At 38.5% G+C, this 72,089-nt stretch overlaps 1 protein-coding gene and 3 long non-coding RNA genes across 5 annotated transcripts; 1 reads left to right on the forward strand and 3 right to left on the reverse strand.

The window, feature by feature from the left end:
• Positions 1-11,948: 11,948 nt before the first annotated feature.
• On the reverse strand, positions 11,949-14,472 carry LOC143749467 (uncharacterized). The gene is made up of 4 exons (XR_013206987.1): positions 14,321-14,472; positions 12,510-13,222; positions 12,232-12,399; positions 11,949-12,048 (listed from the first exon to the last, which is right to left on the reverse strand). It is a non-coding gene; the product is annotated as an uncharacterized LOC143749467 (long non-coding RNA).
• A 5,043-nt stretch (positions 14,473-19,515) lies between these two features.
• ftr93 (finTRIM family, member 93) lies at positions 19,516-30,931 on the forward strand. The gene is made up of 6 exons (XM_077242041.1): positions 19,516-20,697; positions 20,889-20,987; positions 27,273-27,506; positions 27,740-27,908; positions 28,036-28,095; positions 30,371-30,931. The coding sequence occupies exons 1-6, from the start codon at positions 20,125-20,127 to the stop codon at positions 30,913-30,915; spliced, it is 1,680 nt and encodes a 559-aa protein (XP_077098156.1). The 5' UTR covers positions 19,516-20,124; the 3' UTR covers positions 30,916-30,931.
• LOC143749625 (uncharacterized) lies at positions 24,929-26,068 on the reverse strand. The gene is made up of 3 exons (XR_013207058.1): positions 25,720-26,068; positions 25,124-25,229; positions 24,929-25,013 (listed from the first exon to the last, which is right to left on the reverse strand). It is a non-coding gene; the product is annotated as an uncharacterized LOC143749625 (long non-coding RNA).
• A 16,107-nt stretch (positions 30,932-47,038) lies between the features above and the next one.
• Positions 47,039-57,573, reverse strand: LOC143749624 (uncharacterized). Of its 2 annotated transcripts, XR_013207057.1 has the most exons (7): positions 57,284-57,573; positions 56,127-56,207; positions 55,873-55,947; positions 54,579-54,615; positions 47,972-49,043; positions 47,425-47,579; positions 47,039-47,138 (listed from the first exon to the last, which is right to left on the reverse strand). It is a non-coding gene; the product is annotated as an uncharacterized LOC143749624 (long non-coding RNA). The 2 variants fall into 2 exon arrangements; XR_013207056.1 differs by having other exon boundaries at positions 56,127-57,573.
• Between the last annotated feature and the right edge of the window lie 14,516 nt (positions 57,574-72,089).

A 72,089-nucleotide genomic window follows, 5' to 3' on the forward strand; every position in this document is an offset into this window, starting at 1 on the left:
GTAGCCACTTTTTCAAATAAAACCTAGGATTATGTTTTATTTTCTTCTAATAGGGTTGAAAAATAAGCAGATCTAGCAGCTTTTAAAGCCTCTCTGTAAGCAATCGAGCTCTCCTTCCATGAAATCAGAAATACCTCTTTTTCTGGCTGCTCTCTTAAGGGCCCGGGTGTGCTCGTTGTACCACGGCATTGGACTATTTTCTTTAATCTTCTTTAAGCGCAACGGAGCAACTGTGTCTAAAGTGCTGGAAAGGAGAGAGTTAAAAGTTTCTGTTGCAATATCAAGTTCTTCTAAGCTCTCTGGGAAGATGAGACGATGAAACTGATTAAGAAGATTATTGATAACGCAATCTTTAGTGGCAGAAGTGATAGGTCTAACATACTTGTAACACGGAGTTGGCTTTGCAGCCTTGGCTAAATGTAATTTACATGAGACTAGATAATGATCTGAGATGTCGTCGCTCTGCTGCAGAATTTCAACAGCATCAACATTGATTCCATGTGATAATATTAGATCTAGAGTATGATTACGACAATGAGTAGGTCCTGACACGTGTTGTCTAACTCCAATAGAGTTAAGAATGTCTTTAAATGCCAATCCCATTGCATCTTCTCCATTATCTACATGTATATTAAAATCACCAACAATTAGGACTTTATCTGCAGTCAATACTAATTCTGATAGAAAGTCAGCAAATTCTTTGATAAAATCTTTATGGTACCCTGGTGGCCTGTATACATTTGCCAGCAGAATTCTTAAACTTTATTTATCGTTTACATTATATATTTTTACATTAAGCACCAACAGTTCAAAAGAAGTATATTTAAAACTAGATTTTTTAGTGGTTTTGAAAATATTACTATAAATTACAGCAACACCTCCCCCTTTGCCTTTCAGGCGAGGTTCATGTTTATAACAGTAATCATGGGGGGTGGACTCATTTAAAGTAATGTAATCTTTGGTTTTAGCCAGGTTTCTGTCATACAAAGCACATCTAGGTTATAATCTGAAATCATATCATTAACTATGAGCGCTTTTGAAGTAAGGGATCGAATATTCAGCAACCCAAGCTTTATCGTTTGCTCATCTGTGTTATATCTATTTTTTATTTATTGAATATCAATTACATTTTTAACCTTATATCGGTTTGGACGTTTTTTGGATTTCCAAATTCGGGGAACAGACACAGTCTCTTTATGATGATATGTAGGTGAAAGAGGCTCTATGTGATGGGATTTATCTGACCTTGGTGACGCGAGGCCGCTAGCAGACGGTCGGTTTAGCCAGTTTGTCTGCTTCCTGACCTGATCCCCAGATTGTCATGTTTTGTCTCGAAGACTATGAGCCAAATTACTAGAGAGAAGAGCAGCACCATCCCAGGAGGGATGAATACCATCTCTTTTCAACAGGTCAGGTTTGCCCCAAAAACTTTTCCAATTGTCTATGAACTCTATATTATTTTGCGGACACCACTTAGACAGCCAGCCAGCCATTGAGTGATGACAATCTGCTAACTATCTCATCACTCCTTCGAACAGGAAGGGGGCCAGAGCAAATTACAGTGCCTGACATCGTACTTGCGAGTTCAAACACCTCTTTAATTTTGGTGATCTCCGACTGGCGGAGTCGAACATCATTAGTGCCGACGTGAATAACAATCTTAGAGAATTTACGATTAGCATTAGCCAGCGCTTTTAAATTTGCTTTGATGTCAGGCGCTCTGGCTTCCGGCAAACATGTGACTATGTTGGCTGGTGTCCCTATTTTCACGTTCCGTGTGATCGAATCACCAATTACCAGGGCACAATCAACAGAATTCTCAGTCTGTGTTTCACTGAGTGGGGCAAATCGATTTGTTATGGTAATCGGAACGGAAGAGTGGTTTTTTGATCCGCGACTAGAGCGATCCCTCACCGTCACCCATTTGCCTTGCTGCACAGGCAATAATTCAGCCGGAACCGAATCATACAAAGAGTTCACTATGCTAGGCGCGTCCAAAGTAGTATCTAAAGCTCTAGCACACTTACTATCCTCAATTAAAGTTTGGATGCGTGTTTCTAATTCTGATATCTTCTCTGTCAGCCTGACTGTCTCCTTGCATTTATCACATATAAACCCTATATTGCCGACGGGGAAGGCTATGCTAAACATGTAACATGAAGTGCAGGTGACAATAACAGGACAAGACATTACTCACCGTGTTTGTTGACTGATTCTTAGTCACCTGGGCTTTTTATGAACTCAGAGGCGCGGGCGTGCGAGAGAAAAATAAATAAATAACTGAGCGCACGGGTGGCGCGTTAACAGGCTAGCGAGTTACTAGCGTGTTGTGCTAACAATAACGGAAGCTAGCGATGTCAGGTTAATCTGAGATGTTGTCTAAGCTGTATTTAGTAGTATAAAAAACTAGAAATGGTAGTAAATGATGGTTCAAAACAGAAAGAAATACAAAGCTAATACGAGGCTTAGACGGAGCTTACAGCCTTGAAGCAAACAAAACACAGCAGGCACCTAGGCAGACAGGAGCAATCGATGGAGCAACTCATCAGGCAAACAGGAGCAACTCATCAGAGTTATCAGTAAGTCAAACAAACACGGTGAGTCATGTCATCTTCTCCTCTTATTGTGACTTGCACTTCATGTAACATGTATGGCATAGCCTTCTCTGTCCGCACAGGATTTACATGTGATAAATGCAGGGAGATAGTCAGACTGACGGAGAAGATTTCACGCATCCTAACTTTAATTGAGGTTAATTGTAAGAGTGCAAGGGCATTAGATACTACTTTGGATTTGATTAGCTTAGAGAACACTGTACATTGTTCGGTTCCGGCTGAAGTAGAGCCCGTGCAGCAGAGCGATTGGATGACGGTGAGATGCTGTTGTTGCGTGAAAAAACACAGCTTTTCCGTTCCGATAACAACATCAAATAGATTCTCCCCACTCAGTGGAACACCTGATCAATTTTTATTGATCAGAAATGAAAAATACAAAATGTTTGTTATATATTTAAAAAATAAATAAATACAATACTTAATTTTCAATTTTCAAGAAATATTACCTCAAAATGAACATTAGCCAAATTTTATTCATTAAACATTAGAAAGGTAGTCAATTTCAAACTCCATATGTGAAAGTACATTTTATTTTGCAAAAGGAATAACAATTCAAACAGGATGCATTAACGTGTAACTGCCATTTCCTTTTGAGAACATAACGAAAGTGTCACAATATCTAGACATTTTTGGAAATTTATAATAATGCATTTAAAAATTTCAGAAGTTTTTTCACTGATGCCAGCATTATAACAGACCTCTGTATACATTAGAATGTAACTGTATTAGTCACAACAAATGAAAAGGACAGATAAGAAGGTGTAGAAAACTAGTGCATCCAGAGATGCAGGAAAAACTCTTTAACAACTTAACAAGTAAATCATTTTTTTAAACGGCAATCTGGGTGCTAGTGGCTTTCAGTAACGCAATCCCAGTAAATACTAAGTGAACACAAAATCTGTTTTCTCGAAAATTTCTAAATTGGAGATAAGTATTACAATAGACTGTAACAATATTAAATAAAAGACAAGTGAAATAAAAGACAATAAACAGTATCTTGTGCATCCAGAAATCTGGCTACTAGTGGCTTTCAGTAATGCAATCTCAATGAATACTAAAATGAAAATGAAATTCTCCACTTAACTGGGAAATTTCAAATCTTGACCTCAGTGTTGAATAGGGTAACTACAGTAGTCACAACCACTGAAAAGAACATAACATAAATTGTATAGAGCTCATACATCCATTCCTCTTACTTCTTAATCAGTAGCTAATTTTTTAGACTCAGCAAGCTGGGTGTTAGTGGATTTGAGTCATCCAAGGCCAGTAAGACTTTTTGGATGAAGTTAAAGGTGTGGGTCAGCTCTTTGGGGTAGTTGAGATGTAATGCAGATATCAACCCAAACATCAAAAGAAAAGCATCAGCCAACCTGGAAATGTCCCTTAGAACAATGTCACCTTCCAGCACTATAGCAAACCCAGCAGGGTCAAACTGGGGTGCGTTTCCCGTACAACAACGTAACTCGCTGGTTTAACTACCATAGTACGATGAATCGTTGAAGAAATCAACTAGCTTGTCACGACTGTTTCCCGAAACCATGGTACCTGTGTCGCAGATCCATGGTTTGAACCACATTAGTTGGAGCTGTCGTTATGACGTTCTTCTTCTTCTTTAAATTAGATATCTGTCTAATCACATGTTGACAAGATTAATTTGTCAACATGTAACACCTTTTTTTCAATGACTGAAGAATTGTGTGACAAACTAATTAACAAACTAAAACATCTTGTTTATATTTATCAAGATATCAAGATCAAGATGTTTAAATATATTTTTTGTGTTTTGATATTCCCAAAGGTGACCAACACAATCCATTTAAAGTTCCGCCAACTTTCCACTTTTGGGCGCCGTGGATAGGCAGAAATACACACCGGTCAAACAGTGTCCTCAATGGGGAATTTGAAAAAGTCCGTCCGGCAAAACCAGCTGAGGTCTGTGAAATTACAGTCTCTGAAGACCGCCTGACAGAGGAGCTGTACAAGCAGAAGGTAAAAATACAGTTAATTATATTTGTCCTTTTAGGAGCGATTTACAGGCTATTATTTTACCTGAAAACATGCAGATCCTCACATATTTTGTTTTATTTGACAGGTTCATGTGGTTAGGAAATTATGCAGAGAGCGTGGGTTGGATTCCTCTGGATCGCAAAATGACCTCCTTCTGAGACTGTCCAATGAATTGAAGTCAAGGCACACATATGACAATGTCTTTCAAAAGATTTGGGCTGCATCAGGTAAGCAAAATGTCACAGTGTACTGTATGTGTAAGATACTATTATTGTTAAGGTTTTTCACTGGGTGGAATAACTTCAAATTGTGTTATTCTTTGAATATCTGAAAAGTGATTTCACATACACATAGCAGTGAGGAAGAAAAACTTTTTAGTTGGATAAACAAAGGTTGTCTTTTTACAGTCTGTTCATTTCTGCCTCTTTTCATTTCAGGCGGTTGGGCTGTGATTATGTGCCCATGTGGCATTGTATACAGTATAAAGTGTAACATTAGAGCTGAAAGCCCACGTGACTTCAGAGACATGCTCCTTTCTTGGAAATACATGCCAAATATTGTAATATATGACTTTGCACGTGGACTAGCAACACACATGTATCTGAGAGAACCACAAAGGTTGCCCTTCAAACCATTTGAAGGACGGTTAAAGGCCCCAACTGCCGAAAACATAGCACTAGCCAAAGATGGGAAACTAAAGGTGTCACTTCCTTGGTTGAATTGCAAGAAAGTGGTCCCAGACTGTGATGGCCATCCCATAACTGGTTCAGCAGAGCATTATGCTCTGTATGATCGTTTCCATGAAGATATAACACAAATGATGCCCGTGATGCTTTACGGAAGCTTGGCCTGGTCCCGCAACTTGCTGGAATAGTCAACAGCCAAGTAGCAGAACAGCTGTTTGCAAAAATGAAAAAAATTGTTTTTTACTTCTTAAATATGGCTTTACCGTCAACTCATCTGTTTCTCATGAGGAATATCATTCACCACTACAATTGTCACAAAAACAAACAACGATTGGGCGACATAAAAAAGGCTTTTGATACCAATATAGCTATGAATATCCACAGCCAGGCAGTGTTGGGTAACTTTTCAAATTTAAATGCAAATCTATCACAATACAGCATATCTGACCATTCACTGTTTTGTATAGTTGAAATATTTATTTATATTTTTAGATATTACAGTATTTATTAAGACTCCTTCAACTGCTTACATAGTGCAAGTCTAAGAATGTACAATCACATTTGACTATTAATGAATTAATATATTGTGATTTTCTACTTTTGATTCAGCAGAAGCCGTGCCCTCGACAGCGGCCCTTGACACGACACCGACAGCGGCCCTCGCCACGCCCCCGACAGCGGCCCTCGGCACGCCCCTGACAGCGGCCCTCGGCACGCCCCTCGGCACGACACCGACCCTCGACACGACACCGACCCTCGGCACGACACCGACAGCGGCCCTCGGCACGCGCCTCTGCACGACACCGACCCTCGACACGACACCGACCCTCGGCACGACACCGACAACGGCCCTCGGCACGCGCCTCTGCACGACACCGACCCTCGACACGACACCGACCCTCGGCACGACACCGACAGCGGCCCTCGGCACGCGCCTCTGCACGACACCGACCCTCGACACGACACCGACCCTCGACACGACACCGACAGCGGCCCTCGGCACGCGCCTCTGCACGACACCGACCCTCGACACGACACCGACCCTCGGCACGACACCGACAGTGGCCCTCGGCACACCCCTCGCCACGCCCCCAACAGCGGCCCTCGGCACGCCCCTGACAACAGCCCCTCAGCACGACCCCGGCAGCGGCTATTGACTACTCTTTGACATTTATGCCCTTTGTAAAATAATGGAATCCTATACAGGACAAACTGGTAAGTTAATTAGTTAAAATAGTTATTGTTTTTCATGTCACACACTTATAATAATAATATCTGTTATTTGCAGCTCAATTATGTGCTGGACACAGGACGGCCAGCAGCGGAAATTATTGTAGGGCCCTTATGTATTACACGTGAAGAATTCTGGAGCCTGGGGTTGCTAAGAGACATGGATTCTCATGTGAGTACCGGGAAGTTAATAAACACAAGGAAGGAACAGCATTTTTATTCGCTTGTTCACTGATGATTTTTGATTGTTTCTTGCAGATTGGGAATGCCTGCTTTAAATTAATTCATGAAGCAGCTCAGCAACATGTATGTAACTTTTATTTGAGACTAAAGCTTAAATCTGTGCTGTTAATTTATTCTGTTATATTGTCTACTTTCAAAGTTGCTGTTTTTTTCCTCATAGGGCAAAGACATTTAAATAGAGGAGGACCTGTCCGTTGTTCCTACATGGAAGGATACACAAAGCAACATCACCGCCAACTTTCCAGTGAGAGAATATAAAATATGTATGGTGTCACAAAAATGTAGTACTGCATAATGACAAAATTTTTCATTAATGTTAGGAGGATGTCGAAATGAATGACTTCTTAGTCTTTCCAGGTTGGACTGTTGCAAACGGGCCAGGACACTTCGTTCTCTGTGTAAGGGAATGTTACTGTTACTAGATACTAAATAGTACATGTAGTGGTAATTAATTTGGTTTGTTCATATGTATTCCAACAAAGTGAACTGCAGCTGTACTCTTTGTCCTAATGACTTGTAAACACCTGTGCATGTCTTTACGAATTATCACATTATAGATCATGAAGCCACTCCTGAGAGAGATCCTCTTTTTAGACTCGCAGTACACACTCCATGAGTCTGGGTTTGGTGATGCTGAGTACAGAGCCATTTTTAGGTCCACATTTGAGGCATACTCTTTGCCATGTTCATATAGCAATTTACATTTTGGCTACGTCCCTATAGCCTGTACTGATATTTTTCGGCTACGTTCCTATAGCCTGTACTGATATGTTTCGACTATGTTCCTATAGCCTGTACTGATATGTTTCATTTATGTTCCTATAGCCTAATGTCTCAGTGGTTGTCACATCTATCTGTTTCAAATTATTTGTATTTTTTTATTGTATAGAGATCTGGCTCAGAAAATTGATCCTGGGAGCTGGACCGAGAAGACTGGGCATGATATTGTGGTGAATAATATATTGCAGAATTAGATATTCCAATGAAATATGATTGCCAGTAATCTGTATTTAATATACGAGACATGTGACAGAGAAGATAGCAGCTTTGATTTATCAGTCATGTTTCATATATCGCTATACCTCATTTTTTTATTGATTATGGGGCTTTCCACGCCAGATCTGTGGAATTGACTATGGGATTTTTATTCTTATGTTAAAGTGCATGTTTCTGTCAACATAGTAAATAAAATGTTTTCCTCCTTCTCTGTTTCAGTATACACTTTCCATTGTGACAAGCACAGGGTTTCAATTCCAAGAGGTGAGTTGATTCAAAAAATGATTATAAGGATGAAATTGATGCTTTAAATGTTTCTTATTTACTTACTTGTTTATCTTGAAGTAAAGAGACACATTAAAAACTAAAGACTCTCCTTATCATTGTCATATTTCTTTCAGATGGACATGCCTTTGATTCGGAAGGGGTGGTGTCTTCTAATGGAGCGTTTTAAAATTGATGGGTATGACGGTCCTAAACAATATGTGTATATTCACCTGTTGACTACATTAACTTAATGTTAAAAGTAGACCCAAATAATTTGTATGCAATACTTTAGATTAATCTTGTTGTTAATGTTTGAAAGGTATGGCCAGACATTTGCCTTCTGGACTGATGAGGCCAGAAGCTTGTTACAGGGAACCCTTCAACCAATATTCAGAGTGCCAAGGAAGCGTGCCATCACTGAGGAAATTCCAGCACACATGCAGGCTGTCTTTGACCGCACTGCAGAGGAAATGAGACTGGTGGACTTCATCGTACAGTCATCGGGAGCAGAACAGCATTTGGTGGTACTTAGACATATTCATCTTTACAGACTCACATTAAATAAATCAACCAGGGCTTTGTTAAAAATATTATCAACTATGCGGCCAATTTTTTGTCAGTCACAGGCCAATAAAAATCCTGTCTGTGACTGGTCGCCTACCTGCCTCTCTAAATACATACCTGTCTACATGCACACAATCTGCCCATGCACTCACTGATCTTCAGCGGAGTACTCCAGCAGTAATTAGGCAGTGCATGTCCATTTGTTTTGGAAGTTTGGCTTTAAAACAAGCCCTAAATGTAGGGGTTGGAATATTTTCGGTTGTTTTAAAAATCTACCTTTGTCTTCTTCGTTTATCCAATTCTGCATATTCTAGCTTTAAAGTCAGTTGTTCACTATCACACAATACACTTAAAAATCCTATTACCACAAAATAATTGTCCTGTAGGACGTACTCAACGGGAAGACTTCAAAGTGGTACCCTCCGAAGTCCTTTCGCCAGGTGCCTGTCTACCTTGAGAGTGAAGAGCAACAGGACAACCTTTTTGCTTCTCTGAAGTCAGTACTATATAAAACACCAACGCAACTGAGCTTCACGGATGAAGTGCAGTTAATATGTGGTGTTCTTTTTCCAGAGGTATGCATAATAATATAATATATTGTAAATGTTTCTGCCCTTTCATACCCTACTGTGTATAAAACCTTATGCTACTTATGTACAGACCTGTGTATATTTCAATTAACAATTTTATTTTGATAGGGCATCATATATGGCCTGGCTGGGCTTCAGAATGTGTCTCTGCAGGATGCTGAGCAGGCCTTCCTCTCTGGCCCTGGTTATTATCACAGGTAAGAGTAGAAAATGGAATTGTTTTTTATACAATGTTTAATGTATCCTTTTTTAAGCGTTAACAGTATTTCTGTTAACCTAGCAGTGATTATGTTCTCAATTTACTACCTTCAGTGAAGTGGAAGAATTTAATAGGCTGATAGAAAAACAATTGCGAAAAGAGCGGCGAGCATCCAGGTGGTAGGTAGTGCTGCTGCATACATCACAATGTGTGCATTAAATCTTATATATGTATATGGTCAGGAAATGTCGTGTCAATAATGTTATTTCTATTCAGATTTCTTGCATCTCTCTCTATTATCACTTCGCACGGACCGTCACTCGCAGGAACACGTTTATGCAGGTTACAAATGCACACTTCACAAGATATCACAGCTGGATTCGATTAAATCTGCAAGGTTTGTGAAATTAAATGTTTATTAGATATTCAGAGATTTGTTTCAATAATTTGTAGATGCGCATTTGCTGAATGTTGACGGTAAATGAGAAAGTATTTTAGCCTGATTATTTGCCTTTTCGTTTACAAATAATATAAAAGCAAACGCATTACTTTTTTGCATACCATTTCCTTTCTTTGATTACCAGTTCTGTAGCAACCGGTTCTGTCTAACAAAGTATTAGATATGACTGACAGAGAGACGGAAAATGTGAGTGAGCGCTGTGTGATCTGATTCAGGCGCTGCCGTTCTCTTCTCAGGTGCTGGTGTTCTCAGCGCCGCCCGTCAAAATAAAAGTCTGCAGCGCCGTCAAAATAAAAGTTCCGCTTCCAAAGCATCGGCCAATCAGAAAAACTTATCGGCCAATGCCGATATTTTAAAAAAGCCAAATATCGGTCGACCACTACTCCACAACATTGCAGTCAGGGAAAAAGTCCTGCTTCTAGAGGAGGCAGTTGGTGCCGATGGTGAGGAATATAATGCTTCTGATGATGATGATGATCCTTTGGACCCAAATCAAGGCAGAATGCATCCTGCAGGAGCAGAAGTCAGAGAACTTTTAATTCAGAATTTAATCTGACATGACTTGTGTTAATAAATATTTTGTTTATTTGCATACAGTATACAGTACGTTTCCCCCCTGCAGACTTCACTGAAATACTTTTGCAAACAATACATATGTATTTGTTTCTTATAAAGCCTATCAGAATATTATATTCTACTACACAAAACCACTTATTTATAAAAAATGTCTTCATTCATTTACTATATAAATATAAAAAATACTGTGGTTTGAGTGTGTAATATTTTAAATAGCCTATGTTAATGTATGGAAATTACATTTCCTTAGCGATTAGCACTGCATATGTTGCATATGTGTAGCCTAGTACAGATACAATTTAATATTTAAGGGGAAACCCCTAAAATATATATTTTTAAAGCAGCACCAAATAACTTTTCCTCTGCGGTCACCCTACAGGTTGGAAGCGGAATTGTCCATTACCGCTGTCATAAATAATTTAGCCTACCGCAGCCTAGTGTCGGGCACGGTAGGATGTTTAGATATACTCTCTTAGGTATACTCTCTGTTTATCCAGCCCCGGCTTTGGAATCAACAATGGCCACAGACAAGGTAGATTATGATGGATGATTTTATGAAAGTATGATGTATTGCGACATCACAAACGAGCAATTGTAGCTATTTTAACGCTTGCCGTAAAGCAAGTCAAATTAGTAGTTTTCTTATGTCTCATTAGAACTACAGAAACGCGACCCGATCTGGCAATCTTACATAGTGTGGATATATCAGATAAAGGACCACAAAGCTGTGGCATAAGTGCATTTCACCATGTCACGACTTGATGAACCACTGAACGATTTTGGAAACATTATTTTAAGGTAAAAAATCTTTCTTAGTGCTGCTTTAAATATTGTTATATGACAAATTTGACTTTGGGAATGTTTTAACAAAGATAGCTACTCACTTGCACACAAGGCTGCGTCCCAACCGGCATAAATAATTATTTCGGAGGGTACTTAGAAGGGAGAATAATTGCGATCATCACGCTATATTGTTTCAAATTGAATTTGTAATAAAGATAAAATTGCAAGCAAATTGTGTAAAACCTGAGCACCTCGACAAGTCATCCAAATCACTTAAAGTGGATGGTGAATTCTTCGAAAGGAATAGGCTATAGGGTCGATAGCTGTGAATAGAACACACCCCAGCTGCTGCGAAATCAATGACGTCGACACAACAAACTAACAAGGAACTATGCTTCTAACCACAGGTCGAGACCTGTCGTTCCAACCACAGAAGTGTGCGATGCAGTTTGCGAATGTTCGTTTGAACTATGGTTTCGGGAAACACCAAATCGTTGGACTATGTTAGTAACGACGGTGCTTGCGAACATAGTTGGCTAACGATGCTTTTGGGAAACGCACCCCTGAACCAGTCGACTTGGAGTCGAGTCTCCAAGCTGACAAGAGCTACAGCTGAATCTGCAATGTCTGGCTCATCTGGCTCATCCACACCTTCAGTCTGAAAAGCATGAGAGAACTTCATGAGCATAATCAGATAAATAACATTAAAATTCAAATTATATGTATACAAACCTACATTCCACATCTTGAAAAACACAGAGTCATCTTCGCGCATGTAGACAGGGAGAGCTCAAAGTGCAGCTGTACGTCTGTTGTTAATATCGTAGTGATCCTGAAAAAACACAGAACTATCTTAGTGGTGCAAGAGAAAAAAAAAATAGCGATAAAATTACAGATAAAAGAGGGGAAGAAATTTAAAGTGAAAAAAGTTCAAAGCTAGGTTTAAACAATTAACAGCAGCAGTACTTGTGCACATTAACTTGTACTATAAATGTATGTAATTAACAAAATTTACCGTAAGATCATAGGCACTAAAGATGCTTCTCAGTACTTCTGCTGCCTTGCCCGTACAGGCAGCCTTCTGCCTGTAAACAGCAATCAGTCGAGGCGTATGGTTGTCCAGCTCTGCATAGAACTTGTTTTTCAAGCTGATATTAGTAATCCTGTGGAATTCTGCAGCAATCTGAAAGCAAGCATTCAAACAAATAACATAAAAAATGTTAAAGAAGAACACAAAATTAACTGACACACATAAAAAAATGGAATCTAACAGAGAGCAACTGAGAAAATTACCTGAGATTCCAAACGAAGTGCAGGCCACTTTTCCAAAAAGTCCTTCACTGGTTGTGATGGGTAATCTACAACGATCTGTTTGTTCACGCAGCACAAATGTACTTTGCATGAGTCTCTCTATCAGCCCAAGACTTCTTTCTGTCTTAGACACTTCCTCAAATATTTGCAATCTTTGTTGATCCAAGCTTTCAGCGCTCTCTCCTTTTGGAAAATTTGGTAGGTAGTTTACCTCAGCTCGACGAGCTCTTTTGGTGTTGGAGATTGGAGACTCACTCTCTGGATTATTTTGGCTTCTCTTCCCCGAGTTAACAGCCACCTCTTCACAGCCAGATCTGCTGAGTTTTGTGCAATAGTTGCCCATCTTAAACTTTAAACTTGTCTTCCAGCCATACCATCTACATTGACTTCCTGATTCTGTGAGGTAGGGGTGCTTAGAAATAAGAGCCTCAGCTGCTTTCGCTACTTCTTTGTCGCTGGGGTAAGCCTTAAAGCTGTGTATTGCCTTGGCCATATTTTCTAGAATGTCGTGTTTTTGCCTTTTGTTAATTTTAAGAACTTTCCACTGTTTTGATAGGCCGTATTTCCACCATTTAGGCTGTGCTCGACATCATATGAAAATTGAGGAACTGGGAACTCATCAGGCCAAGGGTCATCTTGTGGGCGATGTCAGGAGCGACGTAAACTGTCAGTAAAGGTTTCTGGGATTCCGCCATCTAGGAGACCAAAACAACAAGGTAAAATGCAAGTTAAAAATATAGATTTGAACAAGATGGACTGGACATGGATTTCCAAATAATGTAGAAATCTTTATATTATTGTAAACTTAGAAATCGCTTTGGCGTCAACAGCAACTGGCCCTCTATGCTGTAGGCAGCAAGGGGGATGTGTCACTCAAATCTGTTATTGTTTTAACAGATATATCACCTAAACACAGATTAAAGGCTCTTAGGTGTTCAATATAATGGGACTTGTGCTCCCTGCATAGGAAGGCCATATGATCGTTCACAAGGAGCATTGATTCAGTTTTACAAAACTGAGGTAACCCTGCTTCAAAACCAGCAGGAAAATATTCCCCAGTAAAAATATTTGTCCCATCAATGGTGATTCGAGGTGCACAGTAAATCGTGTTACTATCAGTCTTCTGTTTAATATACTGTATTGCCACTTCAGGTAGTGTTAAAACTAAAACAGATGTCACAGTTGATGCCTGCAAATGTGGTTTGAAGAACGCTGGCGCATTTAGATGGTAAGCCATCATAAGCTGGTGTCTGCTTGCCAGTGTCTTAAGCACATTTTTAAAGTTCTGTGTATCGTGCACAACCCGTTTGAAGAAGCGGTGTTTGCCTTCAAAACGCATGGTCCATAAATGTACAAGAGGTCCAAAACATCTGATCAGCTCTGGGTAATGTTCGACGAAGTGATGCTTCGGCCGAAGCTTAAAATCTGGAAATACTTAAAGAAGAATTTGCCTGTGGTCCCTAATTATACTCTGTAGATACTGAATCATTTCTTCAGTAAATGTTGGAGACAGCACTAACTCCACAATGTCTTTCAATTCCATTAACACTGCCCATGTGCTATCTCCCTCTGGTACAACATTGCCAACCATAAATGGAAGTAGCTGAAGTAATGCAGCATTTTAGTGTCCATTACCACTATTGTCATTTTTGTGAAAATTGGCTTAGGTTTATCAACCTTATCTGTATGCTGATATGGGAATAATTCAATTTTCCTGTTCAAATAATCAAGCGGGAAGTGTTTCAGACAAATCCTTTTCTGAATGCATAATGCCAACTCTATTGGCACAATACCTTCAAGGGGGTCATGGAGAATACCAGGGGGGAAACCAGTGATTGGATGAAAATACTGCAGCTTTTGTTTTAAGACACAGTCCCCTTTCACACCACAATTACTTTCCCCATTTCTAATGGAGACATTCTGGACATGCAGATCATGAGTTGACTGAATTCACCCTCAGCAACATAATGCGATTGCAACTGGTCTTGAATTGCCAGACAGAATCTCAGAACGAAATGACTGTACAAAGCCTGCCAATCCGTGAGCTGGAAGATTATCTGCTGCAACAAAAAGAACAGTGCCTTCAACAGATTGACCAAGAGACTCAATGAACACATTCAAGACATTCACTTCAGTTGCTTACTTATTGGTTTCTGTTGGGCTAGCTCCCTTTTCTCCATGTCTCCCTCAGAAACCAACACTAGACAACAAAAATAACAAGAAACAAGACAACATCAATACTACATACTCCGTGCGAAATGCGCTTGTAAATGGAATCTAAAATTCTCCCGTATACAACTATTGTTTCCTGCTTCTTATGTGCATTGTTGACCAGGTGTCTCTCTGATGACAGATGCGATGTCTTCTCTGCTTTGTCTAGTCTTTGCAGGAGCTGCATCTCTGCAAAGACAGTTTAATTTACTTATGCTGACCAATTTGTGAGTGATCAGCTTCACTCCAGAAAATATAAAACCTATAAACAGTGAACCACCAGGACATCATTTTTACAGGTTATGCAGTGGACAAACCTAGGTCAGTTGATTTCCTCCGTCCATAATGCAAAAGGGCATCAGTCAACAGGTCAAGGTGAGATGGAGTCATCTCCTTTGTGACTCTTCAAATCTTATGAGAAAAGATCACAGTCTTTCCATTCCTTTACCGTCTGTGAGCCCAAACTCATCGAGCCGCCTAGGGCTGTACTTGATCTGTGATTAAAGCAGAGTGGTAGATATCACAGACACTGACACTGAGCATGATCCTACTACAGTGTAAACTGCTTATAGTGATCACGGTTACAGTGATCAACCACTTATATGGATCAAAAAGCTTGGGACAGAATCATTCCTATAGAAATGCTGTGTAAATAATTTGTTTATAGTAATCAAGTAGTCCACTTACTGTGTTCTTATTGTGTGTGTTTGGTTTGTGTACATACGCTTGCTATGCGCCTTGTGATGATTTCCTCTACTCACACTGCTGTGGTCTACGGAGTTATTTTGCCCTCCTGTTCCTGCTCTTCTGGCTTTTTTGGGACTTTTATGGTGCATAATTATTGTCCCGGCTCTCTCACAGCAGCAGGTAGAGATATAGATACATTTAGCTGACGCTTTTATCCAAAGCGACTTACAATTGCTATATTTCAGAGGTCGCACGCCTCTGGAGCAATTAGGGGTTAAGTGTCTTGCTCAGGGACACATTAGTGTCTCACAGTGGATTCGAACCCAGGTATCTCACACGAAAGGTATGTGTCTTATCCACTGTGCCATTACCACCCCTTACCCCTTCGGTACTGTAGGCCTACTGTATGTTACGTGTTCGAAGTGTAATGCTTTTGACCATTCAGACAGGGCTTGGAGCAGGAGAGGGCCTAGGTGTAGCTTTACCTTTTAATCAGAAAAAATAGCAAAGCTGTTCATTTTATTACTTTATATTCATGTAATAATTATACACATTAGATAGTAATCTGCATAAAACATAAAGAAAACATATTTGGTTATAACAATCATACGCTTATAGTGATTTGACCCAGACAGATGTGAGATAAAACAGTGCATCTCTGAAACACCAGGTGGGAAAAATGCTAGATTAAAGATTACTTTTAGGCACTTAAGAAGGCACTCTTCTTATTTCAGGTATGCAGTTGATAGACAGGAAAATGGAGGCCAAACAGGGAGCGTTTTTCTAATAGTATTTACCCGCAGGCTGTGAGGGCTCTCAACTCACAACAACAATCTCTATCTACTTTACTTATACAGACACAGCTATGCCCTCCTTCTTCTTAGGGTCACTAAACCCACTAGCACTTTGTCTGATTAATTGTATTACTATTTATTAGCAGTAATCTAAGTATTTGTTCTCTGTTTAGATTTCATGTTTTTATTGTATATGTTATGTTGCATTGTCTTGTGTGAGCCAATTCACCAAAATTAATTCCAGGCGATGTGGGTCGTTCTGGCAAAATAAAGACTGAACTTGAACTTGAGTGAATGATGTGCGACTATCCTGATGTCTCTATAAAGTAAATGAATTACCTGGCGGGGCAATGTGTGTCGATCAACGTGAAATGCTGGTACGGCCAAGATGTTGTGTAGTATGCCCTCCCCTGATTACTGATTGAACACAGTATGGCATCATTTTGAGTAAATGTGTCAAGGTCTTTTCTCAAAACAATAATTCAGTTTTACACCGAGAAAAAATAAAAGAAAAAAGTACTTGCATGCAAATGTGAGGCAACAACACAGGCAATGTCATAGACTACTCGCAGGTGTATTTTTGTGTCCTCACATCTTCGAAGTAGCTCATAGATAACATAGAGGGGATAGGCTAATCTATTTCAACACAAATGTGAATGATGACGCTGTATACTGAGAAAAAAAAATTATACAAACAATCTCCAGCATCAAATTCAATACCTAAATACTCAATAAGGGCACTCAAAATGATCCAAACATTTATCATGCTTTCTTATATTAGTGAAGATTATAGAATGGAGGTATAGGTAAAATTTTGTAATATTTTGGAATCTCTCATATACTTTCCATGAGGTTCATATTTGGTGCCTGAAAAATAAAAATATGACTTATGTTAGGGCCATGCTATTCAAAGCAATTTATGAATAAGTGGAATCAAACGGGAATTATCATTCTGGAACACTGGGTCAATAGTCAGAGATGCCTTGCCGTTCTCCTTGGCTCATGTTGACAAACATTAGGAGCATTTCATGACAACAAGAGGCTCCAAACACTCCTGTAACATCAAGTTTCTTTGCTTGTTTTTGTGACCTCAGTACGTTGCCAGCCTTGAAGTTACTGCAATCCTAAAGATTGAAGGAAAACATAGATTTATGGGAGGAATAATGATAAGTCTTGAATGCTTTTCCCATATCTGAAATCAAAATATTTGGCAATTATTACAAATATCACAAAACACTGCAGTGGTGCTGCACTCAATGCACATGTAATCAGCATGATCTAGGCAGACAACACACTGCGTAGTGATTGGTGCTGAACATTCAAACGACATAATAATGCTCACATAAAGCATGTAACGTAACAATAGGCTAATAACATAATAGCCTATATTACAAACACAATTGCAATACGATAATCTCATGTCAACACTCATGTCACGCAACATTAAAACACATTTTATGTATTGTTTTCCCTTATAGACTAATTAATTACACTTTAAATGCTCAGTTTTATCATTTAAGTGGTCTTACCTGAAAATATCAAGCGGGAAATATCGCAACGTTGCCGTGTCATCCAGTAGAATTCCGATTACCCGAGAGCTGGATTCCTCTGGGATTGGATCTGGAGTCTTCTCTTGTATTTATTGGTGATTAACCATGTGGATGGATGATAACAGCCTTCTGAGTCTACCAGTAGGTGGAGCAGGCCCCTTCTGGCCCATATCTATGAGCTGATAACGCCAATTCAATCGAGTGATAACATTCGAAGCAGATGGCTCCTGATGGAGTTGCACTGAAAAGACAAAGCAGATGACCTTGTAAGCAAAGGCCATGACATACCAGATGAAAGGTCTCTGTTTTCAGCACTGTCCAAAACACAAACCTCCATCAAGCTGTTTTATGTGAAGGAGCAGGATATAGAGAAGGCATTGCAGGCCATGCCTCAGAACATCCAAACAGTTCCCTCAACATTGCGCCTACATCAGTTTTTCCATTATAACCCTATATACATTGTTTTTTGGACAAATACCTTCTTTTAATATCTCTCTTGTAAAAATATATATTTTTCTTAATTAAAACGTGATCACCCTCCAAAATTAGTATGTTCTTGGTCATCTGAATGACAAATATAAGATAAAAAAAATCCTAAATTTGAAACAATCCCAGTGAAAAGAGGGACTAAAATACTGCTAATTTATGTTAAAACTATAACATAGTTCTAATTAAAACTATAGTATATAGTAACGCTTGTGTCCGTAACAGGGGTGACAAAAACATCAAAAGATGAGGTAGATAAATAGTCATAAAACAAAAAATAGCCTAAGATGGCATAATACAATTTCTTGTCATTTAAAGCCGTCTTCATTTCATGGATATATTTTTAAAAATGTATTCGACTTATTTTATATTTTAATTTTTCAAAGTTGAAAAGGCACTGATTTCGTGGAATGACCCAGTAACAGCACTCGATGAAGCACAGCACGACCCGAAGACTCCAGAAATTTTTTCTCTTTTCTTTTTTTTACATGAACTAAACAGTTCTGTATCCGGTACTACATACATAGCTCAGTTTACGAGGATCCCACGGGATGAACGAACGGTTTAGATCGGGAAGTGAGGTAAACTAACCTGCATAGCCTAAAAGTTTATGCAATTAATTAATTGAACCGTTTCTCATAATTTGTCCTTGCATTGTCATTTTTGTCTTATTCTAAATTTGATCAACATTTGATGTTTTTGGGGGAATTTGGCTATTAACATGTAACATTTTAATTATATTCTGCTGAAATGAACGAAATGACTTGAAAAAAGATTCGTTCATTTTAGATTCAAAGATCCGAGTCAGTAAAGTGATCCGAACTTCCCGTGACTATCACCTTTTTAGTGTCTCTCAGTGTCTGTATCAGAATCAGAATTAGAAAGAGCTTTATTGCCAATTTTCCTTGGTACTGAAGCTTCCAGTGCACATATACAAATACAGATACAACAAGTAATAGTAATACAAATTCTACAAATAAAATTATAAAAAATATGAAAATACTATAAACATATATGGTCACAGTTGGGTTTTGTCAGAATAAACATTTACAGATTATGAACATATTTACAGTATTTTGTGTAGTGTGAATAAATATAAATATAAATGTCACCTGAATTTTTAAGATATTGCACTAAGCAGTTAGCCTCTCTATATGATATCTATGGTTAGCCTGGGAAACCCCAGACAACTTCCGGCAAATTTAGATTTGCTCTGAAAGTTAGTCTGGCAAAGAGCTCATTCAAACATAAACCCATTTCCAATCCGTCGAAATCGAGGCACCAATCAGAAACGTTGCGGCGGGCTTTACACGATGACGACAGCGCTGGGATTTTGAAGCAGATTTTGTAGCCTACATTACAAAGATGGATGCCGCCGTCGAACATCACTCGTTCGAATCAGCTATCGCGTCTATTTTAAGCGATTTGAACGTTTCCTTTTTGTTAAAAACCGAGCAAAGTACAACACTCGGGAGATGTTTCTCCGCCACTCTGCATACGTCATCTCCTTCATCGCTCTGATTGGTTTTAGGTCTATCCGCGACGTCCGTTGGTGAAGCCCCTCTAGAAATGATTTGTCTATGAAGCTTTGCCAGAGCCTAACTCACAGTTACAACTGAGAATGGTCTGGTTTTAACCAGGCTACTAAGCAGTGGGAATATTGCATTTACAGGCATATATATGTCTTGGGAGATATGTTAACTGAGGCTGACATCTAGTGGACATTTTTATTATATGGATATTTACAGACACGCCTGTTTTCAACTCTCACACAACCAGCTGGTCAGTGGAGGGAAAACGAAACTTAAGTAGGCTACTGTTGGCATAGGCATAACGTTGCATTTTTATAACGTGTGCACACGCAGTAAAATGGCGGAAGCCAGTATATCAGTGGACCAGTTCAGCTGTCCAGTGTGTCTGGATCTCCTGAAGGATCCAGTGACTATCCCATGTGGACACAGTTACTGTATGAGCTGTATTACAAACTGCTGGGATCAGGAGGATCAGAAGAGGGTCTACAGCTGTCCTCAGTGCAGAAACTCCTTTAGTCCAAGACCTGCTTTATTCAAGAACGTGCTGTTTGCTGAAATGTTGGAGAAACTGAAGACGACTAAACTTCAAACTGCTGTTCCTGCTGGACCTGGAGATGTGCAGTGTGACATCTGCACTGGGAGGAAATACAAAGCTGTCAAGTCTTGCCTGGTGTGCCTGTATTCTTACTGTCAAACTCATTTTGAGCGTCATGAGGAGTTTCACCCTGGTAAACGACACAATGTGACCGATGCCACTGGGAGACTGCAGGAGATGATCTGCCACAAACACGATAAGATTCTCGAGGTTTTTTGTCGCACTGACCAGAAATTGATTTGCATGCTGTGTATGGTGGATGAACATCGAAACCACAACACTGTGTCAACTGCGTTACAGAGGGCAGAGAAAGAGGTGAGGTTTGAAGAACTGCTCTGAAACGTATGCCTTTTGTTAATGTAGTAAATTAAACCAATGTTTAAATATAAACTAATAGATTATTAACCACTGAGTTATTTTACCAACAATGGATTCACATAACTTTTTACATAATGCTTTTGTGGTATATTATGTAATGTTTTTCAGTTTTTTTTTATTCTCTACAGAGATACTTAAAGGACATGCAGCAGATAAGCTGGCAACAGAGAATCCAGCAGAGAGAGAAGGATCTTCAGCAGCTGAGAGAGACTGTGGACTCTCATACGGTGAGTTTGGAGAAGAGAAGTTTGAGACACGGAAATGTAATATATGTACACATATGAAATACACATATATGAAATATATCCACATAGAAAGTGAAAACATATATGTACATATATATCTGCCCATTTATAAAACATATTAGAAAATGGAACAATTTCATATATTGACATATAAAACTAGCCCATATATTTTATGTATGTATAATAGTAGGGCCTATATATATATATATATATATATATATATATATATATATATATATATATATATGTCACATATATAATTATCAATATACATGACATATATTTATGTGTATAAATGTTCAATATACAAACTACACATATATGCATAGCATATTGCTTACATGTAACATTATGTCCATAATATGTTTTTATATTGTCTTAATATATATTATATATTTAAAATTAAATATTTTTTTTTATAAATGTATATGGAATATATAAATGGCATATATAAAAACATTGTGTTCACATATTTGAATATGTTATGTTCTTATATTATGTATATTAATTGCAAAATGTTTTATATTAATGTATGGTGTAAACTAAACAAATGTGAAAAACATGCTTTCATTAATTTGTTACATAGTTTTAAATATAGGTTATGGACGTGTACTTACACACTTGCAATGCAATGCACATGACATGCCTAAACCTTAAATGATAAACGGTGCAGTCAGCAAAAAAGAAGTAATACAGTGAAACAGTTAAAACATTAAAACTTTATCAAAACAGTTTTGATTTGAAAAGAAAAATTGTTAAGCTTAGAAAACTACTGAACACACAACTTTATTATATACTATTGATGTCCGGTTCTGGAACGAATCGTTCTTTTGAACCGGTTCTTTTTAGTGAACCGGTACACCAAATCGGACTGAATCGTGCGAAACAGTTTGCGTCTTGCGTCAGCGCATCCACAACTACACACTTTCAGAAACCTCTGACTCGAAATAAACCAATATCCTGGAGTATATGTTACTCCAGTAACTCCAACAGTTCACTGAACTGAGACATGTGCTGAGAGCAGTAATGAGCACGAGCAGCTGATACTGCGCATGCGCATACTACCGAACGTACAGGTACAGCCGTTCTCAATCACCAGTACAGAACCGAGAACAGTTTCTTTCGGACACATTCGACATACTGAGAACCAATGAGCTGAGCATGCGTGCAATTTTTTCAGAGAGAGGAAATGCATGTTTCTTAAGTATTTTGTTGAACACCAATAAGTGTAACAAAATAAAACATGTTGGAAACATATTTATCACATAATTACTGTCTTTTCACTGTATTTTTTTAAAGATTGGAAATGAATGGATTGTAAAACTAAACAATTATTATTATACTAAAACATTATTTTCAAGAACAGCTCATTTAATTTCTATCAAAAAATATTAAAAAGTTGATATTTGACGTAAACTCTTGCCAAGATTTTAAGAGTGCAAAGTAAATGTTTATAATGTGTTAATCAAACCATAACGTATTAAACATACTGGAGACATGTATCAACTTTTTAGTTTTGTCGACTGTAGTTTATATTCAGGTTTCAGCAGTTCTCAGATCAGCGCACGCCGCATGTACTCCTACAGCAGTGCTGTGATCACCAGTACAGAACCGAGAACCGTTTCTTTTGAACACGTTTGATACAGAGAACTGATGAGCTGGAGATAATGAGCATGCGTGATAGCATCGTCTCTGAACCGAACGCGGAGGAGGAACCATTGCAACTCTGCCATCATTATGTTAAGCCCGCCCACCGACTCTTTATACTATGTGATTGGCCTGACTAGATTTTGATTTCTAGGCTAATTAATGTCTTTGTCTGAACTTATTTTTATCCGCCGGGATGATAGAATTGACGTCAATACTTGAGGACGTAAAAGAACTGGTGAACCGTTTTTTTTAACCGGTTCATTGAAACAAACTGTCCGAACAGATTCGCAGAAAATAACTGGACTTCCCATCCCTATTATATACAAATACAATATTACAACAAAACATAAAAAAAAAACCAGAAAAGTAAAATCCACCAACAGGTATATGATACCGCCTGTTCATTTTTTAAGTTTGTTGAGATTTTCGGATTAGTAGTAGGGGTGTCCATGGTTAACCGATTAACCGTTAAAAATTGCGTAACCGAGTGAAACATTTTGCTCGGTTAAGTGGCGTCAATGGCGTGCATTGTATTTAGTTGTAATACATTTTTGCACCGCCAGAGCGCTCCCAGACATTTGAATTGTCCACAAGAAGTTCACTTTTCATAATTTTAAGGCCGTAAATAGGCTTTCATTTCTCAAATAGTGTAATGTCTTAATTTTAGTTTGAATAGGTCTTAAATTAAGGAAAGACGAGGTGTATTCACCTTGCTGAGGGGGATGTGATCAAAGCCTGGAGTGGAGCGAAAGCACGTTCCTCTCTCCACTCTAAGCATTCTGTAATCACTTCGCTAACAGTCCACTCCTGGTTTTCAATTCCCGCTCACAGAAAAAAACTAACATGTAAAAAGACCGCTTACAAGTAAACATTTTTTTAATAGTTGGTTGGGATGAGTAGCCTAACTGAGTAGCCTATTTAATTGGAATATCAAATAGGTTGTGCGATTATTTAAAAAAAATCTCCATCTCCATGTTTTTGGTGCTGACAGCGAGTCTGACGTGAATCCCCTTTGCCTGGTTAGGGCCCTTAGAATTTACGTGGAACGTTCGGCTGCTTTCAGATGGTCAGGACAGCTATTTGTTTCGCTTGGTGGCCGATCTAAAGGTCTAGCTGCCCATTTTTATATCCCCATATCATATGAACTCAGGGCGCTCGCCCTTGGGTCAGTATTGTGGTAGATTTAGCACGCACAGCGTTTTAAATTGGATTCCCATAGCGTAAGCTAGCTTACGCAACATGAGAGTACTCTCGTAAGAGAACGTCACGGTTACTAACGTAACCTCGGTTCTCTCTAGAAGAGAGAATGAGTGTTGCGTAACCCTGCCGTGCTTGTGCTACCATCTGGTTTCGCTTCAGTCAATGAAAACCAAGGAGCATCTTATCGAGCTCTGGCTTATATAGGCATAAGCCACGCCCATTCGCCCACACGCCCACTCATTGGTGCTTACGTCACGTGCAGTGCCTCGATAGGTTGCAGCAGTTGCCGCATAGCATCCAATAGGCGCGCGAGCTGCCTCGCCTAGGTCTGCTAGCTGCAGCAAGTGTGTTTTAAATTAATAAAAATATAAGGATAATTTTTGGCTTCAATATTCTTGAGTTTCCTTCTAAGGTTTTTTTTCCATACTCAACTAGCTAGCTATTTATTAGTTATCTAACATTAAAAACATTTTTCTATTTAATGAGAAAGTCATACGAACCTCAAAGTGTTAACCTGTCACCTCTGACCTTCAACAGCTGTCACAGCTCCTGGTGCAGATGGGATGTGTTGTTGCAGGAACTGATATGCTATAGGCTACTCCTGACTGTTCAAAATCTCATGCTACTTAGGACAAATGTAATGTACACGAGTAGCTGCACTGCTTAAATACAAAATTAAAGTTTTTGAACGAAATATAAGTAAAGTCACTCTGATGACAATTTTTATGTGAAATGTGCATATTTACCCCCAATTGTCATGGTATGGGGAAAATTATTATGTTTTTAAATTTGAAACCAATTTTATTAGATTCCTTGACCCCAAAAATGTACACTTTGACACCAAATTTGTCATTATAGCGATAACAGAAGCAAAGATATGGACTCTAGAGTATTTTCGGCGCATTGGCGGCCATTTTTGAAAAAACATGTTTATTTCTGATACAAAGTGTGATCTCACTTGTGTCTTAGGATAAATTGATTTGTATGACCCTAAGGTACTTCCATACCAAAGGAGACCTTTGCATCATGACTTGAAGTCAAAGGCCTATTTTTTGGGCTTAACCTCCCTACTAGATGTCCGCAGCTCAGTGACCTTTTGAATAATAGCTACACCTAGTTGGCCCCTGGTGGTTCCAGGAAATTTCTGGATCACTGCATCTGTAAAAAAGACAAATTGTTTTATTGGCATTTGAATTTGTTTTTAATAAGTCTTTACTGTCGTAACTTGCTGTACTACAGTAGTGGTTTGGAAAAACTCAAAAGCATACTCAGTTTCCTGTAGGCTGGAAGCTGATGCCAGTTGTTCCTGTGTGCTCTGCTCCTTCAAGACATCTTCCCAGCTTACCCCTATTGTACTAAGGAGTTTTGGCATTTCTAGGAAGCAAAACAGTGAAAAAGAAAATTGATTTTCAGTATCAGTATTTTCAATTTCTTTAGCAGAAAATGAGGATCAGCTTGCCCAAAACAGTAAGCTTGGAAATAATAGCAGAGTGTATTAGCTGATGGCATTAAAACAGATAAACAGATATAGACTTGTATATAAGCTTTACCATAAGTAAAAACAGGCAAAGCAACATAAACAACTCTGACAGACTGCGTGTACTTGGCTGTGAAAAATGACTAATCCTGTCAAGATCTAGGGAAAGTTGTAGATTATTAGGTACTCCTAACTTTGGATGATTCATTTTAAGTATTTAAAGTATTTAATTTCTAAATGAAGTAATTCATTTGCAAAGTTGTAAGTAATAATGATTTTGTTTTATGTTATCCTGAAGCAACAACTTTATAGTGGGCAGCCAATTATTTTTTACATTTGCAATGCAGATGCTAGTTTTAGGTCTCAGTAAATAAATAATCTTGTGACCTTTTGGGGCTAGATGGTCCGTCATTACTGGTCTCCTCTTCAACAAGCCTAGGGTTTGGCCTGCATTTTCATTTGCTCAGAAGATGCTGGACTGATGTTGTGTCCTCATTAGTTTTCCTAGGGTGGACTGTCTCTCTGTGGGGGAAAAAGGGGAATACAAAATATAGAATCTAAAACAAAAGATACAACTAGGGCTATGACAATGACAACAACATGGGCTGACCACATGTAAGCGCTTATGCACCCACAAAATTATTGATGTCATGATGACAGCGTTCAAAATATTAGCACACATACTGACAGGGATTTAATATCCAGCAAGTTTACATTGGCATACATTTGAGATATTTTTACTTTAGTATTATTGTATTAGTTCTAGACTCTAAAGGCATATTGTATTTTTTTTCTCTACTACATATGTCTGACAGCTGAAATCTTACTTTTTTAAGATATTATTCTCACATAAAAAAACATTTAAATATCTTAGAATGATGCACTGCAGTATAACGTTAACAATATGGGCCTACTCCTAGCTCGTAAACATGACCATGAAAATGATAAAATGAAAATGCAACGCACACAATAAAGCAGTATTAAGTTAATAGTACAAAAAAACAAACCTTAACAGTTAACGTTAAACACTGAATATCTGCTCAATTATCCGATCTGTACTAGCTTCGATGTGATAAGTAGCTTATAAATAGCTCATGCAATTCAGCGATTATTTTAATTTATTTATTCTCTGTGCAATATCAATGTGTGAATTATAATAAAAGTTCAGAAATTAACTTACCTGCAACTTATGCACAGTACGGCCATCCGCCTTTAGGTTGTTTCTTCAGTCCACCTCTCCACTCACTTAAATAAAGCCTACAGATCTGTCATCAAGTCCGTCTAAGAAATCATTAATACTGAAGTTTTTTATGTGTGATGTTGGAACAATACTCCAACTTTAATTATCATTTTTTTCTTTCCACTCGACAAGGGCGAACATTCTTCATCGTTGGTCTCTGAATGCGCGTAATTTGGCGGTCTTTTGATTGCGTTTGAATTTTGGCACGCCTAATAAGGCATTAGGCAATGACTTAAGGTATTGGAGTGGAACACCTGCTAAATGCATGGCCTGAAATGAGACAGAAAGTATTTCTACATGCCTTTGGAACAGCACAGATGTGCTTATACCAGCGACTTTTCTTAATTAATATGAAGGAACGTTTTAATTTTTTTCATATCTGACATCAGTGACATCAGTTTTTGCAGCTCTGCCACGCTTTGTTGGAGACATATTAACTGTGTATTATTTTGTATGCATCTGCATATGTAGTGCATGTATAAATGTATGTATTTTCTTACATATAGAAATTGGTTATATTGATATATGGTTATTTATGATATGAAAAAAAAATTAAGTTTGCAAATATCAAATATATATATTGACAGCGTCACTTGCGATATAGGGACATATATGTCATATATTACATTTCCGTATGTTTGGGAAGCTACACTCAGTCCCGCTGAAGCCACTGTGTGATTGTGATGTGTGTGTGTAACAGCGCTCTGCACAGACAGCAGTGGACGACAGTGAGAGGATCTTCACTGAGATCATCTGCTCCATCGAGAGAAGCCGCTCTGAGGTCACACGGCGGATCAGAGATCAGGAAAAGACTGCAGTGAGTCGAGCTGAAGAACGAATGGAGCGACTGAAGCAGGAGATCAATGATCTGAGGAGGAGACATGCTGAGCTGGAGCAGCTTTCACACACACAGGATCACATCCAGTTCCTGCAGGTAACCGAGATCTAGAAAAACACCACAATAAGATCTCATATTACAGGAGACTTTCAGTAAATTTGCTGAAATTTGGATCAATTAATGTGTTTGATTTTATGAATATTATGAACATTTGCTACATAATTAAGGATTGCATAAATGCTATCAGGTGATGGTGAACAGAGATAAATACTCTAATTTATTCACTTTTATTTTGATGGTTGTGTTTGTTTCTGTTTGTGTGTCTGTAGACTTTGCAGTCTCTGTCTGATCCTCTATGGGAATCCACAGACTGCACAGCACTGCACACGACTGTCGCTTCCCAGCTGTCTTTTGATGATGTCAGAGAAACCGTCTCTAAACTGAGAAAGGAGCTTGAGGATTTTTGTAAAGACAAAATAGACATTATATCTGATACAGGTAAAATGTAGGACAGTATTGTCACTCTAAAAATATGATTTAATGTTAGTAATATAATGTAAAATCAGTGCAATACGTTGAATATAGATGACCTGTTTTAAACTGAAAATGTCTTCTGTTTCCATAGTGAAATGGATCGAGATAATTCCCTCTCCTCAGCCCGAGAACAGGGAGGAGTTCCTACAATGTAAGTTACTATAAAGGCATACAAGCACAGATAGCTGTGCATTTAACATGGGGTTCAGAAATCTGACACCACATTGAAAATCTGGGATTCAAAAACTAATTTAAACCAGGAAAGAAAATATAGGTAAATTAGTGTCATTGGTCATGTGACTATTTGTACAGATTTGTCTTTGTCAAACATAAGATGCTCTATTAACAATCTCAAATCATACTGGGGATCAGGATCATCAGGTTTTTTTATTTTATGTTTTTGTCACATCTGCAGTGCTGCTGACATTAAAGCAGGACAGAAACAAACCAATAATGTCTAGGTTACTTTCCCTGAAGGAGGGAGACATTATGTCAGAACTACCTGAGAACCCAATTACCTTCAAATGGTAACAAAACAAGCCAATGGACATTGGCGAGTGCGATTTGCATCGCAAGCCACTCCTGCATATACGGGTATAAAGGCAGGGTGCAAACACACACACACATTAAAAGTATACAAAAGTATCCCGCATATTTAGGTATATAAAACAAAAGTCCAGTCAAACATGAGAAAAACATTTAAAGCAACAGCTTGCTTGCAAGCAAGTAAAGAGCGATATTTTGAGGGAACGCAAGGAAGTGACAGATCTTAGCGACCCAGGCAGGATATTCCAGTTTGAAGGGGCTTTAAATGTAAAGGCACGTCTACCACTCTCTTTGAAGATGTTTGGCACAGTGAAGGAGGGATATTCATTGTGTCACAATCTATAACTGGGACTGGGACAGAATTATATATTCCTTCAGGTAAGGAGGATAATCATAATACACACATTTAAAAATGACCTGATACCAGTGATACTGTATTCTGGCTTTTGGTGATAATAAGTTCACTGAGTCATACATTACACAGTGGTGAGTAATAAAAGAACATCTCAGCCCAAATCTACATATATTATTGAAAGCAACATTTAATGCTTTCAAATTTGATTCTGATGTTTGATTTTGATTGACAACATCCAAATAGTCTAATATGGGAAATATTAGAGAATACAGCTCAAATGCACACACTTGTTTGTGTCATGCTAGGGACTTTCCATTGAACTTATCCTCGTGCTATTAATAATATTACATAACACTACCATTCAAAAATTTGGGGTCAGAAAGATTTTGTAATTTGTATTTTAAACAAATCTCTTTACTAAATAGTACCAAGGCTTCATTTATTTGATCAAATTTACAGTAAAACCAGCTATTTTTACTGACAGGATTATTTGTTGAACGGTACCGATAGTTATGAATAACGCAAGGACATTAGAATTGTGCCAAAAGTGTGTCTGATGTATCAGCGCTAAGATCCAGAATCTGCCCTACCTAAATTTAAGGTCAGGAGCCGCTAATGAAGCTTCCCAGATGGAGTAAATAAAAGTGATTTCTTTTATATCTCAAATGTTTCTGCTAGACATAAATGAGGTTACATTAATATCAAATGCTTCTGCTTCTCACACTCAATTTCTAACAGTCTCACAATAGTCTCCTTTACAGTATTAGACAAGATTTCAACTACACCACACTCTAGGCAAATATTTGTATCCTTAGCTAGAAAATCTGGAGTTCTCACATTTGTTTCTTTTAAAGTTTTGTAGAAACCTCAACAACTTTACAGATTGTGCACCAAGTCAAGTACTTGAAAGACACTAAATAAAAAATCCATAAACATTTGACAATTTCTACAGAGCACTTCCACAAGAACGCACTGGTTACAGGTACTTCGCCAACATTTAGTTACAGTATCAACTGAGGGTGCTCTTGCTTGCAAATCTTTTATTTTATTTTATTTTTTTACCAATGTTTTAAGATTGAGATTGGACATTCAGAGGCTCCATAGTGAACATGATTGGCAAATCAGTACTGATTTGAAAACTTCATGATGCAAAGTAACCCATGCGTTTTTTTTCCCTCTGAGCCAAACAGGAATGATTGTTGATGCTTAGTCCAACCCCCATGCCTAGTTTGGTTGAAACTACCATGTACTCAACCAAAAAACATATGCTAATTGGTGGTGCAAAAGACCAAAACCTATTCCTTCGGAAATTTGAACTGACGGTTCAAATTAAAACAACATGATTTTAAAAATATATCCAATTTTTTTTAAGCTGTAAAATGTTTCAGCTGCTTGGTGGCATTTTAACCAAACAATATTCCTGCTTTGTTTGTAAAACAGAGAGATTCAAGCAATACAAACACACAAACATGAGATCCATCAAGCTGAAGTATTGAACTCCTGTTTCCTGTTTTGTCTCCATCAGACTCCTGCCAGTTGACTCTGGATCTGAACACAGTGAATCCATCCCTCCATCTGTCTGATGGGAACAGAGTGATTTCTCAGGGTGACACACTCTATGACTATCCTGATAATCCAGACAGATTTGATTACTGGGAGCAGGTGTTGTGTGCAAAGAGTGTGTGTGGACGCTCTTACTGGGAGGTTGAGCGGAGTAAAAATGGTTCTGTGGAAATAGCAGTGTCATATAAGAACATCTGCAGGAAGGGAGAGGTTGAGAGGAGGGAGTGCTTATTTGGATATAATGATCATTCCTGGAGTTTGTGCTTTTCTTCCAGGAGTATATACTCATACAGCCACAATAGTATAGTGACTGAACTCCCTGTAGCCCCAACATCCCGTAGAATAGGAGTGTATGTGGATCACAGTGCAGGAACTCTGTCCTTCTACAGTGTCTCTGACACAATGACCCTCATCCACAGAGTCCAGACCACATTCACTCAGCCTCTCTATCCTGGGTTTAGAGTTTATTATGGAACAGTAATTAAACTGTGTGATTTATCAATATAGAGATATTGTCACTTTATGTTTGGGATTCCGTTTCCTGATTCCTTGTGATGTATTTCCTTGTTAATTTTCTGATTGATTACACCTGTGCCCCATTTAGTTCCCTTGTTTGCTTCTCTGTATATACTCCGTTTTGTTCATTTCACTGTCCGGTGTCATCAATGTTCAAGTGGTTGTGTTTGTTATCTCCAGTGCCCTGTTGCATGAGGCCGGTTTCAGTTTCTACCCAGGTAAGTTTGAGATTAGTTTGAGGAAACTGTTTTTTCGGGCTCAAGAATGTTGATTAATTTTTACCGGTGTTAATTGCCATAACTTGCATTACACAGCGAAGCAGGTTTTATTCTGGGTTAGAGATCACAAACCAAAACTGGACCAATCAGCTGTGAGTAAAGATGCAATAAGGCAACTCCCCCTGTATCTCTTGCTCCAAATTAAAGCAGTTCATAGTCAAAGTTTTAGAGACAAATTGCTCATCTTTTGCTGCAAAATATTATTTTTATATTTATGAATTATAATTCATATAATATATTCATATAAGTATTCTGTTAATTAACACAAAATTAACAATTTCTTTTAAATAAATATCAATCTAATACATGCATTAATATATATATAAAGTTTTTAAACAGATTAAGTTTATGAGTATTCTTTTGAGCTCATTGTGAAATTACAAATTAGAAGGCCTATTTGTTTGATTCACATGCATCATAGACAGATATTTACTTTCAGCTGCCTTCTCAAACTTTCACTGCAGCAGCAGTGTTTATTTCTGCCTTGTAAATGCATTTAATTTCATGAAATTTATCATAACAATCTCTTAATCTTCCAAAGAGAACTGAATTTCAGCTAGTCTTTCTTAAAGACTGTTTATGTGCTCTACCCCTTTCGTCGTCGCTTAACTACAGCCTCCGTGACAGGTATTCTACCCATATTTTTATTAAATTACCACTTTAAGCTGCATTATAAATTAGTAAAAATCTTTGTAAAACAAAATGTAACACAGCAGTGTGACATGATGGACTGTGCACGAGCTGATGAATTGTCCTGTGTCATTAATGTGACTAATGTTTGAATTACCTTTAATTTTTGTTAATGTTATCATGAAATGCTAATAGTAAATCTTTTTTTCTTTTTTAAATAAAGCACATGCAAAATAATACTGAATGGAATTGTCATTGCTGTGTTCTGAGAAACATTGGGCCTGTCCAAATACCCACACATGTGGTTTTTGCACTCGAGTAGGGGAGAGTGGGGCACAACCTAACACTTTTTGACTTTCTCAGTTTGTGTAAATCCACTTGGGGTTCAGAGAATTAATTTTTTCCCACATTATTTTAACACGTCTAGTACGACTATGTGGTTTTGTTGGTGGGGTTCATTGTAACATGTGAGGGGTACATTGTAACATGACAATACGACAGTGCTTTTTTCAGTTGCTTATAAGCATATTAATGGCAAAGGTGTAATTACACTCTATTTAGCACAAACAGGGCTACCATAATATGTGAGTAACATGTATGTACATGTTGTATTTTTGAGGGAATATTGTTTATGCATGGTTATTGAAAAAAAATAAAGTTTCTGAAATAAGGCCCCAAAACACATACTAAATATGTGTCCACAAGACTTTTGACTAATGGATGTCGTTGCCTAGAGTTTTTTCTTCAAAATGATGTGAAAATCACCCTGCCTAATCATTCACATAAAACAATACATTGATTTAAATTTTGTAAGACAGTTTTTGTTTGGAAAGGCAATATGCGCAAGGGGCGTCAACGATTTCAACACCATCATTCATATTTAGTGGTTCACACCTGAGGAGACAATGGGGGCCGCATACTTAACCTCTCTGAATCTGCTGATGACTGTGTTGACCGAGTCGCCGAACAGACCAGAGGGCGAGACTGGGGAATCTAACAGATTAACCGGTCTTTATCTTTAATCCCCGTTAGATTAAGCCACAGATGCCTCTCCGTGCTGACCAAAGCAGACATTGAACGACCGGTGGCACGGGCCGTTTGCTTAGTCGCACGAAGAGACAGATCTGTGGCTCTCTGCAGCTCAGAGAAAGACTCCTCATCTATAGTGCTGCCCGCACTCAAATCCTTCAATGAGGTCAGCCTGGTACGCCTGAAGCACTGCCATAGTGTGCAGCGCAGCACCAGCCTGACCTGAAGCTTGATAAGCTTTACCCACTAATAGTGATGTAATTTTACATGGTTTCGTGGGGAGGGTAGGTTTATTAATGGAAGATGCCGAAGCAAGCGAGAGATAGCTTGCGAGCGTCTCTTCTACCTGCGGCATCTCCGCATACCCCCGTGCCTTCGCTCCCACGATAGTCGAAAAAGTCGACGTCGAGGGTAGAAAGATACGGGAAGTATATGGTTTACTCCATGACTTAGACAGTTCTTCATGGAGGTCCTCGAAGAAGGGAAGAGACTGATGTTTTGGTCCCTCCCCCTTGTCTTTTTCAACAGGCTTTCAGAGAAAAAGATTGAGAAATGAGAATTTTCTGCACACTGCCAGTTGAAATCTAACTCCTAACAAAGATCTGAGACAGATAGTGAGAGAGACGGAGTTTGCCACACACATGCACAGAGTGATCTGAAGAAAACAGATCTTAATGACGCACCTGTGGCTCATCTATTTATAGCCTTGCGTCGCGGGTGCGAGCCTATGACGTCACTGGCCGAGGCTATATTACCTCCGGGTCGATTCTATCGACGTGTTTGCACACTATATTCACAGCTGGTCACGATTAAAGACGTTCGCAATGCGCTAAGCAGCGCAGCATCGATTGTAGCTTTTGAAAGGGAACTTATGTGCATGGGTGCTTTACTAAAAAGTTTCTTATGTCACTTCCAAACTTTCTTTTGGAAATGTTTGTAGGGTTTTAACATTTACATTATAGATAAAACATTTACCAGTAACTACTTGGCAACTCTGTGACTGGAGCACTGATGGCAGGAAATGACGTTAGCAATCCAGAAATGGTGTAGCGGGAGTGTTGGAGTGCATCCATGAATTAATGAATAATGGAATATAGTTAAAGGAGAACTCCGGGCAATTTTTAAGTTAATCTTGATCGTTATACCTTTGTGAGTACTGTCTACAGAAAAAAAAAAAACGAACCGGATTGGTGCTTGCAACACAGAAATGCCCGCAAATGCCCAGAGCTCCCACTCAGCTAAAACGGCAGTTATGGGGACATATACATAAAGAGTGTCTTTGTGCCTCTTAACAGACACAAAATGCAATTAAAATGTCTGTCCAACATGAACAGGGCCCTTACATGTGAACAAGATGCGTTTAGCAACTTAGCAATTGTTTAAATTCACCTAAATGGTGTTTTAGACGGCTAGCTGTAGTCTCGCGCTGAAGTCCCGTGGGAACTCAGTTGTAGCCGGAAAAAGGTAAATAGCAGTGTGCAAGTAACTAATTGCATTACTTAGTTACTTTTTATGAAAAGTAATATGTAACATAATTTTTGCGTTACTTTTTCTCACCTGGGCTGGGCTTGTTTTTTTTATTTTATAATAACAACAAAAAAAGTTATATTTTGGCAAATGTTTTGCCTTTCACACCAAAAGTGAAATGAATAAGCCTCAGACTGAAGGAAATGCATATTTACTCCTGTACAGTAGAGGGCGCCGCTCAAACAACAGCTGTGCTGCCATTCTGGATTGAAGAACAATAGGATACAGGAGAAGGAAGTTCTTATTTCTAAATATAATCTAAAGTCATTTTTTAAGTGAAACTGTCACACTGGCAAAAGCAAAGTGCCGAAACGTTTGTCTACTTTATCTCCTGTCTATAATAAAAGATTTTTAGAGTGCAGACCTTTTTTGCATTTTTGATTTGATACATACGTCTCAGCACCTAATTAGCTGACAGAGCGCTGTGAGAGTGTAGATTGAATCATAAAATAACTAAATAAAAAACAAGTCAGCAGCATTTCATAAATAAATAATATATTATTTATATATTTTTGGTTTGTTTTTCATTCAACAATTCAAATTAGTTTAAAATTGACTCAACACATCGCTGATCTGCTGCGACTGATGGTTCTTTGGACTAATTGTTCACGTTTATTTGTACATTGCCGTTTATCGTACATCCAGTGAAATAGCAATTTGGTGATAAAGTCTTTGTTGCTTTTCTGGTATGGTTTCCTTTCCATCTGCTGCTAGTACTGCACTCCAGTGTCTTCTACTCTTTATAGTCTCCAGTATGATTTTAGTGAGCTTTCAGACCTAAAAATAAATAAATTAATTTAGAATTAATTCTGAGTTAATTCATGATTTCTCAATGTGTTTGAGGTCGAGTTGTTTTCCGGCTAACCATGTTTTAAAACAATTCACAGTGCACAGTGTTATTTTTGTGTCGTTTTTTTTTCTAAATCGTCCAAATCTGTCGATGTCGGGGCTTCACTTCTTGCAGATTTCCCTGTAAATGGGTTCTTTCCGACAACTTCTTCATCTGACGAGCTTTTGTAGCTAATATCAAGTGATACATTCATGAAAAAAGTATTGTTTGCCAAGTATGTTTGTTTATAAATGGATACACTTGGTCCTTTGTAGTTAGCTTACTCTGGTGGAATGATACAAACGGTTAAACGGTTCCAGTGCTGACACTGGTAGAATATCAAACGATAGCCAATCACTTTTGTTTCTTTCTCTCAGAATTTCAACAACAACGACATATTGTGGATTATGAAAAAACACCTCAGGTGAACACCAGCACCTCAATATCTGCCCTGTCATCTGTTGTGATGTGCATACATTTAGAGTAATTAGGTTTCATTTATTATAAAAATGCGCAATTTAATTGAATTCATGTATAGCATTTTGTTTTTAGTAGCAGAGAAGGAACCAAAATCATCATGGAAATTGTTTGGTATGGGAAATGTTAATTAGACATTTTTAAATTCTACAAGGAAAAAAATCAAACATATTAGATGAATAAGAGAACCTGATTATTTTCTTTTTTTGCAGATATGAATTCTAAGATGCTCCAACATATCCAAATGTTGGAAGAGAGGCAAACTCTCATCATGAGTATGGTAATCATTCGAACGTATAGTATCTCCCAGGGACTTAAGAATAACACAAACTGTGTCCAGATGGCCTGTCCACCGCTGATCCAAGAGACGTTTTAGCTTCTCAACACACTATCATGGGCTTTCTGATGAACTTGTTAAATAGATCACAAACTCTTAGAAAAATTGTCTTGAATTTCACTTTGAGCCGACAACACATGAACAACAACTTGATGTAGTTTGTGATTAAAACAATGTGTGTAAGGAATGTTTCGCCCTAGTCTGTCCTGTAAACGTTTTTGTACGACTCCATGTTTTCCCGACATACACCTGGCTGAATTCTGGCACTTTTGAGGCTGGTCTTTGTGAGCTCTGCAATTATCGTTTCAGTTAAGGTTGCAGCATCTCCCGTGAGCTGCGGTGGTGACAGATATAAGATGTTCTTTAACCTCAAAGTTGTCATCTTCACAAGTTCACACTTACAAATAAGTCGGATAGAATAATTGGTGTGCGTATTTGGCGTACTCTCAGCTTGGTATTTGGCCTGAACCCAGAGTACTCAGAGAACAAGCCAAGAGTGAGGAGTCGGGGTCGTGGAGGGATGCTGAAAACTGTCGAGGAATGTAGTTGAGTTGACTGCGTGTGTGTGTTTGTATATATATATATATATATATATATATATATATATATATATAAATCACCATTCTGGATTTTGTGGCTAGTGTAGCCACTGGGAATTGTTTTCACTGCATTTTTCAGTTCAGGATATTTTGTGAGGTATACTCAAAGAGGGATTAAAATAGCCCACTTCCACCGTCCAAGAAGCAACTAAATACGTCCTAAGTGGCAGCTAATTTTCACAAAGAAACTTGATCATGTCAATTATGTTTGAGAGGTAAATTGTGATTTCATTGAAGTTGATCAGTGTTTAAAAGCGTAGTCTCGTTGGCAGGATATTGGCAGGACCTGGAACACACTGTCTTATACGCTGATCCAGAGCAGCGCAAACATGCTCAATGGGTGACATGTCCGGTGAGTATGCTGGCCATGCAAGAACTGGGATGTTTTCAGCTTCCAGGAATTGTGTACAGGTCCTTGCAACATGGGGCCGTGCATTATCATGCTGCAACATGAGGTGATGATCGTGGATGAATGGCACAAAGATGGGCCTCAGGATCTCATCACGGTATCTCTGTGCATTCAAAATGCCATCAATAAAATGCACCTGTGTTCGTTGTCCATAACATACGCCTGCCTATACCATAACCCCCACCGCCAGCATTGGCCACTCGATCCACAACGTTGTCATCAGCAAACTGCACACACACGACGCCATACACGCTGTCTGCCATCTGCCCTGTACAGTGAAAACTGGGATTCATCCGTGAAGAGAACACCTCTCCAAAGTGCCAGACGCCATCGAATGTGAGCATTTGCCAACTCAAGTCAGTTACGATGACGAACTGCAGTCAGGTCGAGACCCCAATGAGGCAGAAATTATTTTGTTATGCAAACCGATTGTTGCAGCAGCTGTCTGGGTAGCTGGTCTCAGACGATCTTGGAGGTGAAGATGCTGGATGTGGAGGTCCTGCGCTGGTGTTGTTACACGTGGTCTGCGGTTGTGAGGCCGGTTGTATGTACTGCCAAATTCTCTGAAACACCTTTGGAGACGGCTTATGGTAGAGAAATTAACATCCAATTCACGGGCAACAGCTCTGGTCGACATTCCTGCAGTCAGCATGTCAATTGCACGCTACCTCAAAACATGCAACATCTGTGGCATTGTGCTGTGTGATAAAACAGCACATTTTAGAGTGGCCTTTTATTGTTGCCAGCCTAAAGCCTAGTTCACACTACATGATTTTAAAACGTCGGGCTGAACTGTGCGGTTCACACTACATGACTTGCTCTCTGTGAAATCAGGAGTGTTCAAGTTGTTGAGCTGTTCAGACCACACGACACAACGTGATTGATCCGCAACAGGAGGTAACGCACTACACGAGTTGACAACAACTCTGTCACCCAACGATTCTATCTGGTCTACATACCACGTTTTGTCACGAAAAATCACGCGATAAAACGAACCGGAAATGACGCGAAACAGCACGCGCGCCAATACCCAGCAAAGAAGACGAAGAAGAAGACAACGCGCGAATATGGACGTCAGACAGAAACTGGTGCTGCAAACTGTTTGCGCGATAATTTGCTCTGAGAAAAAAACAAAAACAAAAAAAAGTAAGAGAGTATGGGCGAAAGAGTGGATCCGCATTCGTGAACAGCAGGGATTATCTGTGCTACAGAGAGAGTTGGAGGTGAGTACAGCATGTTTATATCGGAGATGTAGCTGCATGTTTATGTTTGGCCGGACGCATTTAAAATGTTAAAATATCAACGTGTTGTGTACTGTGCTAAAAAGCTGTGTTTCTTGATTTATTTATCGTTGTTATAGAATAATGATAGGACAGGCTTCAGGGAGTTGCTGCGAATGACGGCAGAGGAGTTTGATTTTTTGCTGGATAGAGTCCAACATCTTATAACAAAGCAGGACACCAAGATGAGACGTGCAATACCACCCAGAGAGCGTCTGTCTTTGACCCTGCGGTTCTTGGCAACAGGTTTGTGTGATTTCATTTTAAACGAATATGAACTGAATGTAGTGATAACGTTTTTGTCTGTCTGGGTATGTTTCTGACTTTTTTTGGTGTCATGCAGGTGAAGCTTTCAAGTCCCTCAGGTTCCAGTACAGGATGGGGACCAGCACCATCTCACAAATAGTGATGGAAACCTGTACAGCTCTGTACCAGGTTATGAAGGAGGATTTCTTGAAGGTAGGGAGTCATTACAAAATGTAAAGATATACACTCTACAACTTAATTTTAAAAAAGAACACCCAGAACATCAACATTGTGGACATCGGCAATATACAGTTGACTTTCCTTTTTCCTAAAAGTATTTTAGTAAAACCTATGATTACAAACAGGGATATACTTCCGAAAAAACATAAGTAATTATATTTTTATGTCTACACATACTTGTATGTTTAATCTCTAGTTTATCTTTATATACATATTTATATGGATTAAGTGAGAAGGAGTTTGACTCACAAAAGTATGACTATCCAATTTTGTCCTACATATAACTGTATTCTAATAATTCAGTCACTGACTTTTGGTGTGTCCTATTATTTTAGACACCATCAACGGAGGGAGAGTGGCATACAATAGCCATGGATTTCGAAAGGAAGTGGCAGTTTCCACATTGCCTTGGGGCACTGGATGGAAAGCACATTTACATACAGCCTCCAAGAAAAAGTGGAAGTTTTTACCACAATTACAAGGGCAGGTTCTCTGTGCTTATGATGGCTGCAGTGGATGCGAACTACAAGTTCATCTACGCAAGTGTGGGTACCCAAGGTCGAGTTTCAGATGCCGGACTGTTTGCTCACTCTTACCTGCGCAAAGCAATGGACGAGGGCAGACTGAGCTTTCCCCCACCTGAGCCCTTGCCCGATTCTGACACAGTGATGCCCTATATGTTTGTGGGAGACGATGCATATCCCTTAAGGCATGACCTAATGAAGCCATATCCATTCAGGCAGATGGAGCACAGTCAGAGGGTTTTTAACTATCGTTTGTCTAGGGCACGAAGGGTGGTAGAGAATGCGTTTGGCATTCTTGCCAACCGGTTGAGAGTGTTCAGGTCGACCATTTGCTTGGAGCCAGACAAGGTGGTGAAAATAACAATGGCTTCCCTGTGCATCCACAACTTCTTCTGCGAGCGCAGGTCAGAAGCATATGCCCCTCCAGTTTTTGCAGACTGGGAGACTGCTGACCACAACATGGTTGATGGGCAATGGAGAAATCATGGCATGGGTGCTTTCCAACCGATGGAGAACACCTCACATCGCAATTATACAGCGACAGCCAAAATGCAACGCAATCTGATGCGGGACTACTTTGTGTCACCAGCAGGAAGTGTTTCTTGGCAGGATCAACACATTTAAAAAGGAACTGATGTAGAGTTATCCCAGCAAACAGCAGGTTAAAGTCAGTTTAGGACATTTTATTTTCTTGTGTGTTCAAAAATCCAGTATTAATAAAGAATATTGTTTTGTGATTATCAATTTGTAGTGTTGTTATTCAATTTGTTATTTCAATTGCATACAAATCCAACGGTGCAGGTATGTAACAATTAAAGGCAATCTATATTAAGTACCTTATCATACCTTTATTTATTAATCCACATTCATTATTCACAGTACATTAATAATATGCCTATACTAGGGCTGGGGTGATAAATAATAACATAGCTGATCGTGATAATTGTCGATTACGATAAGCACTGGGCATTTTTACTCGATATGGATTAATCTAACAGCCAATCCCACACTATTATATTATGATACGTTGTGTATCGCCCAGCACTCTAAATAGGCAGCTTCTCAATGATTGTGTTTGTGGTGCACAGCAATATGTGTTGTAACAATAAGCTAAAATATACATATACGTTAAATATATATATATACCGTTCCCCATAAGAGTGTACATAATAAAAAAAACATTGGTCTTCACGTTGTAAATAGTTGTTATTCCTTTTATTACTTGTAAGGTTTTAATTTAAATATAATGTGAACGATGTGAAGGATACTCTAATTCAATCATCAACAATTTGAGCATTGAACAGTCAATTAGGTCACTTCACTTTAGAATATAAAAGCTTTGAGAAATGGACAGACAGCCTGTTTTAGAATTTGTGTTTTTATTTTTTTTTAAAGTATGTTTACATTAAAGAAAAAAGTAACACTATACAAACAAGTTTAAACGGCAAGTAGTGCACTACTATAATAAAACAAAATGTAATAGAACAATATTGTTTAAGATAGTAAAAATCCACAATTCACAATCCACAGGTTCATTAGAATGTCTAGTCATAGGCATGTTCGGGTTGTGTCTCCAAAAGTGATCTATGAAACCCATGACCTGAGGCATAATAAGGCTGCTGGGAATGAGACTGGGCCGTTGGTTGATATGGGGTAGGTTGTCCAGGTGACGACAATGCCCCGCTTCTGTCATTCTCCTGGGCGTTGTATATCATAATCATTATGCTTCTTTTTACTCGTGATAACAGAACTGGGTCTTGAATATCCCTCAATTCCAAAGCCACCTGGTTCCCAAAAGAAGTTAATGTATCACGATGGGTTTGTGAGTCCACTTGAGCAACCATCTGTTTCAACAAATCCAGCTTCTGCAGCTCTACAACATCCTCGGACACCCTCTTTCTTTTTTGGGGATTGTTGCTCAAACGTGGCTGTTTACCGCTATCACTTGAGGTAGTTGAAGCAGCTTCCTCCGACAATGTAAAGGCTTCTTGATTTGACGGAATTGGGGTGGACGCAGTACGTGGGGAACTGTCCACAGATGGTGTATCAGGCCTTAGGTCTGAGAGGTCCATATCCTCTGCATCACTCTGCCCACTGAATGATGCACCAAGCTGGAACAGAGAAGACGGTGATAGGATTAAGAAAGAGCTGCTTCAACAACATGCACTTACATTACCCAGTTTAGCACAGTGTAAGATTTGAGTCAAGAGAGCAGAATAAAGTATTACTGTAGCATGTGTGAGACAGCGTGTGTATGTGTGTGGTATTGTATTTTTCAGTGATTTTTTCAGTCAGTGACTGAGCGAGTGTGCATGTTTTTGTATGCCAAATCTGCCACTATTAACCCATTTAATCCCAAAAATATCCAAATATGTGTGTGTGGCGTGCGTGCGTGTGTGTGTGTGGGGTGTGTGGCGTGCGTGTGTGTGTGGCGTGCGTGTGTGGTGTGTGGCGTGCGTGTGTGTGGGGTGTGTGTGCAGAACAATTGTAAACTTTTAATAGTTTGTAAACAAAAACGCGTCAAGACCGCTCACGGGCCTTGTTCGTTTTAATATGTATGTGTTGGTGTATGAGTGTTACAAATGTATGCTATTAAAAATACATTTCTTGCTTCTGTTGACCGTTTAACTTACTGTTGTTTCGCATGGCCGGTGGACAATATATGTTTTGATGAAATCCATCACTCTGAGAAGCCACCTTTGCCTAGGAGTCAAGGGTTTGCTGCCACTCCCACTTGGTTTGGGTTTCTGCAAACGACAGTACTGCGTTCGCAGGGATACTGCCCTGGTCTTAATGTCCTCAACAGTAAACCCTACAATTAATAAAGAAAATGCATTATTCTCAGTTATGCACCACCACAAATTCATTTATTTTATTTGTCTGTTTCAAACTAAAAATGACAATTTAATCCTTCCCTGGTTTAAAGTATCTCTCGACTGGTACAAAAGGCAGATTTTAATTAAACTTTAACTGAATATCCTCTTACTACACAATAATATATATCACAATAAACATAATTACAGTAAAAAGATGTAATTTACATTTCAACATACAACATTTAGATAATGTAAAAATAACATTTTGCTCACCTGGCTGTTTGAGAGCGTTTGTAATTTCCGTCCACCTTTTCTCTTTCTCGGAGCGGTTGTGGTACATCTCATGTCCGACATCATAAAGGCATTCATGCTCCTGCCACAGTTCGATTAAATTTTGCTCCAAATCCTGAGTCCATTGCTTTCTTGACGACATGTTGCTCATCTTTCTGTAAACTCGTCTTCCGTGTTTCTTTGAAAATCCCGTATTTACCCGCGTCTTTACCCGGTGACCTCAACCCATGCGTTGCTCTGATTGGCTGTAGCTCATGACATCAAGACCTCAACCCATGCCTTGCTCTGATTGGCTGTAGCTCATGACATCACGTGAGCTTGAGTCGCGCGACAGCTCTGGATATCTAGCATGCTAGATATTTTCCTGGGCTCGGCGACGCGTCTGCGAGGCGTCTGCGAGTGTCTTTGATGCGTTGTTGGCTCTTTCATACTAACAGATTGGCGATCGTTCATCGCCCGCGATTTGCACGCGATAACACCCTGACCTGTCGGCGAGCTCAACGATTTGCAAATCGGGCTTAAATCGGGCTTAAAATCATGTAGTGTGAACTAGGCTTAAGGCACACCTGTGCAATAATCATGCTGTCTAATCAGCATCTTGATATGCCACACTGTAGCCTCTACGCCGTAGGCTGCGTGTTGGTTTACATTTATATTTCTGTGTCACTGTCTGTGTCGACATGCAATTACACATGCAGACCGCTAGAGGCAGTGTCCATGGCCATGTTGATGGTGGAATCCTCAGTATCAAGGTAAAAGCCGAAGAAGCAGCAGCTTGTTGTAACTTTTCTAACCCTACATTAGCTGCGATTTCTCGCCACTAATTATTTGTCATCTGGGAGTCTTTGTAGTTCAACAAAGAGGTGTTGTACAGATGGACATATCTGCGGACATCCTCGGCCAGTCGCTGCTCAACTTGGTCCATCTTTGTTTTCATTGTAGATCAGCCGCAAACAAAATTTGACGCATTGTTACATTTTTGAAGAGGTGCACGTCAGGCTACTCCATAGACTGCACGTGCAAAACACAGCCTACGGCATAGGTTCGACGCAGAATTATAAATCAGTCTTAATGGGCGATGGGTGCCGCTACGATGCAAGTTGTCAGATTTCCTACACTTAATTGCATCCATTCACCCCAAAGACATGAAAGCTGTGAACTGGGAAAGGAAAAGAGTTTATAATAAGAAGAATAAATTCATGACCTGGCACCAGCTCACAGTGCCAAAACCACTGGTAAATGGTTTACTGACCATGGTATTACTGTGCTCAATTGGCCTGCCAACTCTCCTGACCTGAACCCCATAGAGAATCTGTGGGATATTGTGAAGAGAAAGTTGAGAGACGCAAGACCCAACACTCTGGATGAGCTTAAGGCCGCTATTGAAGCATCCTGGGCTAATTAATAAGCATTCCTTATTAATTATGTTACTTCTACTTAACATATTTAGTTGAACTTAATAAATTTTATTTAGTTACCTTAATATAAAAAAATAGTAATTCCACCCCTATTTAATTGTTACTTCTACTTAACAATTAACTAAATATTAGTTGAACTTAATTTTATTTAGTTACATTAGTATAACACATTTTATAATTCCATCCCTATTTAATTGTTACTTCTACTTAAAATATTGAGTTCTTATTTATATTGAGTGTTCAAAATTATCCAGCTTAATCTACTAGTTAAACATATACGGCAGTATTTAATTGACAGTGTGAGAGGTTGTTAAACGTCTTTCAAATACACACAGAAATGACTGTTTTAATCTTATCTTTAATGACTGCCATAAAAAACAGCGAACATGTTTAATAACAGTCAGTTTCTTTGAAGGTAAGACACCCATTCTGTAGAAATGTTAAAAGTCATATTGTACATTTGTAGAATTGGCCACATAAATATCCAGCATTTATCAGCATTGCCCTTGTATGGCAATAGGCCACAGTACATTTGTTTGTGAATCCTTAAAACAAGTGCTAAAACTGCACTAATGTTACAAACAGAAGTGCGGAGTGTCATAACATTGCACATCCATGTAAAACAATAAAAATAATAATTTCACAGATGGGATTAGGCCACAATACAAAAAACAAAACAGGCAACAGTAAATTTGTTTGTGATTCATTAAAAAATTGCAATTTGAATGGTAGTTTCAATGGTAGTTTTTGATTATTACTTTTAAACTATAAATATAGAGGCCTTGAAAGGAAATCAAGTGCAAGGTACAGGCTGTGACAAATTTCATGATGATCATCCACGAACATCCTGAACATCCATGCCTTTTGCAAAATTACAGCATTACACTGTTTTTCAGTCCTAGATTTTTAGGGGTGAGTCTTTCAGAATCCATCTGCATAAGGACTTTCTGAAGAAATTCATAGAAGTACTTTAGTTATTTTGGGTATGCCAAATTAAGCACATAGATTGCACCCAACATCAATGCACAGGCTTGTGCAACAGATTTGATCTCCTCAAGAATCATTACTCCATCAACAACAACTCCAATATTGTCATAGTCTCCAAGAACACCTTCCTTTTTAATCACACCTATGCCCATGGTGATGTTTGTCAGGTCAGTCAAGAAGTCATCTCTTTGACTGTCATATATTTAAATAAAAATAAACTGTTATTAGACATTATTTTTGATTCATAACTGTTTGTCAAGTCTATACAATCAACGGTATTTTTAAATTAACTTTTTACACAACTGACGGACTCACACACACAACTATTAAAAAGGGTGCAAACATTAACTGATGCCCAGGAAGGTCCATTTGGTCTAAATAATAATTAATAAAATAATTTGGTCCTGCTTTTGCGGAATTATTTTTAATGATCCTGGTTCCAGTGGCCTTAATGCATGCACGGCTTTTCAAAAATGTCACAAAGCTTTTTGGGATTGTTTTAAATTAAATATTGAAGTTTATAATTAAGTATTTTGGCACACCACACGCCGAGTGGCGCTAAATCGGGTTTTATTCTGGCATGTTGAATTAAGGGGGTCGCACACCGGACGAGAAGCGCAGCGCCATGTCCTTAAAATTCGAACACATTATTCTCTATGAGTGTACACACACCGGCGGCGCCATTCGGCGTCTGTCTGCGGCGCCCAGCTACGGCTCAGGACCTTGTTCAAAACCCTGCCGCGCCACAGAGCCCCATTTACATAGTTTTTAGAGATGAACAGATTACAATTTTTTGGCCTGCCGATAGCGATTTTAGCCGATTCTGATTTAATTTTTTCTAACCACTTAACAGCAAACACAAATATTTATTTTCTATCTTTTCTTTAATAAAATTTCAATTCAATTCAATAAAATAGAACTATATAAATTACTCCTGGTGTGGGAAATTCACACATATCTAAGTGAAGTGTTATGGTATAGTAGAACCATTTTCATTTCCATATATTCAACAAAAAAAAGTGATATATATTTACTTTAGGAAACTAAACTTCTGTATGAAAACAGCTAATGGCAAAACATTAATATATAAATAGCAAATAAAAATAAAATTAATATAGCCTTAAGGTATTAAGATGTTTCTCAAAACACACACACAGAGGCCTATTGCAGTCACTTGTAGGGGTGCGCCGATCCGATGCTCAGTATCGGTATTGCTCCGATACTACCAATATTTGCTGGATCGGGTATCGCCAGACGAGACCATCCGAATCCGATCCGATATTGTAGCCTTGGAATGTTATTGTTATACAACACAAAAGGCACAAAAACATTATAAAGCACTATAATGTTTTCGTGTACTGTATTCCAAGTTTTCTGAAGCCATTACATATAGTTTAATGTGAGGAACAGATTTAAATTGTTAAATTAATCTTCACCTAAGTGCTTCCCTCCGCTGCGGCTGTCAGTCATTCTCAGCACTCAAACAGCGTGTCGCGCTTGGGTAAAACAGTCAACACGATGAAACTCTCTCCAAGATGAGTCAATGTTCCTATTATTATACTGTAGATCTGTAGATAAAGGTCTATGGTTTGCATAAAAGGACTTTAACGTGCTGGAGTTTCACGTTCCTTTCTACCGGGTGTCTGTTAGATCACAACACAACTGATCAGTGATCACAACAGTGGAGTGTGTCCTGCCTTTTACCAAGCTGTCCTTTTCAAAGCACAATGAATAGCGCTCTCCGTGAGTAGGCGTAAACGAATTAAGTTAATGAGCTCGTAATGAGCTCGACTGGAATCGCTCTCTTTTCATACAGATTACAGAAGCTGAGAATATTTGTTTTTTATATAAATTACTTAATTTAAAAGATGCGATCTCAAGCTTTATGCCCGTGGGTATGTTTGCCTGTTTGACTGAATTTTTGCGGAGTTACAGATCATTTTCGAGTACGTTTCAAATTGGAGTTCACTGACAGAGAGAATGCAGAACTCGCATCATGTTAATTTTTCTTTATTTGGCAAAAAGCAAAACACTTTATTTCTATTGTGAGTATACGGAAAAAAATAGAAACTGAACAGGATCGATTGATGTATAACACAAAAATGAAAGATACAAATGAACAGCGCATTTTGAGTTGAAAAAAAAACGAGCAAAATGCGGGGGCGCGTTTTTGGTCCCCAGAGGGTTAAGATGCAAACACTCACCATGTACTCCTTCACTAGGCATTCCTCCTCCTCACCTAGGTAGATACAAAGAGCTCTGAGGATAGCCTCTCTCTTTATATGGACATCCCTTGTCTGTAAATATTACAAATTTGATTATTTCAATCCATAAACTATGGGGTTAGGATTGTTGGCAAAAATTAATCAAATTCACAAATAAATAGATTAAGATCCACAAATAAATGTAAAGAGTTTCACAAAAAAATTGAAATCCAAATAAGAGGACTCCACCCACCGTTTACTCAAGCAGGGTTCCTGCACACTTTTTTGGTCATGTGACCACACACATTTATTTTACTGCCACCTTAACACAATGATGATTGTCAGAAATGACAGGCAGTAATTTTTAATGTATACATACCTCATGTAAAATCCTAAAATATTTGACCATTTTCTGTCCAGAAAGACCTCCTTTTTCTGGAGAACAGCAGTGAGTTGTGCAACATATTTGTCCAATTGTGCCATAAAGGTGTTTTCAAAGGGGATGGTTGTAATGCGTCGAAATTCAGCACCAATCTATTGTACTCAGAAGTATATACAGACAAAGATATCACATTGTGGTCAGCCTTGAGTGTTATTTCTCTCTCCTCTCCTCTTATATCAAGGTTTTTCTGCTTCACCTCAAAACAACACTTTTACAATCATCCCCCACTTTAAGACTTAAAGGGATAGTTAACCCTAAAATGAAAATTAAGTCATAAACTGCATTATCACAGAGATTAATTATTTCTTAAAAAAATCTTTTTGTTCATCTGAAGAAAGAAAGTAATTTACATATGGGATGACACGAGTGAGTAAATGAGAGAATTGTAATTTTTGGGTGGAGTATCCCTATAACACTTGATGAGGAGAAAAACAACTGCAGCACAAATGAAGAGTAAATAAGAAGAGAGTAAACATAACCATACCTCTTCAACCTGGAAAAGTGCAGGCCACTGCAATTTTAAGTCCTATATAGTTGGACTGTTCTGTACCACATTTCTCCTCCTGTAGGCAAACGTTTTGGACATCTTTTCTTTTACTACTGATGTTCTTGTCCTCTGTCCGAAATCAACCAGTAGCTCACATCTCAGTTTTTCAAGGCTTTCATCTGTTTCTCCAGTTGGATTAGCAGGGCAAAAATTAACCTCTGCTCTCTTCGGTTTCTTCACATTTTTGGCTGGAAAACATTCATCCCTGGGCTTGTTCTTCAGTGAATTAGGAGTGACTTCGGGACAACCCATGTTGCGCATCTTTGTCCTGTAATTTGCTATTTTGTGCTTGAGGCTGAATATCCCCCCGCTATACCTATTCACCGATCCTTTTTCTCTCAAACATGGAAACTTGTCAACAAGTGCCTTTGCAACATCATCTATCTGGGGATCATGTGGATATGCCGTGTACTGGAAAATATCCTCTGCCAGCTTTTCCAAGATTCCAGACTTGAGCCATGGCCTGATCTTTAGAGAGGTTCCAGTTTCAACAAAAATTTCATTGCCACATTGAAGCTGCACTTCCACATCATATGGAAAACGAGGTATGGGAAATTTTTGTGGCCATTTCTGTACTCGTAGTGCTTGAAGTTCTGCATCAGACGTTGGGATAGTCACAGTGTCATCTGTATCTCCTCCAGGTGACAACAAAGAAGAAGAGGAAAGGATTAAGCATTCACTTCGCTCAAGGGATGAGCATTCAGTTCTAAATGATTTAGAAGCACTTGAAGATTGCTCAATTGGATGGCCAGGGCTTGGATGAGTGTCATGAGCCAAGTAGATCAACTTGATAGTAGATTTGTCTTTTATGTCATGAATTGATGACAAATTCATTAATTGTTTGAAGTCTACATCCATGTACTGAAGCCGGAAGTGTCTTTCAATACCAAATTATTGTCGAACAGCATCATGTAAGTTCTCAACAGTCTCTGGTATCTCAGATGAGAGGTCCAATCTTTTGAAATCATTGTCTTCTACAATGACTCTGAGCTTCACACTCATATTTAATCTAATTAGGAAGAAGAGAACTCATTAAATTATCTTAATTACAATGACATTGGACATCAAAATTCTCTATTCAGGAAAAACTGTTACACAAAAAAATTGCATTTTTGTGTTCTTAAGCAGTATATTAAACAAACTGAACCTAACCTCTTGCATTTAAGAATCTTTTAAGTGTCACCATTCGTCTGCCTCCAACATGGTAATCTGCCAAGGGGTAGTAGTCGGCAAGGGCATTATGATGAATGAGAGAAACTTGCAAAGTGGGGCACAATTCGAAAGCTCTGAAATGCTCCCAATACCATGCACTCATTTCTTTCAAAATGAAACTCAAACTCCTTTCCACTACAACCATCTGGATGATCTCAGCAAAAACTGGCAAGCTACCAGAAAGGCCACGAACAACAATCATGCCATTCCTGTAGTTTATTCCATCAACAGACACATTCTTTGCAAGATGAACACAAGTGACATCAGGATATGTCTGCTTAAGAACATTAACTATATCCTGATTCAAGATACCCACAGGAACAGTTGAGACGGCTGACACACTCATGTTACTCTTTTCAGAGGTAGCTGACTCCAAGTGATAGGCCATCATGAACTGATGTTTTATTGCCAGAGACAAGAGTATGTTTTTAAAGCAATGTGTGTGACGAACAACTTGCTTGAAAAAGCAAAGCTTTGCCTCAAATCTGAGTGTCCACATCCCTACTAAAGGTCCAAAGAACTTGATCAGTAGTGGATAATGTTCTACATAGTGATGTTTTGGCAAAAGTTTCATGTCAGGAAAAACTTCCTGCAACCTGTGCCTATGATCGCAAATTTTGCTTTCAAGGAAGGCAATTGATTCTGCTGTTTGCACTGGTGCCACAACCAACTCAACAATATCCTTAAGGTCCATTAGGACCTGCCAAGCTAACTCATCTGGAGGTACAAGATGTCCAACCAAGAATGGAAGACATCGTAAAAGACTCCAATTTTCATGAGCATTGCCTCCAATGCTTCCGTTGGACATGAAAGCACGTGGAACAATATATGGGCGATTTGTTTTGTCTGTCCATTTGAATGGAAATTTCTCAATGAATTCATTGAGACTGTTGAGGGTGAAAAATCTCTTTGAAATTAACAAGTGTAGACAGTGTGCCAGCTCTACTGGTAATATGACTTCAAACAGATCATGAGCAATATCAGGTGGGTATTCAGTACTGACGTTGAAATGGGTCTTTTTACACCACAACAAGCCTTTTCAGTGTCTACTGCTGACCTGACATGCAGTTCATGTAATCTCTTTAGTTCTGAGAGTGAAATCATCCGAACTCACTCCTTTCTCCTGAAATTCAGACTTTTTTGCAGTACAAAACCTGCACACGTATCCACCGGAGAAACTCTCCACAAAGCCAGCAATTCCATGTGCTCCCAGATAGTCTGCTATGACAGTCTGCACAGTGCCTTTAATGAAAGAACCACGCTGTGCAATGAAAATCCCTTCACTTACCAATGTAGAAATATCTTGGAGCAATGGCTCAAGGACTTTTTCATATCCATAGATCTTAACATTATCTTCCATATATCTGGCACTACTTTGCCGATCAGATGGTGAAGAGCTTTCACCTGGTGGCAAATTGCCAAGATTCCAATACACAGCACAGATTTTGTGCTTTTTTCTAGAAGTGCCAAGTGGGTTGCAGATTTCAAAATCGTCCACATACAAATTCAGCAATATTCTTGACTCGTTAAACAATAGAAAATCATTGCTTTTGAAATGCATACCATCACGATAGGATGCATACACCAATGTTTCTTGTCCAGCTTCTGACAAGGTTTGAGTCTCTAAAGTGTCAAGAATGTTCTTGTTACTCAAAAGCAGCTGTAAAAACTTTAAGATAGGGACATACTGCATTGTTCTTTTGTGTTTGTCATCCAAAAAGTACTCTACTGGTTCAACAACTTTGAAATTCTGTCTGTAGTAAGTCTGGCGTTTAAATGATGTGCCAAGTGGACTACCTTTACCAATTGCATTACAAACTGGATTGTTGATAGGCCTACACATCGCTGACACAAGTTCTTCAGTGACTGACTGGTCAATATGCAAGTGATGTCTAATCAGTAATTCGTCTATCACACTTCTTGCATTACAAATTGAAGCAGTGCTCAACAGATAATGGAGCTCTTGGAACAAGGACAATATTTTCCAGTTTAAGTAGTACAGCAGCGAGTTTGTGCTCTACTTCATGCACCTGATTATCAGGAACCCCTGCATCTTTGCATGTAGTGTCAGAAGAACATGCAGGCTCAGAGTCCATTGGATTACCTGGATCAGATCCATCTGCACTTTCATGTTCCATGGAATCATTTAGAGTCCCTTGAACTGCACCATCTTTAAAATCTTCCAAATTATGTATCTTGTGTTTGCGACATTTGTGGGACTTATAGTTTTATAGTCACAGCCTTTAAACATACATGTGACAGTCTCGTTATTTCTGAGATGACGACCAATGTGAAGAAAGTATTCATGTTCTGTCCCAAGTTCACAGAAAGAACATAAATCACAAGAAAAGGAAACTACAGTCTCGGGTTGCTGAGAGGTTTTAGTGTGATTCCTGGACAAATGTGCCGAAAGTGAATTCCATGTTTTGAAAACACTAGGGCAGCCATGATGAATACATTTTAAGTGATGACCATGCCCAAAGTTGCCATGCTTAAGTTTATAGTGTTTAAGAATTTCTGACTGCTTTATCACTTGAATGCCACAATATTTACACTGAAACATTGAACTGACAGACACACAACAGTAAAAAACACAATGATGAAAATTAATAGATTAATTAATCTAACAGAGCAACTTATTTACATTTAAAGGGGTCATGAATAGGCTTGTGTATCGAGTATCGATTGGAACCGGGACTAGCTTTGCGATTTTCCCGGAATAGTTAAAAAGTTAAAATTTCGATTCCTAGTTTCGATTCACAGTCCGCCGACCGGAAGAAGAAACCGCTGAACACCAACGAAGAAGCGTCCACTGGAAGTGTTGGCATAACCGAGCGAAGCAACTCGAGAGTCGTCCTAATGCTGCGTTCACACCAGACGCGAATAGCGCGTCAAATTTGCGCCTACCGCGTCTAGTTATACGCTTGAACACTTTGAATTCATCCATATAGACGCGAATACTAATTTTTTACGCGCGTCAATTTCGCTCTTGACGCGCATAAAAAATGAGTATTCGCGTCTATATAAGCAGACATTATAAACTGAAAAGCGGGCCTGTCCCCATTCGCGCCGCAGGAATTTTTTACGCGCATAACGTGTCTTTGCATTGACTTTACATTGAAATCACTCGCACCAGACGCTCTATTCACGTCTGGTGTGAACGCAGCATCAAACCAATGGATATGTTCCAAAAGTGCTCTCGACGCCGTTCAGAGCACAGGTTATTTTGCTGGTTGCTCTCTCCTCGTTTCTTATTGTTTATTTGCTATTCTGCACCAGGTTAGCCCATCAGTGGAGCACAGTAACATGTTTAAGTACCTGCAGCATCATACACTCATGTGTAAATGTGTTTTCATGAGGTTTTCAAAAATAAAGCTCTCTTGAGGAAAGTGTACCCCTGTGAAAAAATATTCAGAATTTATAATATTTATATTCAAGTTCATAGATTTGATATTTATCCACCTTATTCTGCTCTAAACAATGCGCGCCGCCATGACGACGACTCCGGTTGCCTACTTCCGGTTCGTACAGTATTAGCAGTGAGAGAATGAGTTCAGGCTCTACATGTGCTGTTGTTGGTTGTTTTAACAATTCAAAGAAACTTTGAACTTTTTAGAAACTGGGTGCTTTGAGCATAAGATAAAAAGGAGAGAATGCCTATGTCCGGTTCGTATCAGCTACATTCAATGCCAGAGAGTAGACGTTTTTGGTTAGCTGCGCTAAAACTGAAGCATCCAACGAAAAAGGTTTACGTTACCAGTAGGGATTGGCATTTCAAGCAAAAATAATATTCGAAGATCGCTGGGTATTATTCAATTATTATTCGAAATTCGCACCCCCACATCACATCACGCACACATGCATGTATCTATAGGCTACACACCAGAGCACGTGAGCAAAGAGGAGCAGTGTGACGCTTAAATATAAGTAAAAAAAAAAAAAACTACACATACGTTTTATATTTAAGTTTCACAATATAATGTTTTTTATTTTTTTATTTCATCTATGTTGATTATATGAAAAGGGAACCACATGAGATGAGTCAGATATGATCATAAGATGCCCAATATCGGAAAACATTTGGAATGGCTCAGACATGATTTTGACCACTTATTAAGTTTTGTTTTGTAGAAAGCCTTTCTTCAAAGTGAACTTCGTTTAGTATAAATTGTATCTTCATTTTTATCAATGTTTTATCAACAAATTGCCTGGAATAATAAATAAGAAGCAAATATAGTAGATATACAGGACACGGAGGCGCCAGCGCGTGAACTGGAGCGCATCTTATTAATCAACGAAACTCGGCGTATAAGTTACTTGCCTCACATACCTGAGAAGTATATCTATAGAAAGCTTGAAATGTGTACTTTTAAACAAAATAATAAAAAACGAGCAGAAATGGGCTGATCTCTGCTTATGTATAGGTTAATTCATAAGTGTGCATTTCTCTCTATAGGCGCGTTCACTACTGCGAAGATGGCGAGTCAGCATCATAAAATTTATCTTTGCAGTCGACACTTACAGAAAACACTAGTTATTAATAAACAATTTAAATGTTTAATGCATAATCATTACTTTTGCCGTTTTTTTGTGGCAAGCTTATGCGTGCGTTGAGATGCAGAATAGGCAAATTACGAAAAATGCTCATTATGGTTTGGCATTCTCTCCCATATAGTATACATAACTTCCAACCCAACTTCAGTCGTGCATGGGCAGGGGCAGCCCTACTTATTTCACATATTTTCAAACCAGCACATCACTATGAAGTTCTGAGCAAGCGGCGCTTAATCTTCATAAAGCTTCGAACCGGAAAAGGACAACCGGCTTCTGGTTCAAACCCGCTATGAATCATGATTAAATTCGCTAACCAGGGAAAAGGTGGATATTGTAGCTGAAAACAGCACTGTGAGAAATTCATAAAGTTCATTAAAAGTTCATAGAATTAAAATTGATGGAGAAGGTCAGACTATTTTCTTTAGAAAGACCGTTGGTTAGCTAGCTCATTTAAAATATCCTAAACCTTTTTGACCCTGCCTCTTAAAAGAATCAGAATCGAGAGTCGCTAGGAACCGGAATGGAAAGAAGGAATCGGAATAGTTCAAATTCAAACGGTACCCAACCCTAGTCATGAATTGAGAAAATCAAATTTTCCTTGAGCTTTTGACATACTTCTACATCTTACCACTGTGGCCCCGGCCACTGATTCTTGATGTAAAAATCATACTAACATCATAAGTGCAACCCTGGAAACATTATAAAATAATGTAGTTCATGACCCCTTTAAGTCAACAGACACATATTGAGTGGTGATGCATAATATTAAATTACTTACTGTGCAAATCTCCAGCAAATTCACATCCAATGTCAACCTATATGCAACAACAACAAAAAAACATTCGTAAGCAGTCAACAGATTGTTTACTGTATTGAATGATGCCCCATAATGAAATATTACTTAATGTGAAAATTGTAGGGACAGAACTCTGGGACTGGGCTTAAAATGTGAACCTGAAAACTCCTTAAAGAGAGCACCTTAAATAAAAGCAAGCACACAATGATTATTATTGTTTTTTCAAGATATATACATACCACACCATTAAAGCTAGCGAAAAGAGGGGATGTGTCAGTAGTAAAGATTACAAAAACATCTGTAACCAGTCAACAGATTTTTTACTGTATTGAATGATGCCATATAATTAGGGATGCTCCGATCAGGATTTTTGCTGCCGATACCGATAGCCAATTTCTTGTCATGGTGATCGGCCGATCCCGATCCCGATGCTAAATATACTTAATATTAGACAAAGATATATACAAACAAAGTGGAGCAGTCTGATGCAGCTCACAAGGTTTAATTAAACATTGTCCAATAGTAAACTTTGGAGGACAACATAATCATCTAATAACCTAAAATAGAGAAGTCTGACGTAATTTAAATCTTGTCCAATACAAGTCTGAGCAGGACAAAAATTAAATAAATAAATAAACCATTTAAACTCCTAAAAGAACAAATTGGAGTAGTTTGATACTCATTAGAAGGGATGGGCATTTCAAGCAAAAATAATATTCGAAGATGGCTGGGTATTATTCGATTATTATTCGAAAATCGCACCACTCCCCCATATGGCCACACACATGAGAAAAGCGAGTGGTCTGACGTTTAAATATAGGCTAACTTAAAAACGTAAATATACATTTCATATTTGTTTTATATATAATATATTGGTTTTTTTTTTATTTCATCCATGTTATATGAAAAAGGAACCGCATGAGCGAGCGGCGCTGTGTGGACTGAGCGAGCGAAGCATACTCTCTTCAGAAAGGTGATCTCTCTGGAGGACAATGCTCCTCCACATGAGATTCCTTTGAAACATACACTGCAAATAGCTAATTTCTTTCATTGTTTCTCGACACATCATAGTAGGCTAATTCCACACCGGCGATGACATGACTGTCCCCACGCATCATGTACCTTCTCACGTTTTGACGTCATCAAATTGTGATCGGTTTGTGAGATCAGCCAAGTTTAGTGAGTACCGATCCAGTTATAAAATGTGATTATCGGCTGAAACCGATCTGCGGCCGATCGATCGGAGCATCCCTACCCATAATGAAATATTACTTACTGTGAAAATTGTAGGGACAGAACTCTGGGACTGGGCTGAAAATGTGAACCTGGAAACTCTGCGTGTAGAGAACACCTTAAATAAAAGCAAGCACACAATGATTATTATTGTTAGTTTAAGATATATACATACCACACCATTAAAGCTAGCGAAAAGAGGGGATGTGTCAGTAGTAAAGTTTAATAAAACATTCGTAACCAGTCAACAGATTGTTTACTGTATTGAATGATGCCCCATAATGAAATATTACTTACTGTGAAAATTGTAGAGACAGAACTCTGGGACTGGGCTGAAAATGTGAACCTGGAAACTCTGCGTGTAATGCTAGAGAGCACCTTAAATAAAAGCAAGCACACAATGATTATTATTGTTAGTTCAAGATATATACATACCACACCATTAAAGCTAGCGAAAATAACTGATGTTTCAGAAGTTGAAGATATTTGCATTAATCACAGGATCATAATTTCAAGTACATAATTACAGGATTCCTATTGTTAACTTAGCTAAAAAGATTCAGAAATTCAATGCTATATTGTGAACTTTACCGATAGGAAAAATTGTGGAAATTCTCTAATGTTACAAATAATAAAATACTACAGCGTAAAAACACACAAACACAGTCGTTGACTAAGTTATAAGGAAGCAAAATCTCTTCCTCATTCCTTTAAACCCATAATTGCAACTGAAGTTTTATTTTTTTTTCGGTAACGTTAACCTGCAAACTAACGATAGAGACCTTTCACACAGAACACGTTTTCCATTCCATTATTTTTCTATGTATACAGAAGCTAAATTGAAGTGTTTTGACGTTTTAGTCCCTGTGTTCACCAAAGTGTTTTTCAGACATGAAAAACGTCAGGTGCTCAGCTGCAGGCGCTTGAGTGCTTCAGCACCATAGTTTTTATGTAGTTGTTGCTAGCACTGCCCTCCGCCCAAACAAATTGCTCTATAAAAAATAATACACTATTAAGATAAAATATTACCCGTCCAAAACTATTATATCTCATGTGTAACCACCAAAGACACATTAGAAACCGCGGTAGATTATTGAAGGACTGTTCTCGTCGGGTAAGTTAACGTTAAGGCCGATGGCGGCCTGGAGCTCAGAAAACACCGAAGCAATCTTTAAATATGAGCTATCTTTACAAACAAACAGCATATTCGAAGTTTTTAAAGCAACATTCTTACCTAAAAATGTCTTAAAAGTACATTATGTGACAAAATTGGGAATATGTGTAAAATTATGTGCGCGTGCGTCGTAAGTTAATTTAGGCCTATGTGACGGTTGGTCACGGTGAAAATTGCCTGTGGAAGACGTGTTCTGAACCTGAGCAATTTATGTACTTTGTACAGTCAACAAACGGTTTATTGTAATAAATAGTGATGCATAATATTAAATATTACTTACTGTGCAACTGCAAATCGATTGAACGATAAAATCCTTCAACTCACTCGCTCTGCGTGAAGCTGACCGGAAAAAACAGCGGCAAAGAATCTGCACATTTACGCGCATGCGCAGATAACCAACTTATTTTTTTTTTACTGACTTTGATTAATTCACATAGCTTGGTTCAAAACGCATGTAATTCCCATAAAACCAATACATATTTTTTTATTAAAATCAACAACTAAATTTAAATGATTTAAATTAGCAAAATTTCATTATGCTTAATTGAATTGGGGCCATAATCATTTTTTTCAGTGCATGATGATTGCGTCTGTCTCTGGTTCAGCATAAACCAAAGCGCAACACAGATTTGAATTTAGTAGGCGTAGTTGATGACATGCTGCTCTGAACGTTCGAATCACACCTTAACCCCAATCCTCCCCTCCCATAACTGTAACAATTCCTTACCTGACAAAGCCCTAAAATCATACTTTTTTTTTTGTCAAGAAAGCTTATATAATTCAATTTTAATAATTATTTGTCTTCTCCCCCACAATATCCCCCCCCCCCCCCCCAATATTTTGGAGATTTGTTTTTATTTTTGTATTTTTATTTCCCTTTAAATTACTAGATTTTATAGAAAATATCATTTGAGCACATTCTTCACATTCTTTCAACTGAAATTCAAAATGACTCGCCATTTCATGCCCTTTCAGCTCAAAATATCTCAAATTGGGTGTCTTTCGACCTCGAAAAAAAATTTAACAATATTTCATGACTCTTGCCACTAGATGGCCTTATAGCTCTATATGGAGTCAATGAGCGGTGCCCTGGGTCATAAAGAGATTTCTTCAGTTTGCATTCAGGTATCTATTAAGGTGACTGAGTCCGAAACAGCATACTCACTGAGTAGGTACTTCATTTCAATAAGTACTTACTTAGAGAGTGCAAAAGATTAGGTACTATATATACTATATAACTTAACGAGTGCTAAAGAGTAGGTACTATATATACTATATAACTTAACGAGTGCTAAAGAGTAGGTACTATAAAGCCGGATCTCGTTAAGTATGAATACAATCTGAACATCATCCGCCATGTTGACGTTATCATGTGACGTACGACGTTATCACAAGCGCAACAACTTAAAAGATATGAGCAACAGGTTTAACTCGTCTATCTTTAAATATCTATTGAAACTTGTTCATTGTGGTCTTGAAGAAACAGCTGCCCATTTATTTTGTTATTGTAGTAAAAACAATAAATTTTGGGTTGATTTAAGTTCATATATTTGTAACCCACAGTTTTATCCTTAACGATATAATTTTTATTACGAAACCCCCAAATCGTCATCTCTTGAATATGTTGTTTATTTCTTCATTTTATATGAAAAAATGTTCACACACAAGCAAAAGTCACTTAAATATCATGTTTTTTGTTGTTGTTTTTTTGGCATTATGATTGTTCATTGTTGAAAGATACAACAATGGTATCTTTCCCTGATCTTTATGTAACTATATATTCTGCAATAACAAAATGATATGAGCGACCGGTGCACTAACATAACATCAGTAACTCGACAGCCCTACCTAAACAGTTTTCCTCAGTGTTTGTAATATATCTGTACAAAGGAGACTGGCAGCTGTGCGAAAATCTTGCCTTTGGAGAAAACTTGATTTTATTCTGGGAAAATTCAAGCAACACTCCTTATAAAATAAGATTACCCTTAAATGAATTGCATTGCTAGCCTACCCCAACAATTATGAACAATAATAATGATAAATGCTGACCAAAACTTAATTATATTACTTTTTTTTTTACTGAAAATTATATATTTTAGTAAAACAAGCGAAATGTAATTTGTTTTGTCATATGACATAGCTATGCATGAATACACACAAGATAAATGCAGTGAACACATCTCAATTTTCAGTCAAGCAATGAATTAATGCATTAATTAATTAAATCAATTATATTTTATTTACTGACAACAATAAGTTTGTGCATGAATAAATGAGTAAAAGAATGAAAAAAGTAACCATACAATAAATAAATATATATACACACAAGTCAACAATACATAAAACAAAGCTTTATTCAAACTTATTGTTCTAACAATCACATATTTACAGGCGGTGAACCCCACATCTTACCGCCATCTCATTCTTCAGCTTTATTCTGATGAATCAACTGACCACCGTTCCCACCTTCTCCTGTCTCTGGCGTCCATCATGTCCCTCATTGCTGCAGTCAGACTGGGATCTGGTCATGGATGGGAAAGGGACATGGAGGCTACGGAGAGCACCGCCTCCCTTTTCACAACTTACAGAGAGCCTGTACACAACCTGTGAGACTCGTCTCAACAACAAACACTTCCGTGAGAGAAGCATAGTAGAGCGAGCCTTTAACATGCTGAAAACACACTGATGCTCTGTTTTCTTCATGGCCAGAAGTGAGCAATGCCTTTGTGCCGGAGGTTGTTGCGTCCTGCGCTGTGCTTCACCATCTGAGGCAATAAGGGCAGGTGTAGTGATGGAGGGTCTCAAAAGAGTGATGGAGGGTCTTATAAGAGTGATGGAGGGTCTCAAAAGAGTGATGGAGGGTCTTATAAGAGTGATGGAAGGTCTTATAAGAGTGATGGAGGGTCTTATAAGAGTGATGGAGAGTCTTATAAGAGTGATGGAGGGTCTCAAAAGAGTGATGGAGGGTCTTATAAGAGTGATGGAGGGTCTCAAAAGAGTGATGGAGGGTCTTATATAAGAGTGATGGAGGGTCTTATAAGAGTGATGGAGGGTCTTATAAGAGTGATGAGGGTCTCAAAGGAGTGATGGAGGGTCTTATAAGAGTGATGGAGTGTCTTATAAGAGTGATGGATGGTCTTATAAGAGTGATGGAGGGTCTTATAAGAGTGATGGAATGTCTTATAAGAGTGATGGAGGGTCTTATAAGAGTGATGGAGGGTCTTATAAGAGTGATGGAGGGTCTTATAAGAGGGTCTTATAAGAGTGATGGAGGGTCTTATAAGAGTGATGGAGGGTCTTATAAGAGGGTCTTATAAGAGTGATGGAGGGTCTCAAAAGAGTGATGGAGGGTCTTATAAGAGTGATGGAGGGTCTCAAAAGAGTGATGGAGGGTCTTATAAGAGTGATGGAGGGTCTCAAAAGAGTGATGTAGGGTCTTATAAGAGTGATGGAGGGTCTTATAAGAGTGATGGAGGGTCTCAAAAGAGTGATAGAGGATCTTATAAGAGTGATGGAGGGTCTCAAAAGAGTGATGGAGGGTCTTATAAGAGTGATGGAGGGTCTTATAAGAGTGATTGAGGGTCTTATAAGAGTGATGGAGGGTCTCGAAAGAGTGATGGAGGGTCTTATAAGAGTGATGGAGGGTCTCAAAAGAGTGATGGAGGGTCTTATAAGAGTGATGGAGGGTCTTATAAGAGTGATGGAGGGTCTTATAAGAGTGATGGAGGGTCTCGAAAGAGTGATGGAGGGTCTTATAAGAGTGATGGAGGGTCTTATAAGAGTGATGGAGGGTCTCAAAAGAGTGATGGAGGGTCTCAAAAGAGTGATGGAGGGTCTCAAAAGAGTGATGGAGGGTCTCATAAGAGTGATGGAGGGTATTATAAGAGTGATGGAGGGTCTCAAAAGAGTGATGGAGGGTCTTATAAGAGTGATGGAGGGTCTCAAAAGAGTGATGGAGGGTCTTATAAGAGTGATGGAGGGTCTTATAAGAGTGATGGAGGGTCTCAAAAGAGTGATGGAGGGTCTTATAAGAGTGATGGAGGGTCTTATAAGAGTGATGGTGGGTCTCAAAAGAGTGATGGAGGGTCTTATAAGAGTGATGGAGGGTCTCAAAAGAGTGATGGAGGGTCTTATAAGACTGATGGAGGGTCTTATAAGAGTGATGGAGGGTCTCAAAAGAGTGATGGACGGTCTTATAAGAGTGATGGTGGGTCTAAAAAGAGTGATGGAGGGTCTCAAAAGAGTGATGGAGGGTCTTATAAGAGTGATGGAGGGTCTCAAAAGACTGATGGAGGGTCTTATAAGAGTGAAGGAGGGTCTCAAAAGACTGATGGAGGGTCTTATAAGACTGATGGAGGGTCTTATAAGACTGATGGAGGGTCTTATAAGAGTGATGGAGGGTCTTATAAGAGTGATGGAGGGTCTCATAAGACTGATGGAGGGTCTTATAAGACTGATGGAGGGTCTTATAAGATTGATGGAGGGTCTTATAAGACTGATGGAGGGTCTTATAAGAGTGATGGAGGGTCTTATAAGATTGATGGAGGGTCTTATAAGACTGATGGAGGGTCTTAAAAGACTGATGGAGGGTCTTATAAGAGTGATGGAGGGTCTCATAAGACTGATGGAGGATCTTATCCATGGCACCATTTCCAGGATTCAGCTCTGGGCTCCTCATCCTCATAATACAAAAGCAGTCATTTTGTCACAAACAATGTCATTTGATATCTGTATTAGAAGTAACAAAATTAGTTTACTTTATATTTTTATTTCAGCCCCCCCCCCCCCTTTTTTTTCCCACAAATGCCGCTGTCATCGGGTTAGACCACCACAAAAGCTCTGCAGCAAATGCACAGAAATCACGAATCAGAAAAGTGTTGTAATATCTCTGTTTGAAATTACAATATTTAAATAAACTACAACTTAAGATTGAAATAGATTTTGTTATTAAATTCTGTAGTATACTCACCCAAAGCCTTCATGAGCCACTCTCCACCAGATAAACACACGTTCATCTGTTCCTGTAACATCCATCAATGATCCAAAACAAACATCAAAATCAATACAAAAATGGGTAACTGAGAACAAATTGAAGCTTCTGCCATGACCGTCCCAGTCCCCTCACTTGAACCCTATAGAAGATGAGTGCTGAACTGAAGAGAAGAAGCACCAACATGAACTTGTGAATCTGAAGGATCTTGGCAAAAGGAGGTTGCAAAAAATATTTAATTATGGCCAATAATATATATGCCAATAATTATGGCCAGCGTGTTTGGGAGAAAAGCATTTATTTCATAATGTGATTTCCCCCTCACTTTCAATTATTTTACTTCAATGAAATACAAGATTTTTGCAAATTTTCTGAATGAAAGATCAAAAGGATAAACAACGCAGATTTATTTTTTACAGCCATTTTTTATCATATTTACCAGGGGTGCCATTAATTCTGAGCACAAATGTATATATATATAATAACAGATAACATGACTATAAAAAATATGATTACATTATTATTTAATTATTGTACATTACATCATTTGAATGAATTTGTAAATGTATAAATCAATTTATTATATATATATATAAAAATTAGTACAAATTGCAGTTTCACAAGGTAAGAGATTACGGCAGCTCCAGCTGCATCCAGCCTCTTATGAAGACTTATGAAGACTTCAAAATTATTATTTTATCATTGCTCTAAAATCCACACAAATTCTCCTTAAATGCGTATATGATATTTGTAAATACTATAATTTGAGCTATCTTCAGGGATTAAAGTGAAAAAAATTCTTCTGACTGAAATTTTTTTTCAGGCCAAGTCATATTCCTTTAACTTTATTTAAATAGTCGAGACCAATATCGTTTTAAGGGGAGATGTTTTAAACCGCTTTAATATTGCCAGTTTGCATATTTTAAAAGCTATTTTAATCTATGAAAAAAAATTACTCAGCTTGACAAATAATCAACCATCTACATAACTTTTCAGTGCATGTTTCTATTTATCTTATAAGACCAAACAATGCTAAATTATATTAATATATAGTTTGTTTAATGGCAAATCGTTTTGGCTGAGGGCAAAGTGAAGTTTCATAACTTTATATATTTAGGCTATTTAACTTTAACTGTGTAGCCTATTAGAGAGCTGACTAATGTTTGACTGAATTGTTTGCTTTATTTCTCATTGTATAGCTTCTTATAGCCTACATATTAGGCTACTTGTACTTTTATGGATATTATTGATAATTAAAACTACACAACCCTGTTGCTTTTTGTTAAATGTCAATGTTATATATTCTAAAATATATAAAATATTCTTTATATATTTTACTATGCATTCTCTTGTATGTGTACATGCATAATAAAATAAAATGATACAACCCTGTCTCTGTTTGTTAAGTTTGTCAGTTTTAATGATCAATAATGTTTCATATTTTTAAAATGAAAACAAAAAGAAGCAGGGTTGTGTTTTATATTGCGTGTTGTTATAAATATATGGAGTGAAGATAATCAATGTGCGTTGTCTGAACCACATTTGTGTGGCCATATAGGCCTAATATGTTTATGATAATATGTTCATTTATAAATGAAAAGAGGTGTTTTGTATATATTTCGTTTTATTGTTGATGAAAAGAGGCAGAGTTGTATTTTATACCATATTACATTTTATTGTTGCCTAAAATATACATAAAGAGATAACCGGAGTAGCCAGAGCGAGCTGAGTGACGAAACCAAGATCGCCGCGGATCCGTTTGCAGAATAACCGGACTCGCGTCCTCGGGAGTTCGTTCTCCCGAGTCGAACTTGCCAAGTCCGAACTATCAAGGACGCAAGTCCGAGGTTTGCGTAGCCTATTGGTATTGAGAAACGGCCAATATTGACCAGCGTTCTGTTTTCTATCATGCGCCGTGCACGTTTGCGTTGACGTAATATGCACGCTAACGCACCAGGGTTCGATAGAATTAAGTTGAACGTGAAACCAGACCAACGCTGCGGGGGGCGCAGGGAACAAACTCGCTCGGATTCGGACCGCAGCAAACCAGCTGTAGGTAGCCTGACATGCACTTCTCCAAAACTAAGATTAATTGAGTGAACACGGAGCAGTTTTTCCGTGAGCGGGAATTGAAAACCCGGACTGGATCATAAGCGAAGTGATTACAGAATGTTAGAGTGGAGAGAGGAACGTGCTTTCGCTCCGATCCAGGCTTTATCACATCCCCCTCAGCAGGGTGAATACACCTCGTCTTTCCTTAATTTAAGACCTATTCAAACTAAAATTAAGACATTTATCACACTATTTGAGAAATGAAAGCCTATTTACGGCCTTAACATTATGAAAAGTGAATTTAAGACATTAAGGACAGACGGGAACCCTGCAATTAACGGAAATCCGTCGTAGCGACGGAGAACTTTAATCCCTGTATCTTATAACTGTACTTTCTGAAATCATCTCATAAAATGCTATTGTGGTTTTGTAATAGCCTATAGAAACCTGCATTTTCTGTAAAGCTGCTTTGAAATGTATTTGAAGCGTTATACAAAGGAATGTATTAATTAAATTGAATTGAACTTGAAAGATTGGCATTGCATTGTTGGTTACTGAGCCCAATCTGACAATACAGTTAGAAGAGTTATCACATTGTTGGGCCATTTGGGGGTGTTCACTGGGGCTTTATACCCAGTGTGCTTGACTGTCACCATGCACAATTTTAGACATTTTTACTGTAGCATTTTGAAGTTATGGACCCATGTTTTTGACGAATGTTACAATACAGTAAAAGGAGCATTTGCATTGTTGGCCCATTTGGGGGCGCTATATCTCAGCTGACTTTGAGGGTCCCTTAAAAGTTGCAATTGTAAATGTGTTCAAATCTATCCACTTCATATTCGTGTGCAGTCTGCATTGTGACTGATTGATCTATAAAAAAAACTAAAAAACTAACACTTTACAACAAGGTTTCATTAGTTAACAGTTAAATACATTAATACATTACTAATGATCTAATAATGAACTGCACTTACAGCATCTATTAATCTTTGTTAATGTTAATTTCAACACGTTATTAAAATCAAAAGTTGTATTTGTTAACATTAGTTAATGCACTGTGAACTAACACGAACGAACAATGAACAGCTGTATTTTTATTAACTAAAATGAACAAAGATGAACAAATACAGGAACAAATGAATTGCTCATGGTTATTTTGTGTAAGTTAATACATTAACCAATGAACCTTATTGTAAAGTGTTACAAAAAAATTGCCCCGGTTAAATAACCCCCCGTTATTTTTTAATGCGGCAATTCCATGGTGTGTGTGTGTGTGTGTGTGTGTTTGTGTGTGTGTGTGTGTTTGTGTGTGTGTGTGTGTGTGTGTACATGTGTTTGTATGCATGTGAGTGTGTTCTGCATTGAGGATGTTCTGTAGACTTAATTTGTTTGTGCTTGATTGTGCCAGATTTTTTTATATATATTTTTTGACAAATACAAAAAAAAGTTCCTCACATTCCATTCATTCCTATGGGCGTGAAATTGACCTGTGAGGGAAGGATTTATTGTTATTATTATTTTTTTCAACCACATAAACTTGTCGAATTGTGTGTGTGTGTGTGTGTGTGTGTGTGTGTGTGTGTGTGTGTGTGTGTGTGTGTGTGTGTGTGTGTGTGTGTGTGTGTGTGTGTGTGTGTGTGTGTGTTCCAAATTCAAGTGTGACCAAGGAGAGGATGAGGATGATTTATTTTTTGTCTTTTGGAAGCTGCATCATGCATTCAAAATACATTTGGCTCAAAAATCTGAGGGCTCACGTGACGTCTGCCTTTTGCACGTGAAATCTTTTCATTCCTCCATTGTGATGTCTTGAGTCCCTTTTTGTTTTCATTATAAAAAGCATAAATATTATACTTTGTGCACAATGTAACGGACTTTAAAGCTTTGGCATTGTTGGAAGAAGAGATAGTCCCCAAATAACATTTCACAGGGTTTGTACGGTCAATAAAAATCTGGAAAAGTCATGGAATTTTAAAATGGCAATTTCCAGGCCTGGAAAAGTTTTGGAAAATGAATAAACTCAGGAAGTTTTGGAGAAGTCGTGGAAATTTTTTTTTTCAAAATATCTGTGTACTTGAATTTGCTTAATGGATAAAATTGGTTGAACAACTTGCAATACTTTTTGCATTCGGGCGATCACGTGACGTTATGTTCTCTTCGTGGGGTTACGGCAACCCAGTTTGCAGCTGAGCAAAAATCAGCAATGCCGGGAAAATGTCGATTTAATAATGCTTGGCTTGAGAAAGACGTGCAAAATGTAGACTTTGCCATAAAACGTTCGACATTTCGAACATGGGAGAAGCAGCGCTATAGCCATGCTAAATAGCTATAGCCGCTGCAGCCGCACGCCAGTCAGCTTCCAACCCGATCGCTGGCTTTTTGACCCAGGTGACTGACGTGACACCCTCTGCCAGCTGCACTGCTTCCCTCTCCTCCACCACGAAGCAAGGGACCATTGTGAGTGCTGTTTCCAGAAGCGAAACCCTAACTGCAGAGGTACTGTGGGTGCTAATAGTAGCTAATTCTCACTATTCTTACAAGTCTTGTGAAGACAAGCCAGCTTTTTCAGGTCATGTTCCCCGATAGTCAGATAGCTGCAAGATTTGCATGCGGTGATATGATTTATGCAATACTAAACAATATGGTATGTGAGTTTATTGTTGTTTTGTTGGTTAACTGGAGAAAAATGAAGTGTAATTCAAGAAATGTCCACTAGGGGGAAACCAAAGGCTGCAGGCAGTAGCTGACACAAACACAGCCAATACCGCTGACGCACAGACAACATTGAGTCCGTGTCTTCTCATTTATTAATGTCTATTTTCCCCCCTTTCCAGGTATAGACTATTTATTAATGCATTCCTGTCATGAGTTAAAACTACACAGTGGTTGTAAAGCTGGTTATTTCTCTGAAAATGTGTGAAAAATATAAGGTTTGCTGGTTTAATTATCATGCTTGACATTCTAACCATGAGGAAATTGTGGGTAAAATTGTAATGTAAAAGTATACCATTTATTAACTGAAATGGTTAGGAGCAAATGTGCAAATGTTATGTGGAACATAGTCCATGTTTTTTTTTTTGCATTTCATGGTTAATCTGTTTATTGGTAATTGACTGCTGAAATAGTGTCCATTTTATTTAAGTGTCAAAGAAGTTATAGACAAGTTGATAAAGGACTGGATGTTAAAAATGCAGGTTTAGTGCTTATATAAATACACAGTTATAAAAGTGAAGTAATCAAAATCTGTACAAAAATGTATTTAAATTAGGCAAGGCAAGGCAAGTTTATTTATATAGCACATTTCATACACAATGGTAATTCAAAGTGCTTTACATAGAAGAAATTAAAATAATCAAAAGAAATCAGAATAATTAAAACAGTTTAGAATAAAAGATAAAATACAGAAATCAGAATAATTAAAACATAAAATAAAATACAGTGCAAACAGTCGGACGAACAGTGGCACAGTGCTCATTCAGTAAATGCACAGCTAAACAGATGTGTTTTGAGTCTGGATTTGAATGTTGAAAACATTTCAGGTCATAAAAATATGATTATTTAAAGTAATGTGAATGGTAATTGTTTAGACTATATTTCATTAGTCTAGTGTTGCACAGTTATTGTAATGTTCCTTCTTGAAGTTCCAATGCATTAACTGATATTTAAATGTTTACAAAATACAAGTGTTTAGCTCAAAAGATCATTTAGAAAATTTGATTTGATTGTAAATTTGCAAGTGATCAAACTGAATAATAAAACCCTTAATTTAAAAAAAAAACTTTTATTGCAGGCCTCATGGGACGATTTCTGAAGGAAAAGCATTTGAGAGAGGCCACATCTACACTAAAGCTCATCCAGGTCCCTTTTCAGGACGGCAGTCTGCACAAGGATAGTTCTCAGACTGAGATTGGATATGCAGCACAAGTCACTCTCAACCAACTCAAGTCTTCCAAAAACATTTCAGAAAGGCAGAGACTAGAGATTATGATGGACTGCAAGATACTCTTGATTGCACTCCTTGAGAAGTTGCTGAAAAAGGCTCCAGTGGCTGAATGGCTGAATGCAAAGAACTGTGTGCAAGTCAAATGAGAAGAATGCTGCACATACTTGTAGGAGCTAAACATGTAAATGAGGCTATGTGTGATGATATCCTTCGAGAATTTAGGGAGTTTTGTGATTTGGTTGCTCTTCAGGCTAAGTTCAGGGAATCTGAGCCGAAAAAACACTCGAGTGGACACCCTGTTGCATGAGACAATTACCCCTTTTCCACCAAGGCAGAGCTGGTGCTGGTTCGGAGCCAGAGCCTAGTTTCAAATCGGTTCTTTGTTTTTCGACCACCAAAGCACCAGCTCCGAACCAGTAAAAGTGATTCTTAAGTAGCACCAAATCATTGCTGGTCTAGAAGTAAGAACCGCTTACGTCAGCGGCCGGGGGCGGGGTTACCGTGACCAACAAGACAAACAGAAACTAGTGACCGCCATTTTTTAAATAGCAGCTAATCGTGCTAATAGCAGCTCGATTGTAATCTCCGTTAATGCAAGTTACGGTGAGCTGCACGAACGTGCTGGATTCGCTGTGTTTGGATACCGATGTAGGTTTGCAAAGCCATGAGCATAAATAGTAATACAACGGCTTCCATTGTTGATGGAAGGCTTGTTCGAGATGCATCGGAGCGGCATGGACTGATCGGAGCTGCGGGAGTGTTTGGAGAGCATACGACTCCTTCTGCTTTTGGATCGCTCTCGCAGTTCGAGATTCACAGTGCCGAACCATCTCGAAGAAGCCTGGTGTGTTTGTGTGTGCCGCGCTAGCGTTGCTGGGCAACATGAGATGTATACAGTGACGTAAGATCTGGCTCTGTGATGACTCTCTAGCCTGTGGAAAGGCAAACCGGTTCTTTGAAAGCTCGTCAGTTGAACCAACTCCGAACCGGCACTAGCTCTAGCTCTGAACCAGCACCTGGTTCTTGTTGGTGGAAAAGGGGTAAATGGGAACCATCATTTGCCAAAGTGTGGGATGTTGTGAAGATTCTGCTTGTCTTGTCACATGGACAGGCCAGTGTGGATCAACAAAGAGTTAATCTTTGAGAATCAGAGGGAGAGGTCTCTGGTGGCTCATTGGTGGCCATGTCAGATCTGAAGGGGGCATAACCAAGGAAGAGCTGCTTCTACTTCAGCAAGCTGTTGACTTGAAGAGGAAGGCCCTCACAGATGATGATCTGAAAAAGAAGAGGGCAAGAATGGAGGCAGACATCTGTGCTCTTGAGAAATCAGCAGATGAACATGTTGAAAAGGCAGCATCTTCAAGAAATCTCAACTTTATCACCAAATCCAACAGTTTCCGCCGAAACTGCAAAAGAAAAGAAAGCATCTCTGCAGAAAATTGGAAAACAGATTGACGAGAAGCTTGCAGAAATGAAAAAATAAACTCTGTTGATTGTTTTTGGGGAATGGAGAATTCAAATACAGATGTTAACTTGTTAAAAATGGTTATCCAGTGAAGTTAATTTTCCTTCAGGTAAAGTTAATGACAATGTTGCTGGACACTTTCATTTATTTATTTTTCGGTTTTACATTGTTGTCTCGCATTGATTTATGCTAATAGCCTCCTATGGATTTTTGTTAATAAATGTCTAAGGAGTTGTCAGGGTTTGCATTATTTATTTTTATTCTGTTACTGTGTCAGCATTATTTAAATAAATATTTATTTTGTATTAAACCGCATTGCTTGTTCATTTATTTTTTTCAAGATATGCTGTGGTAAATTTGAACATGGATTATACTTCACATGTATACACAGACTTTTTATGGAACATTAAGTCATGGAAAAGTTATGGAAATTTAATGGTAACAATGTGTACGAACCCTGATTTCAGGTCTTTCCAAAAAATAACAAAAAGAGGTTTGACAGAAAAAAAAGTCATGATTCTGCCTTCTTGTCCTTGATTTTTTCTAGTTTTGAGGCAGGATCATGACAGACCCATGCTTTGTGTTCAAGCACATGGTCCTTTGTTTGGACCATGTGCTTGTGTTGTCTCGTTACCTTGCCCCGCCCCCTTGTTATCCTCGTTTTCTCATTATTGCTTTACCAGTGTCACCTGCTGCCATTATTAGTTTCTCCCTTTTTAATCCCCTTGTGTTTGCTGTCCTGTGCCGGTTCATTGTCATACATTGTGTGAATCAACCCGTGAGTAACCTGTTGAAAGTCTTGTCCTGAAAGAGGTGTTTGATCCTGTCTTAGTTGTTAGTTTATAGTAGCAATGAAACAGTTGAAGCAAATGTGCCATATTGTGTCGAGGCTTCGAATCAATCCGACGCCTGTCTCAACGATGACACCTAGTGGTCACTTGCAGGTGTTGATCTGAAACAACCTTGACAACGAGCCATTAAAAATTTGTTTTTTGATTATTGTAGCTATTTTTCTAATATGAAGCTTGTAACCTGTAGGTCTTGAAAAATGAATATTAATCAAATACATCAAGCCACATGTCTCACTTTTCGAGAGATTCTTATGAAAAATATTAATTTCTCTTCTTTTGAAGGACTTGGCCTAATTTTTTTAACAGATAATTTCTCCAGTCTTTGAAAAAATCCTCTCACAAAAACCCACGAGGTCAAGATGAGTTGACCACTTTTTATACAGATGTACGATTGTGTGGTCTGTTCCCGACCCTGTCAATCAAACGCTGATTCGGAGGAGCACGCCACCTGTCGAAACACTCCGAAGCTTCATTTAGCCGTAGTCACGTGACGTGGGTGTTTTGAACAAGCGGCAACCTCCCTGTCTCCCTCTTGAAACCAACACGGAAGTGAATTAACCTGCAATTCATCGACTGGCCGCTTGAGGCTGACTGCAAAAGTGAGCCAAATCTGTATCTCCCCCATGTTAAAATGCCCAACTTTACAGCCGAAAAAATTATGTTTACAGCCTGGTGCCTTAAGTTGTTTTGGTCTATACAGTTAATTTTGCCCTTCATGACAACTGTGAGGGGGGTGAATTTTTTTATAACTCATCCGTTTAAATTATATTAAGCATTAAATTCCTGCATAATCAAGGGCGTGGCCACTTGAGTGACAGGTGGATTGCCGCTGCTGTTATTACTAGCCGTTTGTCTGCTCTCTGTTAGCCATCATGTCACCTCAGCTGATTCCAGCTGCTGAACTTGTCATCTCTGCCGTGTTTGTACTCTTTTCGGGATTATTTCATACAGTTTATTACACGCCGCCCTTATACCTTCGCCCACGCCGTTGGATTCCGTCGTTGTCGAGTATCGAGAGAACAACCAGCGCTGTTCTTCAGTTGTTTTCCTCTGTGAACATGCACTCATGGATGTCTGACAATATCGTTGCTTTTTGGAGTTCAGATTTAAAAACGTCTAAGGTATAGAGGCCACACTCGTTCTGCTGTAACTTATCGTTGATCTTACGGAGCAGATATACTATGTTATAATATGCTTTTAGTGTTCAATAAAAAGTAACGTTACCGTCAGATTAAATCCTGCAGGTGTCAGTGCTTTCTTTTCGTCCCTTAAATGAGCGCGGATTTCTAGTGCATTACTTGAACTTCTTAGGTAATATCTATCAGAATTTAAAATGGACTGAATAAAGCTCTCTACGAACTTGACGTGCATTGCCGCGCTGACTGACATGTATGCGCATTTATCACTGTCACACACACACACACACACACACTCAGAGCAAATATTGTAAGTTACTGCATGAGAATAATAATGCATCACAATACACGTTAGTCTCATGGTTAGTTATGTCTTTTAACTATTATAGTATTTCCAAGGGCAAAAACATAAACTTTAACTATTGGCTTTAGGTCTACTTCAAGTCAGCTGTCACTTTAGCGCGAGGCCAGTAGCACATTAGCTTAGCCTGAGCAAACTCGATCACGTCGAGCTAGGCGGGCGTAGTTTCAGCATCCAGGCACCTCAACACCACCCACGTCCCGCCTTTTTGCCCATTTTCGCTTATCCGGGAGTGACGCACTGTGACGCCCTTCCAAGATGGCGACGAGTGACTCCGCCCACTTTAGG

This window comes from Siphateles boraxobius, unplaced genomic scaffold, assembly GCF_051911475.1.
Source record: "Siphateles boraxobius isolate OS27281-9 unplaced genomic scaffold, OSU_SipBor_1 25, whole genome shotgun sequence".
NCBI lineage: Eukaryota > Metazoa > Chordata > Actinopteri > Cypriniformes > Leuciscidae > Siphateles > Siphateles boraxobius.

Bases quoted from the DNA above. Each gene is read 5' to 3' on its own strand.
- ftr93 (XM_077242041.1), top strand. From the start codon at position 20,125: ATGGCGGAAGCCAGTATATCAGTGGACCAGTTCAGCTGTCCAGTGTGT. The intron at 27,507-27,739 runs GTAACCGAGATC...GTGTGTCTGTAG, and splicing joins ATCACATCCAGTTCCTGCAG to ACTTTGCAGTCTCTGTCTGA. The intron at 28,096-30,370 runs GTAAGTTACTAT...TGTCTCCATCAG, and splicing joins CAGGGAGGAGTTCCTACAAT to ACTCCTGCCAGTTGACTCTG.